The sequence below is a fragment of the Glycine soja genome, chromosome 1, assembly GCF_004193775.1.
Source record: "Glycine soja cultivar W05 chromosome 1, ASM419377v2, whole genome shotgun sequence".
Lineage (NCBI taxonomy): Eukaryota > Viridiplantae > Streptophyta > Magnoliopsida > Fabales > Fabaceae > Glycine > Glycine soja.
Genome location: NC_041002.1, coordinates 52,481,235 through 52,553,323, shown reverse-complemented (window position 1 = coordinate 52,553,323; position 72,089 = coordinate 52,481,235). Strand labels below are relative to the sequence as shown.

Sequence of the window (72,089 nt, the reverse complement as noted above, 5' to 3'; positions counted from 1 at the left end):
CCTCACAGCAATTTAGAAGTAGTTAGTGTTGATGTTGATATATAGAATGTCTTAATTAAATTAGGAAGTGTTTAAATATTATTATTATTATAAATAATAATATTTTGAGGTTGTGCAATCAAGTGGTGAACAGTCTAAATTTTTTATGTTTCTCATAGAAATGATATGAAATAAATCATGAATACAAATAAAATTAGTATTTTCTTCTTAATATGATTTATTTTATATCTAAATTAAGAACTATTATCATGTATATTAATCGTTATTAATGAGTTGAATTTTGTTAATTTCACTTTTTTTAACTTAAGATGCATATTATTCTCTTGTTTGATATTTCAAACCCAATAAGTTTTTATGTTAATCAATTAAAATTGGTATTTTATCTTATTTTTTTAAAATAAAAGTTTGCACTACATGGTTACACATATAAGAAATATTAATAGTATACACTTTAATTCACTTTCTAAATACATTATTTCTATTTGTAGTGTTATTAATATATTTTCTAACTTAATAATCTTTAACCAATAACAGAGGGACTATATGAGAGAATCTATTGCTAACACTCTTCTTATTCCACGTATTATTGGGAAGAAACTCTGTTTTAATTAAAAATAATAATGTAAAAATGCATAAAAATGTATTTAAATTTTATCCTTTAATCTAAAATATTTTCATTTAATAATGCATGTGATTCTAAAAACAATTATCATAATCCAGTCAGAGGGCAACAACGATCATTTGTCATTTATTTATGTTATTTAAAAAAAAATTGTTGTATTTCTTCTTTACTTTTTTTTAAAGAAAATGTTAATCGGTATTTTAAGGACAACTAGTTAAAGAATACAAAATGAAAAGTTTTTATTATAAAATGTAATGATATACTTTTTTGTGATTTTCATATAAGTCTAACGATAAAATTTATTGCTTCATAACCAAGGATTAGCAAGACTTTGTTTAATTCATTTGGGTACTGTACCACATTTAGAGCCTCGGTCATTGCAATTTTAGTTTTGCCAGATGGGAAGGAGTAGCCGAGGACAAACAAGGAACATTTTCTGATGTTAGCCAAAATAAATGGTTGGTCGCTGATTACTTTGTTTTATACTACTATATAGTATGAACATACAATCCAAGAAATAATATTAACCTGGGGTAGTGAACACCAAATCCCACGCAAAAAGGGCAAACTAATGACTTTGAGAACAGAATGGCTATAGTGGAATGGCGCATGCGGACGCAGGCAGCGTCAACAGTGACCTTTCAAAAAGAATTCTAATGTTTAGAAACAACCCTTGAGTGGTATGATGGGAAAAAGTTACTGCTTTTGTCTACGTCGAACAAATATAATTAATATGCTACTTGCACGAATAAACTATACTGATCATAAAGCAAATATCCTTATTTGATATACACATTTTTTAATCTTTTTTTCCTTTAACTAATTCTAAAAATTACCCCATTACAACAGTTATTAACAGTTATTTACTTCACTTGACCCTAATTAATTAAAAACGTAGATAGGTACGGCAGGGAATGCCTGTTTTCAAATAATAATAATAACACCTCTAGTCTTTTATAGAAGAAATGAACGAGTGTATTTTTATCCTAATTATAAGAAATACATATTCAATTTTAAATGTACTACGGTCATGGGAGGCTTGAGTTTTGTTGTGGGTGCTTTCTTGAATGTAAAAGGGGTACAAACTAATTAAGAGATCTTAATTTGATTAATCCTTGATCTAAACGTACTCTTAATTTATAATGAAGCTGCTCTCTCTTTTTGGTTTTGTATTTTTGTGTCGGCAAATAAAAGTGCATAAAACATATGATACAAGGGGTACCTCAGCCCTTTTACAAAATATATAGAACCTGGCATCTCTTTTTCTAAATAATTAACAACAGTCCTACAAAATACCATAAATTCTACTATCATTTTCTTACCCAACTAAACCTACTGCTGTTTTACATGCAGCATATATACAAGTATATCCATGTAGCCTATAATCCTTTTAGGCATTAATTTAATTTCCTATGGTTGAGTCTATCCTTTACAGAGTGGCCATTATCTGCCGTCATAGTAGGTCCGTTGATCCAACCACGTAATCTTGTGTGTGCAATTTTTTCTCCTCTATCATTAATTTTCTGTTGTGATATCTTTAATTACTGCACATTGAAAATTCAGTTTTCTGCGTAATTGTGTTTTATCTATTTTTATGCAATTTTGGTTTGTGCGTTTTTTCTACTATTCATGTTTGCTGTTCTTTTGGTTTGACTGGGTGTAGGTAATTTGTGTCTTCCTAATTAGTTTTGGACCAACAGCTATTTCAAAACAGTAAAAACTATGTGTTAATATGCAAAGACTATTTTCAAACAATAAAAACTACTTAATACAAAAGAATATTTTAACACAATGAAAGACTCGAGGGAGTAATAAAAACTACAATAATAGTAAGTTAATTTTTTGTGACATTTTTTATGTAAGAAATGTGTAACCAAAGAGTCCATTTACTATAAACATTTTTATTCATTTCCAAAAAAGATAAAAAATTGTAACTAGGGGTCCATTCACTATAACCATGCACTTATTTTCTTCTAATTTGCATATTTATCTTTTAATTTATATTTTAAAATTTTAATTAAGTTAAATAAAAAGAGAGACGCTTATGCAATATATTGAGATACTAAATCACTAGTTATACTTTATTCTTCTTTAAGACATGATTTGACTGTTATTTACAATGATGATATTTTTTATATATTTTAATTTATATTTATATTTTTTAAATTGATCTAAATTTAAAAAAAAAAAAAAAAAAAAACAGAATACCAAATAAAAGATGACCGTACCCGATAGAGAGACAGGAAGAACAATACGAGCAGACAAAAGCAAACAAGATACCACAACCTTTATTTTACTCGAGAGGTTGGGCTTAAACAGTTAATACACGCCATTCGCTTTAGTTCATAGGATGTCTCCGTGGAATCTTTCCCAACGATCGGGAGTGAAAGACATCACGTGCACTGGTCCAAAATCGTACAATTAAATGAAGTATTGTATATCACTCCTATTATTTTATCTCTTTTTTCATAACATATATCTCATGTGTCATCTACAAAAGGCAACCTTACTTGATCAAGCAGGACTATTGTAAATATTAAATTTTAATATTTAATGTAGCTGCATAAGTAAAACTCAAACTCCTCTTAATATTATTGATTAAACTAAAATAATGTGGGTGAATGGTTTATTTTACATCTTTTCATTACATTTATCATTATATATCGCACATTTTGATTTTTTTTTCTTCAGTTCCTCTTTATTATATAAAAATTTATCTAAACTAGTCGTGTAAATACAACTTCTCTAATTAAATTATATCCAACTTTGTTTTAATTAACTGATATAAATATCTAGGCAGATGCAAGAGCTTTCAGCATCAGCTTACTACATACCTTCCTCTTCCCCTCTATTAATATTGGAGGTAGCTAGGCACGCCCTTATCCATTTCTCTTGTATATTCATTTATATCATTCTCTTTTCGAATTAATCACATTTATATTGCTCATGGAAAACATATACCTCCGAATTGTCTGCGTTCTCCTCTTGTTTTTTATCTTACACCACCAAGATCTCTATGTTGAAGGGAAGAGGCATTTGAGGCCTCGGTTGAACAAACGGTGCACGAAAGATGGTGAAAATTTCAGCAATGTTGTGGCTCATGGTGTTGGTGATCGTGAAAGCAGGGCCACCACTGATGATGCTGCACACCAAGGAAGAAAAGGGCGAGTAGAATTTGAGGAGAAAGATTTTAGGCCAACTTCCCCTGGTCATAGTCCAGGTGTTGGTCACTCCATCAACAATTAATTAATTGTCGAGGCCCAAGTTTCCTGTGGTCAAATTAAAATGCTTATATTGTACTACTATTTAATGATGTGGTGCAACATGAAGCGTTGTGAATGAGTGTAAATATTCATTTTGACTACAGTAAATTCCAGTGCCCTAAACTCATATACACGGACATACACGAATACACTGTATTTATAGCTGATGAACTTATATATAAGCTTAAGAAATCGGAGTGAGAGAGGAAAAAAATGCATGGTTAGATTAGCTTGGGAAATGTAGTCCTTCTTTTACATCTGTATCTAAATATCTCACGCTTGATTTCATTTCAATGTTAACCTGTTTGTGTTCGGTGTGCCACTTCTCTCTGGTTAATTTTCTGGATACAAATACAAATTGATATGTTAGTAAGCATTTGTTGCCTTTTTGCTATGGATTGAAATCACACATATATATCCTTGATCCACACCTTGTCTCTATCAACGGGATTGGGTCTAGATGTTTTTGCTTATAATTGGGCACAGGGACAAGAAAGGTGATATACTAATTAACCAAGAATTAATAGATTATTTGGTTCCTTCTACTTCTAGCATGTGGTGTGTAAATTTGAAGAAATAGTGAATATTTTAACCAAATTAATGATTATTTTCTTTGAGCATTTTATTAAAAGATAAAAAAATAAGTAATTTTCACACAATTTTATAAAATTCGAAATTCGAAAAGAAATGTCGTTTGCTTCTTAAATAGAGTTGTGCATGGATGTGAAAGGTTGCGTGGAAGGTTGTATAGAGTGCAATGCAATTGGCAATTGAACAAGCTGATTCTTCTTTCTACAGATGTTTCTGGAACATTCCCTGTCCCATCTAATGTTGCAGCATTAATTTGCGTGGAGGGTTACACTTGAGTACTTGACAGGATACAAACTAAATTCAACTTCAGGAAGCAAAACATCATGTTAATAATGGACCAAGACTACTCTTTTCCCATTTTGTAATTTGGAGGATGAAACTACTTCCCATTTAATGTTCTCATTGTAGGTTCTCATCTTTGGTTTGGATCAGTTGCTGCTATAATTGGATTGGATCCAAGTGGCTTTACCTTTGGATTCCAAGTGTCGTTCATTTTCTACTACACAATTGTGGGCTCTACGGGAAGAAAGTTACGAAAGCTTAGTTGTTTATTTGGTTTGCCTCAATTTCGTCCTTAATTATGGCTACATAGAAATTGTGTCATTTTCAAAAGTGAGGAGCCTAACAGTGAACTTGTGTTTGATCTGATTAAATTTAGAGCTTGGTCATGGTTTCTCCTTTGCCTTCTATGAATGGTCGACTAATCCCTTTGGAGAACTTGAAGTGGCTGTAGCTGTGTGATCTGTTATATAGGTTGCAGAAACTGATGTATGTTTTGTGTTCTGCATGCTGCAACTGATCTGTAGGCAGCATGTTTAATAAAATTTTATTTGGCTGATAAAAAAATGAACATCAGCAAGAATAAAATAAAAGCTAAGAAGAAATTTCACAAGGGACAAAAGAGGAATGGCTAGTAATTCTCTATTTAACACTCTTTTTAAAATTCTTATGTGATTTGATAAAATTTATTAAAAATTATTCATTTTTGTGGATTTCAATTATAAAATTTCACGAGGAACAAAAGATGAATGCTAGTAATAAAATTTTATATCCTAATTTAAATAAAATTAATGTTTTTTAATAAATTTTATTCAACTACAAAAAATATTTGAAAGAAAATGTTGTTAGTATTTTCTAATGACAAAAACAACCAAGTAAAATTACATATGTACTGTGGTAGAAGATTATAAACTATCAAAATCAACAACTCTATTCATGAATTTTTTTTTTATGTTATAAATTGGCGCCGCAATTGCATCAGAATGACGGATCATATGCCCACTTAATCGTGTGATGGCTACGTTCTTATTATACACCAGAAGCTGAAGTTGGAATATGTTGATCAAGGATTATCTTTTAACCAATAGTGACAACTAGGAAGTTACTATCATAACACTAAAGATTCCATTTTTGTTCACCGGTACTTTTTGTAACATTCTTCTACTTTGCTTTTGTTATATTTTTTTTCCCTAAGATACACTCATAAATCTTATTGATGTGAATTAAAATAATATTTTGGGGGTGTGGAACGACTATACAATCTATCACTAGCTCCTTACATATTTATAACTTGGATCTTCATAAATATATACTCACTTTCTTTTCCATTTAATATTCCTCATATCTATCTTTCCTTCTTTCTTATCACATTTTTTCTACCTTTTTCTTTTCTCAGTTTTTCTCTTCTTTGATCTTTCCACATTCACGCAATAATTTCTTAAATAATTAGGTTTGATGAACATGAGAGGCTAATGCAAGTGATGAATTGAGGATGAGACACGAGAGACCACAACCTAGGGTAGTAATACAAGTGGTGTGCTAGATATATACCATTCCTCCTCCTTGTGCATATTAGACCTAATGGCGGTTATGGTAGTTTAAGCTGAAACCAAACACCTGTAGAATCTGACCCCACAAATGAGACTTTTTAACAACCAACAACATAAACCCACTAATTCAAACGGAAAGAATGCTGTCCAAAGTGCTAGGACAGCTGTTTGTAGATTTCTCAAAAACAGCTTTCTTTTCTATCTTTTAGGGTTTGGTTGTACATGGGGACAAACACTCGTTCTTCGGCTAATAAAAGTTGCAAGTTGTGGCATTCGTTGTGTACGGCATATAGTTTGATTAAATATTCACTTACAAAGGCACACATACACAAACACACACTTTCTCTCCCTTAAAAAGTTCATTTTCGCTTTAGCACTTGTTGGACTTACTGACTAATATTTAAGCAACGATGTCAGTACTAGTCTGAATTTTATTGATTACTTTATAAGATTCTTGAGGCACTGAGCATATATATATATATATATATATGTGTGTGTGTGTTTGTCTAAGGGTCTTGCTGTTTAAGTAGTAGTACATCTAGTTTTTCCTGACTTTCAAAAGTATGGAAGGGTGAGAGCTGAGAGTGCTCATGGTCACGATAAATTAATTAAATAATATGGTTTTAAACCGGATCTTAACGAAATTCTAGGAATGCCTAAATAATGTTTCCTACGTCCTAGCTAGGTAGATGGCTAGAATTTTGTTCACAGATCATACTATTTGTAGTCTTTTCTTCACAAGGTGCATGGTGAATCAAAACTTGAATTGTGTCTGTATACATTCTCTATTTCCATTTCATTATTTTAATTAAGTATCCAAAAATATGCACTGAATCCTTTTGGAGCGTGTTTATATAACATATCAATATCTATATTATCGAAGCAATACGTAATCGCAATTGCACAAACTAGTTATAGCTAGCTAAATTCTGTAATCTATAGCCTTAAAAAAGCTAAAATGATACCACAAAATAATGCTTCTTCTCATTGAAAAACGAAGGAATGAATATTCTTAACTCCTTAAGTAGACGAATTGTCAAGTGTAAATAGAGTCTAATTTTTGTTTTGATGTTGATCATTAAATACAGCTTATTTATTTTCATAAAAAAAAACATACAGCTTCCTCATTTAATATTTATCAGGAAAGATCAATACGATATTTAAATATATGATATGTTGAATTAAAAAAAAACATTAAAAATAGGTAACGAATAAAACTAAATCGATTACAGTATCAAACTTTAATTAATTGATAAGCGTTTCGCCTTTGATGTAACCTTTTTGGACCATTTTAATAATGTTAAGAATATTGCTGCTCTTAATATCCAAAAACAAGAGCTTACTAATTTACGAGCAAGAACTACAAATCCAGAAGCCGTAACCATTTGAATCAAGATAATAATTAGCAAGAAACTTTTGCTTCGTAATTGCCATGCATTTTTTACTTCGTTTACCTCGAGACACTTTCCTGTACAGTTTAATTTCAACACTTTCCCAACTTATTCCTTTTTTTTCACTAAACATCTTAATGTTTCAGTTAGGGTTAAATTCAATTAAACTTACTTAATTTAACTATAGTTTTTTGTTTATCAGTTGAGGTTATAATATTTTTTATTTTAATTCAATTTTAAAAAGAGGTTTAGTGACAAAAAATTAAGTAAATAAATTGAGAAAATGTTAGATTAAAAAAAAGTACAATTTAACTTAAACACACTGTCCCAATGTGCATAAAGAAGCGCAAGATTGAAGAATTTTGAATCCATGAATAGAGCATAAAGAAATTGTAACTTGGATCCTTGAGCTTATATTCGAGAAGGTTAAATATAAGGCCGATTTTAAAGGGATGAATTTCTTCTGGGCTCTTTCTTCCTACTCTCCAAAAATTTCTTCCTGCACCTCCTTTACATTCCAGAATGTAAAGCCAAGGAAAAACACCCTTGTTTCTGTGGCAAAACGAGCCATTCTAATTTTTTTTGGACCGAAGAAGCTTTGCTCTCTTTTGGTCAACTGAAGAAGCAAGCTTTGCTCTGTGCTTCATTTTGGGAGTTGATATTTACACTCTTGTTACTGCTGTGGCACTAGTCAAGTGTGCTGCTCAGCCCTAGTGCTCAAATCACATACAAATTAATAAAATTGTCTTTGCAACCTTTTCTCCTCTACTTTATCTCCTTTCTATGTTTATTACAAAATGGAAGCAACGTGGAGGTGCAACAAAGTGGTGGAAAACCCTTTGGTGTAAGTGAAATTGGGTTTCCCATGATGTGGAGGTTAAGCGCAACAAAGATGGACAGTGAATTACGAGTGCAAAAACACTTGAGTGTGAAGTTAATTTGCAGGACATTCTTGGAAAAAGAATTACCATGGGAGTGTATCTGTAATAATGGGAAATGGAAATAGAAAATTCCTTCATTTTACTCGGTTAAAAAACATGTTGGGCTTATATTGCCCATGGTGAGCAGGCCACACTGGTGTCTTGCAGTGAGATGGACCTTGACCTTAATATACTTATGGTTTTAATTCCAGAACTAAGTACATTATACATACAAATTTAATTTTCAGAAATTTGCATAACATGGTTCCAAATTTATCCTTATTTCTCCACCCGTTGTGGCGTACGACTCGACGAAGGTGGAAGACGACATCGACGGTCACCGGCTCTGAATCCAACCCCACTCTCCGTCACCGATGACGTCATCTTCATCAACGCCGATCCCTACAACTCTTTCCAGCGACTTCGTGCAACAAGCCAAGTCCAAAAAAAAAAAAAAAACAGTGGCCTCAGAAAACTCAGAAACGCAGTCAAGTTTGATGACTACGCTTTGAAGTTCAAGAAGCACCCGGGGAAGGGAAAACTCAAAAATGCAGTGAAGCTTGAGATTGTATTTATGTTTAATTGCAAAGGGATTCGACTTATTATTCCTTTTCCAATGGGTTATCCATTTAAAATAATATTGCATAAATGTGTTAATATTTAATTATATATACCTACTCCATAAAAATCATTAAAAAAATAAAAGGAAGGATATGTTTGGAAAAACAAATATTAATTAATAGTCTATATTTAAATCAGTTGACAAATGTCAACTTTTAACTGGCTCCGCTTATTTTTGGCCCACACCAGTCTTAGGGCTTCAGGTGCCCTATTAATGCATTAGGTGGACCTTTCAATTCAATCCAACGGTCAATAATTAGGTCAATGCCTTCATCAAACGGACCAGATTTCATCAAGTGATCATCATCATCATCACTGGGGCTGCCCCAAAAGAACAAAAAAGCGTTCGCGATAATGACTGCGCCGCCATGTCGGTTTCTTTTTTTTTTTTTTTATTTCTCTTTAGAATGGAGAAATGAAATAAATTCCCCATCTTAATTCAGCGTTGTTTATTTTTTACTTGACAAATTAAGAAATACCAATAGTTATAGTATTGCTAATTTTTCATTTGTCATCCCTTCTTTCGAAAATTGCAACTGAAAAAACGAAATGGGGGGTTGGTGTGATGCGTATTGGTGTGGACACTAGACAGTGACAGTTGAGTAGTGGCACATCGAATTCAACATTTGTGCTTTGCACCAATTACTGGAGTCAAGACACGACGGTTATATTCGATTCAAGCCTTCCACCAATATTTTCAATACTTGTGGGGGCAACTGACATGGCATTACAGAAAATAAAGGGAGTGCTGATGTTTGTTAATTAATCTACTCCTATAACTACTCTATTACGACAAATATCTTTGCCGTGCCTGGTTTTGATTCCTTTTCCCCTGCCATTTTAGTTCTTGAAAATTTTCATTCATGAAACGCACCATACGACTACAAAATTAGCATGATGCCTTGCAAATTGCTATCTTTCCTCCAATAAAAGCAAGTTTGCCAGATTAATACGTTTAATACAGTAAACTTTGTCCGTGAGCATTTCCCCCAGCAAATTTATTTTGTTATACTAAAAGTTACTATATTTTACTAAATAAAATCTCTCACTTTAAAAGTTAAATAAAGATAATGATAAAAAAAATGTAATTTTAAAGAATTTAGTTTTCATTCTTAATGTAAAAAAATATACCGTCCACTAATTCGAATTGACATTAGAAATCATTTTAAAATAATTATTATAAAATTTAACAAATTAAGCATACATAATATTTTATAATTTATAATGAATGATAGTGTAAACTATCGATTTATATTTAAATATCATGCATAAGTATATTTTTTTCTTCTTCTCTTAAATAAGTTTTTTTTTTATAAAAAAACAAACTTATTTCATTTCATTCATAATAAAAAAAAAATGAATTCAATTTAAAATGTGATTCAATACTTGGAAGTAACATCAATGTTAATATAATGTTTTTAACTACCTATAGATAGAAATAGATATGTCTAACTAGACTTTTTCTTTTGTCATCATAATAATATTGGCGTATTCATTAACTTTATTTTAGTCTTGCTTAATTTCTATTGGAAATTTTACTTAAGTCTATCTTTTTAATCATATTTTTTTATTTATAAAACATTATTTGAATATGTATAAGTTGTTTTTTAAAAAGTTAAAGCACAAAAGTTATTTTTTTATTTGTCATGGCCTTATTTTTAGGCCTAGTTTAATTTCTTTGAAAGCCTTAGTTAACATATACTTCCTCTGTACTGAAATATAAGAGAAAAAATAATGTATGTTGGATTATAATATAAATAAACTTTAATTAACTCTCTCCAATTTAATGGAAGTATATCCAAAATATTTTTCATTTGATTGGAGTTTTATTTCAAACAATTTTATCTTTTTTGCCCCATACAATTAATACACATGGTAGTTTTTATTTCAAACAATTTTTATCTTTTTTGTCCCATGCAATTAATATATGGTAGTTTAGAAAATGAACTAACTTTTTCATGGAGAATATCAAAATTAAACGATGTTGACTAATTTTTATGATGGGAGTGATTATTATTATTATTATTATTTGCTTATATTTCAATCTCAAGGGAGTAGTATATTTTAACCTAAAAAAACATATAGTATATTTCATATTAAAATACTCCCTCCAAATTACAATATAAGAAGAAAAAATGAATAGTGTTCATAAAAAAATTAATTAACATCATTTAATTTTGATAGTCTTAATAAAAAAAAGTTAATTCATTTCCTAAAATATCATATACATTAATTACATAGGATAAAAAAACAAAATTATTAAAAATAAAACTCCAATTAAATAAAATATATTTTGAATATAATTTCATTTAATAAAAAATAATAATTAAAATTTACTTATATTTTAATTCAATACACATTATTTTTTTTCTTATATTTGAGTACAATAACTTATATGTTAAGCACTTAAACTATAAGTCCTTATCCGGCAGCCTCGCCTGTTCCTATCATTAGTCTTTCCTGAACAGTGAAAGAATTTTTTTTTAAGAATATTTTTTATCTTTTAAAAAATGTCTAGTATTTTTTTAATCTTGAAAAAGTAAAAAAATAAAATGTGATTCTTCACTTGTCAGTTGATTTGTTTTTCCTTTCAAAGTTATTATATTGATGATTTCTCATTTAAAAATTTAGAGGAAATATAAATTTAAAGACAAAATATAACATACTGTAAATACGTTCTACTAAATTTATTATTTAAAAATAAACGTAAAAAAACGTAACATATACACAATTTTTACTCTTTAGCTACTATTGTTATAGCCTTACACGTATTCATGCATCAAATTAACTTGATATCTATAATTATATTTTTTTCTCCTATTTATATTCTTCTTTATATGTCTAACAAAACACACTTTTTCATACATTTTTTTTTCAATCACAATTTTTTTATTTATAAGACTCAAATTTAAAATTTTATTTATTAAAAAAATTGAATTTAATATTACTCAAAACTAATAATTTGTTGGTATACAACTTATTTATTATCAATAATTCAATTTTAACAGAACAAACAATATTGATTCTTCTTCTTCTTAAAATCGAGATATTATATTAGAATCTTATTAATGAAAAATCTTCTCACACGAGTCCGCTTGACACAATTTAAATTAATTAATATTTAAAAGTGACTTTGTGATTATCACGATTCCAAACTAAGCTGTGCAAATAACACGAGTCAAACGAAAGAAAGAAAAAAAAAAAAGAAGCTTTGCATATGAATTATAAATGAAATTCACCTAAATTAGAGTTTGTTTTTATTTTAACTAAATATTGTTAGACACACTAAAAAATATTTTAACATTAAAATTGAAAGTATGGATAAAAGAAAATACACACTAAAAAAAAATCACGAAACCTTGCAAGTCAACTGGGAACAGTAATAGCTTTGTCGCCCTTCCTACTTCCTAGTCTAATTTGATAATCTCAAACGAAACTAGAGACTGGGAATCTTGATTTGAGATTTTAAATTCTTAAAAAATAATTTTAGCACTTATTTGTACTAATTGTAAATTTTTTTAAACAAAAAACTCTCAATTCAATTCTTTAATATTGTTCATACAGTCAAATTTTAGAATCATATTAGATATTAGAGCAGTTGTAATTGAATTCAGTTCAGTGATTGTTAATCATTCTCGTGACAACAAATTATTATTATACTAATTAATTTCTTTTATCAAACAAAATTTTAAATCTACACATTTATCAATAAAATTATTCTAATGGAGAACTAAAATAATAACACAATGTAATAAATTAATAATTTTAACTATTAATTTAATGGAAACAAAATTTGAGTAACTAATTTGTTAGATACTAATTTTATTTAAAAAAAGTATTTAAAGAATAAATGTAATGATATTTTAGTATTTTTTAATTCTCCATAAAAAAAACATTTTTATTAATAATTATTTTAATATTTAATATTAGTAACATATTTCTAATAATATTTAAGATTAATTAAGTTTTTAGTACCTCAGTTTTTTCATATTATAATTTTTGGCCCCTCAAAAATATTTTTTGTAATTTTTAATCCTTCATTAATTTTTTTCATCATTTTTGGCCTCTTTACAACTTTTTGCTCAATTTTTAGTTTCTTATTTAGTGTCACTGCTCAAAAGTAATTCCAAATATAAAATAAATAAATAATTAAGAATTGATAAAATAAGAATTAATTTTGAGTAATAAAAATAAATAAGGGACTAAAAATAAATAAAATTGTTTAGAAGGACTAAAATTGCTAACATAAAATTAACAAAGGATTAAAAATTATATAAAAAATTTGAAGAAACTAAAAATTAGGATCTAAAAAAAAGTTAAGTAACTAAAAACTTAATTAATCTTAATATTTAATAAACTTATTAATCAACATTTTCAAAATTACTGTTGACATATATTTCATTTAAAAGTGTAGTCTTGCTTGATTATGAAATTCATGCCTACAAGTAACACTAATATATGTAGTAAATTATTACATTTTAATTTTATATATTATTTTTTGGTACATTTTATGTTATTAATAATTACTGAAAAATTATAAATATACTATTTAAATAATTACCATAAGAATCAATAAATTTGAAAATACATAATTGAATACCATAAAACATAGTTTAAATTCAGTAAGTGTATTTTTAAACATTTGATAAAATATTATGATTGATATATTATTTTATTTAATTCAAACATGGTGTGTGTATTTATTGAACCGGGATTTCTTTACCACCCTGTCTGCAATTTCCATAGTAGTTGTCTGGAGCCACTCATCGGGTCTGTGTGGACACTAAGAACATCCCAAAAAATTTCCTCTAACGTTGTGTCGTATGGGTTTCCCTTCCCCACCACTTTCTGTTCCTTCCACCGTCAAACCCTAATCATCAACCCACTCCCTGCCACATTCACTCTCCATGTTCCGCCTCCGGTACGCTATCTTCTTCCTCCCTTTCCACACTTTTCCTCTTTTTTCGAACTTGATCACTTTCTTTTCTCTATTTTTTTCTATTTGTGTTTGGGTTTTTACTCCTTCCCTGTGGCTATTTTTTCGCTTCTTTGCATTTGGTTTGAATAGGTGTTTGTTTCCTTTTTTAGTCTTGAGTGGGAGTACTGTGATTGTTTTAGGTTAAGCACGTGGTGTGTGTCTGGGTGGGTGTTTTACTTATTTACTTATTACTACTTTATTTTTAATTCGGGTAAATGGTTCGGGGAAGCTAGATTTAGAATGGTCTGTTAAAGTGTTTATTACGTTTTTGTTTATTTATTTTTCGTCAAATTGATTATTGGCTCTAGCATGGTATCGTAACTATTTAAAGTTTTAAACTTTTCGCGCAAAGGATCCTTATCTTTTTCTCTATTTATAGCTTACAAAGGCTGAATTTTATTCATTGCTTCATATTACTTGCTGTAGCATGTGTTTGTTTGTTTGTTTATTATGTGCTGTTTGATATCAATCTAATTTGAACCACATGAAGCTCGTGTGAAGAATCTGTAATAAATGCTGCCAGGTTAATTGCAATCGGTTAAATTTGTTCTTATGTATTTATATTTGCACTGAAAGCATTCTCTACCCTTGTTTGCGCATAATTTATTTGTGAGGTGAAAAAGAATAAAAGTTTCTAACTTGTATTTATGGTTTCAACTAGGGGATTGCTTCACAAAACATTCACTTGTTATGTGGTTCTGTCGTGCATCTTATTCTGGCTTGCTGGATATGGACTGTGCTCTTTGAATGGGATACAAAACCCACCAGATTATGATGGTTGTGCATCTTTTGAGAGAAGTTATGATTTGGGTTCTTCAGACGCTACTGTTAGTGACTCTAGTTTAGGCTATGGGTTTCCATCTCCCCATAACAGTTATGAAAATGTCTGTCCGAAAAGTCATTCGTTCTGCTTTCCATCAATGTTGTCTGGACTTTCACATAAAGAGAAAATTATAAAGGAAGCTTCTCTAGGAGAATCTGGCAGTCAATACAACAGTCCATTTTGTGCAGAGTTACCTCAAGATGGCAGGCAAACAAGTAACCAAAGCTGGTCAGCTGAACATGGTGTGTTTAGGTTACTTAATGGAGGGGTTGTCTCATGTTCTTTGAACACCAGAGAGGAAGTGGATGGCATACCACCTCTTCCAACCGAGGTTGGTTGTAAAGATGACATTTCTTCTTGTGGAGGCTCTTCACTTAAGCAGAAGACAACACGTTTTTGGTCAACGAACTCTGAGGTTTCCAAATCAAATTCTTTTGATGGTTCTGTCTCACCCAATGTAAGGATTGGCCCTACTATGCTGGACTGGGGACAAAAATACTTGTATTCTTCTTCAGCAGCCTTTTTAACTGTGACAAATACATGCAATGATAGCATATTAAACCTCTATGAGCCATTCAGCTCAGACTTGCAGTTCTACCCTTGTAACTTCAGTGATGTTTCACTAAGACCTGGTGAATCAGCTTTAATTTGTTTTGTTTTCTTCCCTAAAAGTCTGGGCTTGTCATCAGCTAGCCTGATTTTGCAGACAAGTTCCGGTGGATTCATAGTAGAAGCTAAAGGATATGCTACTGAGTGTCCTTTTGGAATTCAGCCCTTATCAGGTGTGCAAATTTCTCCTGGTGGAAGGCTGAGCAAGAATTTTTCATTGTTCAATCCCTTTGATGAGACCCTTTATGTGAAAGAAATAACTGCCTGGATATCAATTTCTTCAGGGCATAATTCTGTTGAAACTGAAGCAATTTGTAGGATAAATGACTTTCAGGTTATTGATGCTTGGCTCTTCCCAACTATTAAGGATCGATTGGTTGTGAATAGTGGTCATTCACCAATGATAGCAATCAGGCCCCATAGGAATTGGGATATTGCTCCACATGGCTCTGAAAATCTCATGGAGATGGATATTATGGTTGGATTTGAGGGAAAAATCTTTGGTGCATTTTGTTTGCATTTACTGAGGCCCTCACAAGACACATCTGATACTATTATGGTTCCTATTGAAGTTGAAGTAGATAGTCATTCTGCTTGTGATACTGTTGGTATATTTATTTCAGCAACTCTTGAGGGTCTAGCCACATGTGATAGTGGTGAAATTGCTATCACTATCTCTCTTAGGAATGATGCCCCGTATGTTTTAGGTTTTGTTAAAGTCATGGAGGTTTCTGACACTGAGCTTTTCCGTATTAAGTTCAAAGAAGGTTTACTGCTTTTCCCTGGTACTGTGACTCAAGTTGGCATTATTTACTGTAGTCACCTGCACTTGGATTTGCATGACTTTGCACCTAAAGTCTCCAACTTGCGAGAGAACTGCAAACTGTTGATTCTTACTAATGACTCAACTAGTCCCCTGATTGAGATTCCATGTGAGGACATTTTATATATTTGTTTTGAACATCATAGGAAAATGCATTCATCTGATCAAGTAGAAGGCAAGTCCAAACATACCCAATTTGACAGTAGGAGAACAGGGTATATGGGCAGAAGCATGCAATTGCGGCCAAATCTCAAGGTAAGTTGATTCAGTTCTCGCTGTCTGTATTCTGTTTGAACACAGGTTGATGAACTGTTTTTAATTTATAACTCAAAAATTGAGACTACTAACTACTGAGTAATGAATATTGTTTTTTATTTATTTGTTTATTCAATGGGACATTTCTACTGAATCTAGCGGCATATTTGTAAATGCATTGGAAGTATGTTCCTTTAACTAATTTATAGCTTTTCCTCTGGGATATTATTGTATAAAATACTGAACTTGACAATTATTGTCAGCTATACTTACATTTTGCATGTTAATTAGTTGACATGGGGAATTTTTATGAAAATTAATTTTCTGCATTAATAATATATGCCTTTTATTTTTATTTTTCAATTTCTTTTTTGATCTGTAGATCCAATCCCTGAGAACTTTAAGTATGACAGGTTTGAGAGTTGAGAAATAAAATGGCTAGGGTGCTCTAGGATATAAAGGTTTTAAACAATTTCAATGTAATTAGTTACTTTTCAGGCATGACAAAATATTGATTAAATAAACAAGCTTATTCTCTTTTCTATGTTGCCCAGTCTTTGATACAAATAAATGGCAGGATATCTCAGTGATGACTCAACTGCGGGAGTTGGAGTCTCATCAACTTGTATAGTTTGCAGAAATTGTCCTATGAATTGCATGGAAATTTTCTGTCTAACCTACTCCTCTACCACTTTTCCTTCATTGCTACTTTTATTGCCATTTGTCTTTCCCCAAATTGCTGTATACATGCATCTGTGGTACAACAGCAAATATTATTGGAAATAATTTTACTGTTTCCTTAAATTATTTAGGCACTGTGGATAAACTCATTTCCACCAATAACTATTAATGTCAAGTCTTTCTGCTAATTTTTATTTGAAGGTTTTAGAGACGAGAGATGTAGATGAACTGGTTCTGGCAAACTGGAAGTCTCAGGGAGTCACGGGTAGCATGTCTGTGCTTGAAGACAGTGAGGTGTTATTTTTGATGATTCAGGTTGGAAGCTATGTCTCTAAGTGGATCACTGTAAAGAATCCCAGTCAACATCCAGTGGTGATGCAGCTTATCTTGAATTCAGGAGAAATAATTAATGAGTGTAGGGATTTAGATGATTTATTATTCCCTTCTTCATCTAGTAATTTGGTTCTAGATGAAGGTGCTACTCCAAAAAAGTATGGATTCTCTATTCCAGAGAATGCACTAACAGAGGCTTATGTGCACCCTCATGAACATGTAACTTTGGGGCCAATAATTTTTTATCCATCTGATCGATGTGGGTGGAGTGGTTCGGCATTGATAAGAAACAATCTTTCAGGTGTTGAGTGGATACCTTTAAAGGGATATGGAGGGTTGCTTTCTCTAGTTTTGCTCGAGAGGTCTGAGCATGTTGACAATGTAGATTTTGATCTTAAAATGCCCAAGACACTCAACTTTTCTCTTCCATATACCTTACTTCACATGAAAGAGATAAGTTCTGCCTGTTCACAACATTTAGTGAAAGAGTTATATGCCAAAAACACTGGAGACTTGCCATTGGAGGTTAAAAGTATCAGAGTTTCTGGGAGAGAGTGCGGGTTGGATGGTTTTAAGATTCTTTCTTGTAAGGGTTTTGCTCTTGAGCCTGGGGAATCAACTAAACTTCTGATATCATATCAAACTGATTTTTCTGCAGCTGTGGTGCATCGAGATCTTGAACTCGTCTTGGCTACTGGTATTTTTCTGTTACCCATGAAAGCAAGTTTCCCTTATTATATGCTAAGTAGCTGCAAGAGATCCATGTATTGGATGCGATTGAAGAAATCCCTTGGATTTATTCTTGTTGCATCCTTAATATTTCTGATATTTTGTTTCATATTTCCTCAAACCACTGCATTGGGCTTCTTGGATTTCTCTTGCAAGAGTGATGATAACTTGGTCCACACCACCATAAAAAGTGCAGAGAAAACCCCTATGCTACATCATGACCAGAGAAAGAGTAAGCTCTCTATGGCTAGTGAGATGAATCATCTAATGGAGGCCTCTAGTGGCAAATATTCCTATGGTCAAGGCAATCCATCTGAACTGGAAATATCTCAACAGTTGACACACAAATCTGAAAATCATGAACAGACTAGTCATGCATTGGATATTCAAAGTGAAAGAAAATTGTCATCCTCCGCAGTTCAGAACTCTGACCCAATGAAAGCATCTCAGTTGGGTTATCTCACGGTCAAAACTGGTAAAGAGAAGGGTAGAAGAAGAAAGAGGAAGAGTCTCGGTGCCAAATCAGCGGCATTGTCTGAAGTTTCAAGTAGTCAAAGTGGTAATTCTACACCCTCGTCTCCTTTATCCCCTACTCCCTCTGCTACACCTAAATGTAACTGGCCAATGTCTCCGGACGAGGAGCAACCCCCTGAGGCTCCTAGTTCAATGACACAGGTGGCTACCCAACATTCTGCCAATGATCAAGCTTCTGCCGCTGTTGCTGTGTCAAATATATTGAAGCCTGCTTCTACACAAAGGTGCACTAATAGTAAGTCTTCTCAAGTACCACATTCAGCTTCAAGAAGTGCTACTAGTTTACCTGTTCAGAAACCTTGTGCTACTTCTCCCATTCCTGCAAGCACTTTTCCATCTCCCTTGGGGTCAAAATCTACTGTTAACTTGCATGCTCGAGCTCCTGGATCCCAACTTCACAACCAAACAGCTGTTCAAGCACGAGAGACAGGACTTGCAAATGAGTATACATATGATATTTGGGGTGACCATTTTTCTGGACTCCACTTGTTAGTTCCAAAAAATGTTACTTCCATGAAGTCTAGTCCCGTGGAAAATAATTTCGACAGCTTTTTTGTAAGAGGTCCACAAACCCTTGTGACAAATTCTCAAGAAGGCTAATAAGTTGAAAAAGTTATTTCAAGTTTTCTTGCCTCCACTCCTGGCCTATGTTAATAAGAAAAACAAAGGTCTGGATAAAGCCCTCATCTGCACACATGCACACTCACTATCATCTGTTAGTGTAAACAATTCTAATTTTTTTGACTATTTTAACAAAATTAGTGCATGAAAATCCTATAATTAATTATGCATAGTAAAGGGAAAGTAAAATAACGAAAACCAAGTGCTTGGTGTGGTTGGTCCGAACTTGATGATGTATAGTAGGTGTTGTCATAAGATCATGAAAAATGCTGTTTGGGGTGTCTGAGATTTAACGAGGTTAGTTTTGACTTTTGAGTATTGAAAGAAAAACACCCGATCTTTCATAACATGGGATTTTTTTAGGTTGACGAGAGCTCCTAGCCGTTGCTTTCCTAGACGAGAAATTATTGGTACTTGGTAGTCCTCTATAGCCTAGCAATAGATGTGAGATTACTTGCTTTATAGTCCTCTAGCATATTTGAAACTATACAGGAATTTTGAACTTTTAGATTACAGCAAGTACGTCGCTAAACTCTGGACTGGATCGGTGTGGTTACAGAAAGTTTGATCTCAACTAGGCCCATTTATGCGTATTTTTCTTGTGTTTGAGCTTGCTCTGAATGTCTTCAGTTTCAATAAAGTTGGCTTCAGACCAGTAAATAAAATAAAATTACAGGGATAGCGTTGTTTACTTGCCTGTCTGGGCTCCATCTTGAACGCTGATGCCCGTACTTTAACCACAATTTTTTTATTATAGTTTTCTTTTACTCTTGGTCGTTATTCTGTAACCTTAAGAGGCATGCTCTATTTAAGATCTAATTAATAGTAAAGAAAAGGAACAAAGACATTCTGTGGTATGATTTCTGTGAATACACTTTTTTTTTTGCCAATAAATTTGTTTCCTTAAGGGTGCTTTTGGTTCGCTAAACATTAAGGACCGGACAATACAAAAATATGTCAAACACTTGATTTAAAGAATGACCGAGAAACAATATAAAGTAAAAAAAATGATGGACTAAACAAATATTCAAAAACTTGTAACTCACTAAACTTCAGTATAACTTTTTATCCAGCAACTAACAAAAGTAAAAATACAATACTATTAATATTTTCTGTCTTTTCATTATTCCACACTTTTTTTCTTTTTCCATATGTGTCTCCTTCTCTAAATCTCCCTCTCCAAATGCCGTACCTTGGCCACCGACGAGGACCGTATGAACTACTGTTGCTTCCTTTTTGCTCATTATTTATTTTTTTCATTGTTAATTTATTCAAATTTTCCATCGTCATCTTCTTCCTTCTCACTATGTTTTTTTTTTGCCAACTCCGATGAGTTCGCGTCGCGCCGCTGTGCCGCCGTGACCTTGTGGCGGCCTCGCACCGCTAGGCCCTGTGCCCGGTGGCGTTAGGGGCCGTGCCTCCTCTGTGGACATGCCTCACCTTTGTTGCATTGTCATGGTGTTGCTAATGCACCTAAGGTTTCATATTAAAATTTACATTATTATTTTGTCCAGTACATAAGAACATTAAACAAAATATAATACAAAATTACTTGTATTGTGTATCAACCACCGAATAACGTACAGTACAAAAAATTGTCATGTGACTCAACTACTTGTCCAATGTTGTTCTATCTTTTTAGCAAATCAAACGCTCCCTAAGAGTTATCATAACTTAATTTCACTTAACAATTAATGATAGAATATCAAATTTTAGTGAAATTTGGGACCATGTCTCTCCACAAATTCACAGCGGCCATAATGCACGAAGCAAGAAAGTTTGCAATCCTTTACTTTTTGAATATACACACACATAGACATGTTGCATCCTTTGTTTTCAAGTTTAAAAATGTTAATAATGAAGTGCAAAGTTGCATAAAGTTGAGAACGTCTATATAACCATACTTTGGTTATACTACCGTTAAGGCCTCATTAGCTGTCTGGAAAGAAGTTGAGAGGTACCACTCAGGCTATAAGTTCGTTCAATTGGTCCCGGCGGTAGTAATTGAACCACTATTCACTAGTAAGAGGTGGTCCAAATTCTAGTTCAGGACCATGTTCCACAGCATTCAAAGATTACAATTGGCACCATCACTGTGTAGTACAAACAATGGGTATTGAGTAATACTTCCAACACAATTCTTATTTATTGGCTTTACCATTATATACGCACAAATTGTTCCTTTTTAAAAAAATAAAATAAAATAGTGCACTTGTGCCCAAACACACTAGGCATATTCACTAGAGTTCACGTGACCTTTTTGTCCCTTTAGAAGCATCGAAGATCTAATATTATATAAACAATACGTATGAAACATTTATCTTGCATTATTATACAGGTTAATAACTTTACTCATTAATTAAATGTAGGTCGAGTTTGGACTGGAGTTCAGTATCCACTATAGTGGACAGCTAACTCGGAAAAAGTTATTGGGCCGTGGCAGTGTCCCACCAAAGCTGGTTTCTTTGAGTGACAACAAGAATGGTGTTTAGGCTTTGAGCTCTCATCATTATGTTTCAATAGTTGAGCAGAGCAGGGCACATACATGTCATTATGGTTTTGCATTGAATGACATACTGCAACCTTGTTTATATATATATATATATATATATATATTCAATTATCAAGTTTGTGTATATAAAAAATAGCGTTGAGAGAAATTAATTCTTTAAAGAAATTTTATATCGAGAGAAATTAATCTTTTATTTTTTGCTAAAATATTTAGAATTCACCTGAAAAAGGACACAAACATTTCACATGCTATCTCGTAGTTTTAGCTTGATCGTTGGATCACGTGCGAAGATTAAGATAACAGCTATCGGCAAAGATCTAAAGCCCATTTACAAATCAAAGGCAGCAAGACATTAAACTAACAATATCGATAGTCAAAACTATGAGAAGAAGGCGATGATCAAATAAGTCTCTGTCTTGGGGCAAGTTTTCTACATTGAAATGGGGTATTTTCCCATTGATTGAAGCAATATTATATAAGATAATTAATTATTTTAAATTAAGAATCTTGCTGCTTTTTAATGATAGATATTTTTATTAAAAATTATGTTAGAAATGTATTACAAATCACGATGAGGTGCATTAAATATTTTTAAGGCGTAATTATCAATTCTTTAAATTATATTAAAATATTTAATTTGATCCTCAAATTTTTAAAAGATTTACTTTAGTCTCCAAATTATTTATAAATGGATCAATTAAATTATTTCCGTCCAATTAAGTTAATTGTTGTTAGAATAATAAATTCTCACGATTTTTGTTTAAGAATAGTGATGATTTTTAATCATCACTATTTTTGTTATTTTTAAAATAAACACAATGAATATTGTTCACCTCCTTCCTCCCTAAACATCATCCACCATCATCTCCAACATCTTTCTACTCTAGGCTCCGCCACCATCACTACCCACAACTAACCCATTTCTTTTCTCCCTTCCTCCACCCTCTACACCCCCACCCCCTTGTCGCCCCTTCATTGTCTGCGTCGCACCTTGACAATAGAGCCACCAATAGTTTTGCCTCCACCCAATCATTGTAGATCAATGCTTGAAGCTCTGAGATTTGCGCTTCTAGACGACTAACAAGTCTTGCTCCATCCCTAGATACAAAACTCATTAAGTGTTCTCCATTTTTAAGTTCAAAAATATTTTTCAATGACAATTCAAACCACAACATCAAGCAAAGGGTGATTAAGTCAAAACAAACATTAATGCATATAAGAGAACACTTAATAAAGAATAATAAACATAGATTAATAATCAAAATGTAAACATAAAGATGAGTTCAACTACATCAACCCTTAAAATGGGTAAATCTAACTACATAACTACAAGAAAATAAATGAAAGAAATGATATAAAATGGTAGGGAAGCCATGGAAAACAATATGATAAAAATCACATATCCAAAATTTCATTCAATTAATACAAAAACCCATGACACAATGTCATTCCTATAAGAGCATTGTGTTCCAGCGTCCTCTAACATGAAATTCTCCATAGCCATCCACCTAATCATCTGCTCCTATGAACACAAGGTTCGAGATCATTACATGATCCAAACACAAATAATATGGGGGAGTGAGTTATCATATTCCTAACTAATAGAGAAAAACATGATAACATATAGATATACATATTATATAAATGAAATATAACTTACTTAAACACAACTCACGTCACTCCACCACTTGTCGCGTAACATCACATTTCAACCCAATACATCTAATTCATTTTCACATCATTCACGTACTCAAGGATCAAAATACAATATCACTCAACCAATCAATATTGATCAATACATAAGCATTATGCAACAAATATACTAAGACTCAATCCTATATGCAATGTGGTACCATGTCAATGAAAAATCTCATCGGGCGTCTAGGAGTACATGACAAGACAGATCACACATTGATAAGTCAAGTCACTCTCACTATGTAAAATCATAGGAAAACCAATCAGGGTCACTCTGTTTGCGAGAACGCTCCAACCATATGGGATCAACATAGGCTTCAAGGAACATTCAAATCGTGTGTATTTACCCCCAAGGCCTACACTTCGAAGAGTCCGTTAGAGCCTCTTCCTCCTAATTCAGGTCCATTCAAGAAAACATTTTAGCACGCAGACTCTATTTATAAACTGTACAAAACACACGACTCCTTAATTGTTTTCAAAATAATTTTAACTCGTCACGCCTCAAAGTGATTAAACTCGTTGGGTTCCCACAGTGGATCCCATCACAATACTCGTCGAGTATTAACTCGTCGCCCTCAAAGGGTCTTACAGTTGTATGATTTTACGGTTCATAGCTCACAACTTAATGCATACAACATCTCAATACACATGTGTGATCTCACAATTTAACACATACTCAACTTGTCACTTATACATAGTTCATCACGCTTCCATAATACCAAGACAACACGTTATCACGTCTCATGCATTATATACATGTCACACAATAATAATATTAATATGTTATGTTCATATGATTAAACCCATCAAACAATTTCACATAATCATATCAAAATCAAATGAATCAATATCATAGGTCAAAAACATGAAAACACTAAGAGCACTCAATTTTATCAACCAATTCGCATCAGGGCATCAATTAGTCTGTCAAGCACAACAATTTCCTAATTATAAACATAAAGGAAGAATTACAATACAGTAAACATCCCAAAATAAATCTCAATTTGATCATCTAAGGATCCCTACACATGTTTATTCTAACCCCAATTATGATAAACTCATCCATTACCTCTAAGTGGGCTCACGTGTGTAGTCTAGTAGTGATAACGATGTCTCTAGAGGTTCCCTAAGATTCCTCAAGCTTTTTCTCTGGTTGTTATGCTAGGGTTTCTAAGCGTTAGAAAGAAGAAGAAGGGATTGAAGCCTCCATTTCACTATCTCTGTGCGAGAGACATTTCTCTCACCACATATATTTTCTCGCAAATCCCAACGGTGGTGACGTGAGAAAATGAGTTCCAAACAAGGTGTTTAAATTTCGATCCAACAATTAACGAGTTTGAGATCGTAGTTTTATTGGGACAATTTTGAGTGTATATGGGAAAAAGAGAGGATTTTGGGAGAAGGAAAAGGAAAAACGAATTTGAGAAAAGAGAGTACGTATAAACGTATCATAAATGTAAAAATTGATCTACTATGTCTCTATTTATGGCTAGGGTACTCCCAGCCTATTATTTACTCTATTTTTTTATTTTTATTTTATAAAAAGAAATTCTATTCTACTTTCTATCAAATGAATAAATAAAACATCTTTTTTATTTTCTAAGAACACAATTATTTTGTTTACCTCAAAACCATTATTTTAATTAATAAAACTATTTCTCCTTATTTACTTAATTACAAAAATCTCCTTATTTTCCTAAAACTCTTTATTTTTAAATAAAATCATTTTTAATTTATTTTACAAAAATTGGATGTTACACTTGGAGCTTAAATAGGATCAAACACATTGTACTGTCATTTCTACATAATTGCATGTGCGCTTAGCCCAACATGTTGCGCTAAACGCACACACAACAACAATATTGGATTAAGTGACTGCGCACTAAGCATAAATTACGTACTGAGCCCAAATACCATGCAGGGGAAACCATTTGCTTGGCCTGAAGTGCACACTAAGCTTGACATGTCTGATCCCTTCAACCTCAAAAATTTTCTTTAAAAGGACCTTGAATTAGATCCCAGCACCAACTATCTTCTTTCTTCATTTATTTCTACACCAAAATAAACTAAAATTAGATGAAAATGAAAAATCAAACAAACTAAAATTAGATTAAAAATCAAACATTTGAACTATTTTAATTTATTCAAAACTTAATTATAAATAAGGCCAAACAAATTTAAATATATTAAAATATTAAGATAATTGCTTACAAAATGATCACTAAAATAAAGTTCCAAAGACAATTATCATATACACTTGAGACTTGTTTTATTTTTTAAATAATAATAAATATAGTGACAGTTTTTAACCGCGACTATGTGTAAATAAAATCGTTAGTATTTGAAATTCTAACGATATCAATTTAATTGGACATAAATGATTAAATTGATGTGTATTTTAAGAAAACTTGAGGATCAAATTGAACCTTTTAATATAATATAATATGAGGATCAAATTGATAATTAAGCTTATTTTTAATTAAAAAAAATTCACTTATAATTGTTAAATAGTGATTTTGTGACACTGGTTATGATATATTTTAAATTAAACCATATATCCATTATGGGATTTTTTCACTAATTATCATTTATCTTAAATTAAACCATATATCTATCATGGGATTCATATATAAGGTTTAGGTTTTAGATATTTTGATAAGGAAACAGAAGCAGTATTGCACTCCAATGGAAGAAATGAGTGTATGATGGTTATTAGAAGATTAAACCACTTTTTATTTTTTATTTTTTTCCATGTGCAAGTCCCGCGTCTTTTTCCTTTACACAAATCACAACAAAGTAACCTCTTGTCGTTGGAGTTTATGCTTTGGATCAACTTATGGCATCACTGCTCATTGGTTACCAATAAGTGATTGAGCCCAAAATTTTATGGTGGGACACTTTGCACCCTCCATTGACACACGAGATGGGACCATCTGGTTCATACCTACAACTTACACATGAAATATGTTTTTAAGTTAGTTTTTTTTCAAAAAATAAAATAAAATAGGCTTAATGGCATTTTAGTTTCTTAGAAGAAAAAAAATGTTCCAATTGAACTAATTGGAATCTTTCAGTTTCTTCTCATATATAATCATGTTCATTCGTTTTGATTTCATTCAATAGAATTAGTTGACATAACAATTTATGCATAATACGACATTGAATAAATATAGTATACGATTTTTTTTTTATAAAAAAAAGCTTTGAATATTTGAACTACAATGACCTAAAGTGCTTTGATTGCTTGAGCTTTAACTGCGTTATTTGAGCCAGCCTTATGTCTATGTACCTATAAGATATGACAATGATAATTAAATTTGTTATCCATACATATATGATTATGAGAATTGATTTTTTTAAAGAAAATATAGATATAAATATGAGTAGATAATACCTTACCTAAATTCACACACAGATGTCATTCCTATGCTTGATTGTCCTTCTTCTTAGTGCATGTTTGTATTAGCCACAATAAATTAATACTTAAACCACAATAAATAAATAAAAACAACCATTCTGATTGTGCATTAAATTATATAGAGGAATATATAAATCAATGGATATTTTTTGTTTTTCTTCCTTCAGATCTTTACGTTTCCAGTGCATGCAGAAATAAAGGGGAAGAATTAAAATAGATGTGAACAGAGTCTGACAAAAGGGTAAGGTACACAATTACAGATGATCTAGTAACCTAGTTTAGTTTCCATATGAAACTTCAAAATTATTATTTGAATTAAAGTTTAAAAAACGAAGCTTTTGTCCAAATATAATGAGGTATTTTCAAGGAAATAAACACAATCTTAGTGCTTAGTGTGGTGATGTGGGGTAACAAATATCAGATTATGAACAAGAGAATAGGATGAAGGTTCCCCACATACTTGTATTTTTCGGGACAATGGGACTGCAACCTTCTAACATTACAAGCTTTGATTGCAACCTTTCACACTCGTTCTCTTTCATCTATTCATTTTTTTCCTCTTTAAAATTCAGAGCAAATAACTAACTAAATCGTATTGGTAGGAGTGGAAATGAGGTTAAAATTTCCAATGTGATGTTGTTGGTAATTTTTGGACACACCTCGTGTTCCAATTTTGCCTGAAATGAAATTTTGATAGCTTTTAAAAAAATATCTCCTGGATAGACGCAAATTTTAGATATTTTATTATTAATTATTATTTAAGAATATTATCATCTGAGAATCATAATGCTTGATCCATTCCTCTCACCTGCTTCCATGAGTTAAATTCTCCTTCTTCACCAGACAAACTGGGTAGCACAAAATGATGTTCCATGAGTAGGTAGAGCACACAATAACGTGTCTGCGTGGGTATGTGATAATGAGACTCCGAAATATAACTTTGGTCTTGGGTAGTTGGGTGAATTTAACTGGAAACATTTTGTATTTTGTTTCAAAGAAGCTTGAGAATTAAAAAAAGTCTTTATCTGATGGAAGGAAAAAAAATCAAGGAATAGAGCGTTATTATTTGGTTGTTGTTTCTTTTATTGTCATTCTTGGAAGCCCAAGGAATTGATCTCCCTCTTATATTAATATGTATAACGAAGGAAGTCTGTAATAACTTTTTTCCCGCTCAAACGGGAGATGAAATGGTAAATTAATTATAGAGACCGAAAAGTAATTGAGCACAATAAAAATTAAATAGAAAAAAGTTAATGAAACCATTTAATACATGTGTTGGAAATTGGAACAAGTGCATTCTTCTCCTTAGCAAACATGTGACTCTTTATTTTAATCATACCATAGGGAATGGAAGATGGAATACTAAGAGGTGGTTTTTTTTAATCTCTTCTTATTTTCTAACAAGACAAATCTCTTCCTATTTAAATTCCGATTGCTGGTAGTTGAAGTTTGCTCTTTTGAGTTTTTTTTTTCAAATCACAAATAATTTTTATTGCTCTTTTCAATTTGATTTTGTTCAAGTCTTCTCTAAGCAGGACCTTCTAGCTATCATTGCCACTTTCAACACATTTGGGTATTTTTTTTTTATTCTAAACTTTTCCTTTACATGTTAAGATGAATGATGTGTATGATTCTCTATATTTGGTTGTGTTTCTCTTTCCGGCTTATGCTTCATTAACATGATATGTTTCTTTATTTGACTTATGTTTTTTTATTGGGTTTTTGGATTTTTTAAATGATCGATTATTGTGAAATAATAATTAAAATATGCACTATCGATGGTAAATACATGAAATATTATTTTACATTTGTAGTAACAAAATACTTTTGTAATATTCTTTATTTATAAAAAGTGACGAACTTTTAAATATAAAGCAATTCAAATTGAGAGCCTTTTGAAATCTTAAAATCAAATATTAGTTATATATGGTATTACAACACATATTATAAATTCAAGGCATTAAATTGGATTCAATTAACTTCTGCAATTGCTCTTTAAGATGCGTTCATTATATTGGATTAAAATCTCAAGGTTTAAGTAGATTTTATTTTTTTTGTCAGTAGAGGTGTTATTCCCATTTATCTTTCATTTTATCTCTCGGTACTTATACTCCATTTCCCTTATTTGCCCATAAAAAAGCTGAGATGGTGAAATGATTGTTGCTATTAATTCTGATTATTGATATCCAAAAGCTAATTCACTGGGTTATTTAAATATGTGTGTGTGGTGCTTGAACCTTAATGAAGAGGCTTCGCTTCATATGCATAAGAAACAACGTACAGGATGTTCTAACTGTAAGTGATTTGTTTACGGCACTATATTCTAACCATTTATTTGCACTGTGTTCTAAATGATTCTCGCGCTATGAAATTAATTTGATTTATTAAATTAATTTACGTGATTTCTTTAAAGTCATTATTTGTGTATGTGTTATGAACTGAATAACTCAGTGATTCCTAACATTCGGGGTCTAGGACCCTCCCAAAAAGAAAGGAAGAGAAGAAGGGAATTCTATTATTTTTTTCCGCTACCCTTACATGATAAGTATTGATATGCATATAAATCTCACACAAGGTACTGTCAAACCAAAACAAGAAATATAATAGAAACATGGAATAACAGTATCAGATATTCCATAGACAAGCAGCAGACAATATTTTTTCCTAGCCACTAATATCATGCCAGCTCAAAAACTCTAACAGAATTAATTATGTGAAATTCCCTAAGCATTTGGTGGTACGATTTTCCATTTGGGTTTGTGATCGTGCCCTCAGTATTGCTTTGCTGTTAGATTATTTTCTCCCTCCTAACATTCTCTGGCCCATCAAAAACACCTTGTCCTCAAGGTGTTGGGGCTTCAAACCATGGTTACCAAAAGTAATACCAGGATTCCAAGGTCTGTTTCGGCAAAACTCACCTAATTTAGTAGTCATCCATAGTGCAAAAACAATTGGTTGGCGCTTGCGTGCAACCATGGCAGACCCATAGGACTCAACTCCCATCTCAAACAGTGTCATGTCTCTATGTTCCAAAAGCTTGTCATGCAGAGCCGCTGTACGACCATAATGAACAACAACACTTAAGAGGTTGTTGAGGGAAACAACGGTACGAGTTGGTTGATGATGGAGGACGGCGCGTGGGGCATGTGGTGCTTGTTGTTGGCGGCAAGGTGGGGAGTAGGCATGGGTGATTGGCTTTGTTGCATCAACACGGGGCATGGAGGTGCAGTCAGCTTAGAAAGCGGAGCCAGTAATGGTGCGAGACTTGGTTGCATGGGTGCGGGGCATGAAAATGTAATCGGCATGGACGACGGAGTCAGCATGGACGATTGACTTTGTTGCATCGACATCGGGTATGGAGGCGCAGTCAGCCTGGAAAGCGGAGGCGGCAGTGGTGACTGCACGGAGGAAGAAGATTGGTAGTGGTGGCTGGTTATCAGGATAGGTAATGTTAGAAGAATAACATCCAGTTTGGATTCCATGGAAGCTTAGGTCACGACAAAGTGGAGTTGAGCTGCAGCAAGTTTGGCCATGGCGGCCTCTAGGTAGTCCATGGTGGTTTGGTGGCTGTAATGAGCGGTCGTGGTTGATGGCAAGGGTAGAGGTAGAAGTTCCGACAGAAGTTGTTGCTGATGGATGGCTGTGTGGAAAGGATGTCGTGGGAAGAGGTGGTTTGGGCTGGCATGGCAGCCATTGGAGTTCAATGAAAGCACCAAATGTTATGAACTAAAGAATAACTCAACGATTCCTAGCATTCGAGGTCTACAACCCTCCCAAGAAGAAAGGAAGAGAAGAAGGGAATTCTATTATTTTTTTTTTGGGGAAAAAATGTAAATTATATTAAACCCAAAATGATACAATAATAAACGGGACATACCCCGCAGTTAAAGAAAATCAAAAGTCTCCCTAATACAAGAAGACATATATCAAGATGCTAAAACAAATGCAACAGGTGCGCTTGTCTATACATAAGAAACTTAATCTTGCTAATAACCTCTATGACAGAAAATTGATAATCTTAAAAAATCAGCTTGTTCCTAGACAGCCAAATGCAGTAGACTATAATTGCTATAGCCAGACAACGTAATTTTCCTTGAACACCTGATGTGAATCTGCCCAAGAGTCAGTAATGCGCTGTAAAGAAGTGAAACGCCTGCGGAAAGGAGCCAAATCACGAATGTGAGCCCAAACTTGGAGAGATTTCCTGCAAGAAAAGAACAAATGAGCATTTGACTCAGGCTCATTTGAACATAAAGGGCAGAGGGAGCCCTTGTTCAAAAAAGCAACTTTGTCAAGAGTAAGCAGCCGATTCCTTTTAGCAAGCCACAAAATGAAAGACATCTTAGGGGGGATTGCTGGGTTCCATATAACAGAACACCAACTAACAGTAGGCTTGACACCTCTAATGTATTTATAGACTTTGTCAACAAGCAATTGTTCATTGGTGCTCCAAGATTGAATCCTCTTTTTGGCCTCTTCCGTACTTAGCTCTTTAGAGATAATAAAGTCCCTTATTTGAATGATTTTCTTTATCAAAACTGAATCTGATGAAGAAGAATTGTAATTCCACACATCGCTCCCTCTGAAATAGTAATGGTGAACCCACCGAACCCATAAAGAATATTTCTTACAATGAAAGTCCCACAGGATACGGGAAAGAAGCGCAAGGTTCCAGTCCTTGTTAAAAAGGCCTAAACCCCTTCCTTTTTCGGAGAACAAACTACTGACCAAGCAACCAAGGGCTTGTGTTTGCCAATATCCGCTTTGCCCCACAGAAAATTACGGTACGAAGCGTTGATCCGGTCCAGAACATATTGCGGCAAAGGAAAAATCCCCATCCAGAAATTCACAATTCCTTGAATAACCGCTCTGATCAATTCTAACTTACCTGCATAAGATAAAGACTTTTTGCTCCATCCCTGAATCAGGCCAGTAATCTTGGAAAGCAAGGGAGCATAATGACATACATTTAATCTAGATGATAAAAGGAGAACACCTAAGTATCTATTATTTTTTTCTGCTACCCTTACATGATAAGTATTGATATATATATAAACCTCACACAAGGTACTGTCAAACCAAAACAAGAAACATAATAGAAGCATGGAATACCAGTATCGGATATTCCCTAGACAAGCAACAAACAATATCTTTTCTTAGCCACTAATATCATGTCAGCTCAGAAGCTCTAACAGAATTAGTTAAGTGAAATTCCCTAAGCATTTGGTGGTACGGTTTTTCATTTGGGTCTGTGGTTGTGCCCTCAATATTGCTTTGCTGTTAGATTGTTTTCTCCCTCCTAACAGTATGGAACATTTTTTTTATAGTTCGTGTATGGAACAGTTTAGCCAAGTTTTGTAATGATTGTCTTTAATGAATTCTAACATCATTGAAGGTTTACGGTACTTTAAACATCGTGTTATCCCATTTAATGTTTTTTATGTGATACTTTTTCATTATAATATTTTACATATATTTGTGAGAAAATTACTAATAAATTGATTTATGCACTTATTCAATCACTTACTGAGATGATTATTGTTACAAAATACACATTAATTCGTGACTGATATAATTCTAATCAGGGAGAGATCAAACTACTTTAAAAATAACTTTAAAAAAATTATTTCTCGTCTTCATCATTTATCTTTTTAAAATTTAATAATTAAGATTAATTACTCATAACAACTATTAGATTTCAAGACATAGCTAGGAAAGTAACTTTAAAAGAAGAGTAACTATTCTTGAAGTGGATCTTTCTCACACAATTAAAATATTTGATGATAATTGTATTTTCATTAGAAAAACAATATTTTTTTATTACTTCCAAGGTTAGGTGAATTCACCAAAAATAAAAAAAACTTCCATGTTAGGTGATGTGACCAATCCTTGGGACAATTGGAGCAAGATTTCGAATGTAATATAGGGTTTCAAGTTGTTAAATGCAAAACTAAAAGAGTATTGCAACTAGTGTCATATTATTACTTTTTAATAACGGAAAAGATTGAACAAAACAAACTTTAGGTTTTAAATGTATCATCTTATAAATTTTAATTTATAAAAAAATATTATTTCATGAAAACAAAATTATATTCTCATAATTTTCGTCCCGTGTATCATACTGATCCATAATCTAGTTAAAGAAATACACCACAAGCCCCTGATTAGTATACACATAATATTTCCAAAAACAGGTGGTGCAACACATCTTTTTGGTAAAAACACATGTAGTTAATTTATGATATTTTGTTAAAAAAAAAAAGAAGTCATCAATTCATGATATTGGTATTTGTTGAGACTTGAGAATCATAGATGCAATACATTAAAAGATAAAAATATTGTACTAGCATGCATTACATACGGGACTCTGAGCAGATTTCTGACTACTTTTGCTTGCCAATAACATAAATCATAAATTTTCTGTTCCATAAGCTGTAGAGCATGCAACTGAACAAGTTACTCGATGCCGAAACATGAATAATTTAAAAATATATATATATCTTTAAGTCATGTCATGTATAATTGTATGAATACATAGATGACGATAAGTCACATTTTATGGAAAGGTGTCAAACAAAGAACGAACTTGGCACTATACGAGCACCAAAAATAAAAACTTGGCATTATACGCAATAAATAAACTATAATAAAAGCTGGCTTCTCACAGTCTTACTTTCACTCTCAAGGCCAACGACATAATTGTCTTATTTTTTGGCTTAGGGTTAACAGACAGCAATCCCATAACCACTTAGAGTTTCTAGGAGCAAATTAAAATTTCTTATTTAATAACAAAAGCATTTGAGAAAGAAAAACTCAGAGATATTGACGATGAAGAAGCCCAGACAAAACAGTATAATAATAAGATGATAGAAGTTAAAGTTAGTGTATCCACTTCCTTATCCTCTAGAACTATAAGCATTTTTTTACCTAAAAAAAAAGAACTAGAAGCATTTTTATTGGACAGAATCTAATAATTTATATTATTGAGGGAGGGTGAATCAAATTGTACATAAAACATAAATTTCCGATTTCGCATGAATTTCATATCTAAATTCCAAAATAAATTTATTTAGTTACATGTCACAGTCCATTGAAGAATCTCTTTCTCTCTCTTCCATGTCTGCCAACCACATTTATTTGTTTGTAATATGAATGTTGCATAGTAGCAGAAAATATCATTAACCAAATCAGTTCAGATTTGGTTTTACTATGATTTTCATATAACGTTGGTACTTGGAACAACTGGAACATTTACATTGGTCCTTAGATGAGGCAGTGTGCTTAAAACCTCGTCCTTTTCTTCCACCTTCTACGGTGGGCTTCTCTTACTTTGTTCTCACTCTGTTCGATATTTTTTTAATGTTATGCAAACAAAAAACCGTGTTGTCTTCTTCTTCTTCTTCTTCTTTTATTTTAAACGCAGAAGCCGGCATTTGTGTTCCCGTGTCTTCCCTGCTTTCTCAGTTTTTTCTATGTGACTCAGTTTCCATAGTCCGTGTTTTCTATCATTGCTTATTACCCTTTTGCAGATTTACTTTATCAATGTCATAAAACTTTTACATGTTTCATCTTTTTTTTGCAGTACTAGATTGCATTGTTTTCTTTCTCGTTTTCCGGGAAAGTGATCACATAGTAGGTGAATACCAGAGCTCACACCACTCTTCAGGCAATGAAGCCACCTTTAAATGATGACAAAGTAATTTCATCTTCTTCTTCTTATAGTTTAACAAAAGCCTAGCTGATTTTTTTTTCTTTCTTTTTCTGTTTGATTGCAACTTGCAAGATTTTTAGAAGCAAATGGTCGTGTAAGATTGTCAGCTTCTTCTAAAAATGAAGCTATATAACATAAAAGCTCCTAAAAATTATGACATAATCTTAAATAAGTTATTCTAAACCAACGTGGATCAATTGACACATAGTTGTTGTGCTTAATCAATAGTTTCGAGTTTGAGTCCTAAAAATGTTGACTTAGAGAAAAGTTTTATTACTCATAGGGGTCTTACTGGACTTTAGCACGATTGTTTCTTGAAGAGGATACTTCATAAACAAAAGTTCTAAATAATTGAAAAATAAAGAAGTACTTTAACCTTACGCATGGTTTTTTTTTTTTTTAATTTCTCTTTAGGAATTATTCTTATGGATCATGCAATTGCTTTCTGTATGAAGAAGAGGTGTAAGCTTTTTATCCAAAACTGAAACTGGGTTCTTTCACTTCTCATGAGAAAAACGTAGTCCTGTCCTTCTGCTTTTTCTTTTTCTTTTTCATGAATACAGCTTGTATCACAGATTTGATGCATCAGTGAATGTAAAAAGCAGGACAAGATGGAAACTCGAGGGAGCAAGGCAATGGTGGCTGCAGAGAAAACCGTGAAAAATGGGCGTCGATCCAATAGAGAAAGGAAAATAGCCTTGACACAAGATGTATGTGCATGATGTTCATATTCCTTTTGTGATTGAACTCCCCAAGTGTTTATTCTACAACCCCTCTGGCAGTGTAATTATGTGTTCAAACTGTGCAGGTTGATAAGTTGAAGAGGAAGCTCAGACATGAAGAGAATGTTCACAGAGCGTTAGAAAGAGCATTGACAAGACCTTTGGGATCCCTTCCTCGTCTTCCTCCTTATCTTCCTCCTCATGTCAGTATTTCTCTTCTTTCCATTTAGTGCTTAGGTGGAACACAAAAGTGGCAAAGCAACATGTTTTTCTTCTACACTGATTGAAGTGCTTCTAGCAATAAATTTAGGAATACCCCAGATGAAGTCATCTATCAATTGTATTTCAGTTATAATACACTTTTTATTTACTTATTTTATTCATGGAATTTTTAGACATTAGAGCTTGTGGCTGAAGTGGCAGTATTGGAGGAGGAGGTGGTTAGACTAGAAGAGAAGGTTGTGAATTTCAGACAAGGTCTATATCAGGAAGCTGTCTACATTTCCTCTAAGAGGAATGCAGAAAATTTGAGGGACTCAATGGACCAGAACTCCATCAGGAGCTCCAAACATCAAAGATCAAAGTCTCTGTCCCAAAGTGAGCTCAATTCAACTACCATGGCTAGGCCTCAAATTTCTCTTGCTAGAAGTGCTTCCAGTAGAAGGCTGTTCTCTGACATTTTCACTGATCACTCTGGCAAGCTAGTGAACGGGAAACTATTGCACATAAATCAAGATTCACTATCATCAATCCCAGAAGAGGGACGGCGAAAAGAGAATCCACTGTTTTATAGCTCTCTGAAGGATAAGCAATCTCCAGAGAAGAAAACGGCCAAAGTCATTGCTCCAGTGAAGAAGTCTCCAATCAAAAAAGAATCAGCTGATAAGTGTGTAGATCACTTGAAGTTACAGGTATCCAACAGTTTTCAATTAGTACTATTTAATGTGAAAAATGATTGAGCTGTCATTTTAACAATGATTTGTTTTGCTTGATCAGATGGAGGGGAGATTAGTAGATCAAGAAACAGCTGAGAGTTCTTCAAGTTCATTACATGATAAGGTGTCAGAAGTTGATAGCACACCCAACAGAATTTCGGAGGATATTGTCAAGTGCTTGTGTAGAATATTTGTGAGAGTAGGCACATTCAAGGAAAAATTAGGGGAATCAAAAACACCTCTCAGTTCTACATCTGTATGCAGCAAGGAAAAGGATCAGTTGTGTGATCCATATGGTATCTGTTCAGAATCTAAAATGAGGGATATTGGTACATACAATAGTTTGTGTGAGATCAAAGCCTCCAATGTTGACCTCAATCGAACAAGATATGTAGTTTTTCTGATCCGTAGGTTAAAGTAAGTTATATCAGGTTGTTAAGCTGTTGGTTGATACTTGATAATTGATACTTCAGGTGTCTATCTAACCTAACAGACATATTCAGGTTTCTACTTGGGAAACTTGCCTCCGTGAGCATGAAGGATCTTACTCATCAGGAGAAACTTGCATTTTGGATAAACACTTACAATTCCTGCATGCTTAATGTAAGATACCTTTCTGTACAACGTAAGGCGGAAGAATTAGGCCTTTGTTTGAGGACTTGATTTGAATTTGATATCATCTTAGCTTGCCTAACATGTTGAGGGTAACCACAATTATTTGGGTGTATATTTTAGGCATATTTAGAGCTTGGCATACCCGAGAGTCCTGAAATGATTGTAGCACTAATGCAGAAGGTACAATAATCTCTCTAATATTCATTTGTCTTTTAAGAACAAGTGTTCAAAGCAGCAGAAACAATAATCTTTGCTGCCATCCCATGCTGACGTTATAGAATTTCTCAGTGCTCTTCAATCTAAACTTCTAATGACTATTTTTTGCCGCTAGAAATTAAGAAAACACTAATAAGATAGGATGATGAATTAAAAACATCCCATCATTATTCTATGAATTTTATGGCAGATTGAACTGAAGTGTATGCATGCACGCGCGCACACACACTCCACAACCACTATTAAATATTTTTGTGTCCTGTCAAGATGAAACTCTAGGTAAACATTCAAGTTGACTAAAACTTGGCAATGCTTGATTGCTTGTGCAGGCAACAATAGAAGTGGGGGGGCAGCTGCTCAATGCAATTACAATAGAGCACTTCATCTTGAGACTTCCTTATCACCTGATGTTTGTAAGTGCATAATCTACTCTCTTGCCTATGCTTTCAGATGTCTAAAAAGTTTTTCTAATTTTCTAAAGTCCCTGTCATGCCTTGTAGATTACAATTCATCCCTTGATTTTCATCTTTCCTTACTGCGACAGACCTGCCCAAAAGCTGCAAAACACGGCGAGATGAAATTGCGAAGCATATTTGGCTTGGAATGGTCAGAGCCCTTGGTTACATTTGCACTTTCCTGTGGAAGCTGGTCTTCACCTGCGGTATCTTTGTTTCTCAAATTATACAATATTGTTATGTGGACTCTGGCTAATTGCTTTTTTTTAACTATAACTTGGTTTACGATCAATTATTAGTCTGACAATGTATGACCAAACCAAAGATGTCGTGCGTTCTGCTAAATTTTTTGCTTAAATCAAAATTGGATTTTTTTTTTCAGAAAAAAATCTCTCGTATGGTTGAAAATTACCAGACCGGGTGTTATATTATGAAAATTTGAAATATCTGGTATAGGAATTAAAAGGACACGCGTGGATAAGCTAAGCGATTCTCGAAATCATTATAATACAAAATTAAACATAGTAAAAAGGTTGCCACTTTTCCATTTTTCATTTTTAGGATCAATAACAATGTTAGTATTATTAAATGCTACATGCTAATTTTCTTTCTTGATGTGGATAAAATCTTATTTTATGTATTTTCCTGGTTTGGTGAATTGATGGAACAAATGTGTTTTTATTGTATGAAGGTTAGGATATACACAGCATCACAAGTTGACAATGAGTTGGAAGCAGCAAAGAGGGATTATTTACAGGCAACAGTTGGCATTACAAAAACAAACAAGTTAATAATTCCAAAGTTACTAGATTGGTATTTACTTGACTTTGCAAAGGACTTGGAAACTTTGTTGGATTGGGTTTGCCTCCAACTACCCATTGAACTGAGAAAGGAAGCAATTGAATGCCTTGAAAGAAGGGAAAGACAGCCCCTTTCACAGCTGGTACAAATGATGCCCTATGACTTCAGTTTTAGGTTGCTTTTACACCAATAAACTTAGAGAGTGGTACTGTTCACCACTAACATTTCAGTCAGCACAGATTTCTGAATTTTGATGTGGTGGATTTTTGTATATGGGATAGTTCACACATAAAGTATATTATCAAAATAATGTGATGCATTCATTTGGTAAAGGGTTTTGGCCTTTTTGGACACTGTAATTGGGTACGTAGAAAGGCTTTTGTAGAAAATAATACATACATAGAAATGGCGGTTTCTTATAAGCAAACTCGTTTATTCTCCGAATCAACATTTGTGTTTCTATGTTCACAAATGATCAATATGTTAAAAAAAAGACTTAAATATCTTTTTAATTTTTGTAATTTAATGTTTTTTTTTGTTTTTAATTCTTGTAAATTTATTTTAAGTTGTTGTAAATTATATTTTTTTTTCATCCTTATAACGCTTTAGATAATATTTTTTTACTGTTTAAAACGTTATCTAAAAACATAAAAAACAGAACAAATATAATTTACAAAGACTAAAAAAATAATTTTATTAGGACTAAAAACAAAAAACACTAAATTACAAGGATAAAAAATATATTTAAACCTAAATTTTTTTTGAAAAACAACATTATGTTATTACATTAGAAAGCGTCACCTGGATGGCAATTGAAAAAACAAAAGGAAAACCCAGGCCATCACAAATAATCATAACAAAACTGAAAAGCCGTGTTCTCAACATGTAGAAACTATAATTTTCCTAGACTTCTTGTGAGAATTTTCCCCAGTTGTATATATCCCCTCCCTACAATGGAGTTGCGTCTCTCAATACAACAGCATTGCAAGGGAACACACGGTAGAAGCAAATATAATCTGGGTGACTCAACCAAATGGTGAAGGAACTGGTCCTGCGAGCGCATCTGATCTTTTGATGCTTCCCATTCCACATATTATGCATCCAGGTGCAGTCACAGCTGAAAATTTGGATCCACAGAGATCACAGACATCATATCCAATGGTTGACAGCCTGCTCAATGTGAAAGCACAGAATTGTGATGGATCTTCCAATGGATCAATGGACTTATTAGTCAAACCCCTCTGAACACACAAGTCGATGAGGCTCCTAAATTCCTCCTGCTTGCTTGGAGGTGCTTTAGACAATAGTAATTCTAACATTTGCTTGGAATATGCATAATTTTGCACCTCCATATTTCGTTTTATGGCAGTTCGAATGCAGTTTATTCTGTGCTTGGCGAGAAGAGGCAATGAACCCAGATGGCGTGAAAGTCTAGCCATCTCATCTTTTGCACTAATTGCACTTGGACCATGAACTTTTTGCAAACGTCCAATTTCCTGCAGTCACAAAGACACCTTTAAAGTAATAAAGGATTAAAGACTTCAAATGCAACAATAAACGCAGCTTTAAGTGAGCTGTCATTGCTTACTTAGCTACACAATAAATATTCACAGCATGGGAAATCTGTTACTAAAGTTTTACGACAACACTGCATTATGGCCTAGAGAAACAGAAGCTCAATTGCCTAATTTACTTGTAGGTCAGATTCCATTCTATCCATGTCATTAGAAATTGAAGCATAGTAATTGTACCTGAAGAAGAGTGACCGTTATCTTGTATTGAGCACAGATTGTTGCTTGAGCTTTTATGTCACTTCCACGAGATTGTTCTTTAGCTAATGCAAGAAAAGATTCATCAAAGCAAGACAAAGCATCTGAAAGATGATTTAACTCAAGGTGAGCAAGTCCAGTCTTGAAACATACAGAAGCAGCAGCTTCTCGGGGAACCTGTCATGTGAGCCATGAGATGGGGAACCAAATTAAAACAAAATTATACAAACTCAGAGATAGCAAACTAGAACTATATCACAGTTTTATTGAAGGAATCTCTACAAGGTCATTAAGCTTCTGGTGTTAATGTCATATAATAATTTGTATAAAATAAAATATCAAAGATAAAGACTCAAACTGAAGAAAAATGACACAGATGCTAAGACTCTTCAAGGGCTTTGCTTCCTCCCTACCCAATCCTCACTCACCTCCCTTCTCCTTATTCTAATTCACTAACAGAATCAAATCACTTCCCCACCTGCCATCTGTGGAGTTGTTACAATACTCTCCCAAACTAATTTTCTCTCATGTCATGTCCCCCATCATCCCACCTGCTTCTAATTCCTTGCTGTCCTTTCCTTTCTTCCTAAAATACACAATAGTTATATGTGGGAGGCTAACACTCACCAGGTTCAGTAAAGTTGATTTCTCGGCTGTGGCATTATCATAAGTAATCACTGTTTATAAGCACACCAGCTTAATCAGAATTTTTTTCCTTACAAACCTATTTAGTTTTTTTTTCTCTATACCTAGCATCCACTAAATGATTAAAGGAAAAATCATAAAATGAGAATTTCTGTTTATGCTACATGGCTGTTCAATCCAGTACATCTAGTTCATGCATGTATTCTGATAATTTTAATATTCTGGTTAGCAAAGCATTACTCATCCCACATGTAAATATATAGGCATGCATGTATGAATTTATACCTGTCCAGGTCGTACAGAAGATGGTGGAGAGCCAGTTTGTGGAGGCTTTCCTGAATCAGAAGCATTTGGTACTCCAAATATACTAAGATCAAGAGGTTGGCTAGAAGTTGGTTCCTGCAGCTGTGATGGGGGCATGGCTGAAGCCTGAGCTGAGGATTGTGGTGGGACACCACCATCAGGAAGTCCTCCGGACTCAATAGGAACCGCAGGTTGTTGAACAGCTTGAGGAGGAACATCACCTTGAAGACTAACATCAGCTTTGGAAGCACTAACCTGGTTACGAGTTTCCTTGCCACTTTCAGCCCCTGCAGCAAATTTAGAGAGATATGTCCCAGCAGGAGCCAGTGAAGCAGCGGCCTGAAGGGATGAAATTGTATTCTGAAAGAAGTCTTCTGGAATAGGTCCTACTTTATTTCCCCTACTTGCAACCCCAGTAGTTGGCTGTGAAATTGGTTCTGGTTGAGTAAAGACATCTGTACCAAACAGGTCACCTGGAGTTGAAACAGTACGAGCAGACACTCCAGTAGCTGCAGGTGGCAGAGATAAAATCTGGTAAAGATCTTGGGATCCACTGGTAAACGACCTGCTCCTCGTCGGAGTTAACCCTCCACTTAGTTTAAATTTACTAGTGGCTTCTTTAATCTTATTCACATCCACAGTAGAAGAGGCAATTGGCTTGTCTCGTATTCTAACACGTATTTTTTTGGTTTTCGATACTCCTTCCTCATCACTGCTACTATCAGCAGCAGCAGCTCCATACATGGATTTCTTAAATTCTTCTGCTGCTTTAGCCTGTTCATCAGTAGAGGAACTGGCAAGCTGTTTGTTAAGACTTAATGGACCACCTTGTGAATTATCAACTCGTTGATTAGATATGGGTTTAACTGAAGATATTTCAAGACCATTTGCTTTAAAATCATTTCCTGCAGGGATGACGGCTTTAACTAAACTATCTTCCCTCACCTCAACAACATTTCCTCTTCCTTTAATTGAGCCTACATACACGCCTATATGATCTAAAATAATGGATGGAATTGCACCATCATCAGTCTTCATGTATGGCAACACCTCTGCAGCTAGCTCCCACTGAGGTATATCCTTTGCATTAGTAGGGGTTTTGATTTCCCAGTCTCCACCACCCCATTCAGGTCCTTTAGGAACCATACTTTCTGCAGCAAAGTTGGCAAATATGCCTTGTGTCCATCCAGAAGATCGAACTCGTAAAATCCATTCACAGTGTCGCCTCAATTCTGAGTCAAGATCTTCGTCTTCCAACTTCTGAGCAAGACGCCTCATAGCACTAGGATTAAGGTGGCATATAAATAGATCAAGCATGCTTTTGTAATCTGCAGTAACTTCAAAGGTTTCTTTTGCTCTATCAAACTGGCCAAACCTGCAAGTATCTTAAATAACAAAAAGTGAACAAACCTTTAAATCACACTAACTATTCAAAGGACTAAAGTATCATCATTATACACTGGCTCATCAAATAGTATGATAGTATGAGATGAGTAGAATAATGATGCGGACCACTAATTAGGATTACCATATCTCTTTATTTAAATCTTGAATTTTCCACTTTATTTGTTTCTTTATATTTTCCTTTCTTGATGAGAGATCTGCATATCGAAATCGCTAACTTCACATTTGTAAAAGAGAAGGTTTATGGAATTATAAGCTGTTACAGATTGTTATTTCTAACTATACCTAGAAACTACTCGTTTTAATCTCTACACTTAGAAACTTGTTTCAGTCTTTACAAATACTTTTTTTTAAACTCATTTTAGTCCCTACACATACACTTCTTAATCTGTTTTAGTGTCTATAATTTTGGACACAATGGTAAAGTTACGATGATTGGTTGGTCAGGGGTTCCAATCCGAATTGCAAATGCAAAGGTAAGGCTGCATTCAATTACCCGCCTCCCCCCTCTTCGCACAGTGAGGAGCCTTTCGGCATTGGGATGTGTTTTTTGTGTCTACAATTTTAGAGGAAAGGGACTAAAACAGATTAAAAAGTGAATGTATAGCGACTAAAACAAGTTTTTTTTAGCTGTTGGGACTAAAGTGTAAACAATGTGTAGGTATATGATCAAATGAGTAAATAAATCACACAAGAATAAGATCCTATTTAGATAAATTTCTCCATAAGTACTTTAAGAGAAGAAAATAAAAGGTAAAATGAATTGATTTTCTCCCATAAACTAAAATCAATTTATGCACCTTAGCTTTTGGAGAAGTTTATTGAGAGAGGTTTTATATAAATTAAGAGCATAAGTTGACTTTAACTTATGGGAGAAACTCAAATTCATTTTAGTTTTTTATTTTCCTCTCTTATAAATGCTTATGAAGAAGTTTATCCAAACAGTGTCAAAGCCAGAATCATTAGTGTATGTTATTGATGATATGCAACAACCACTAAAAAGTTCAACAATCAAGCCTTTTCTCGCTAGGTGGGTCAGCTACATAAATCGAAAGACATCATAACGGTCTATTGTAAATCATATCTATAGACAAGCAATTGAAACATTCACAAAAAGTTAATTAAAATAAAAACTACAGTTTACAAACATAATATAGAATCTTAGAAACATAATAGCTTAGCTATTGGCTGGGATGAGAGAGTAAAACCTTACCAATAATAACAAGTAATAATTCAAGAAAATCAATAATGATGGAACACGTAATCACCGTATTTCAGCAGTTCCTTTAGATACAGTAGCAGGCATCATAAGTACAATGAAGTTTCCTAGTTACCGCTACTAACCTGATACAGGCATAACCCAATTGCCTGAACCTGTGAAATAAATGACATGTAGGAGGACATCGCGGATAATCTCTTGAACGTAGAAATTCATCTTTCAGAACAGACAAAGCAGAGGAAAAACGAAGAGCTTTCACAGCATAGACACCCCGCATCACCTGATGTCAAAACTCAACATCCTTAGAAGATCAGATAGACCAAAACTAAAAAGACAGAGAATTCTATCACTTACCTGGGTGAAATGTGGACCTAATTGAGATAATGACACAGCTAAGTCTCCACAAACAGGAGAACCTCTAGCTAGGATGTCCAAAGACCTAGGTGTTATGCGCAAGCTGTCAAACCTTCATTCAGATAAGAATTTAAAGTGTCACCGTGTCAGTTGTTACCAGCTTTAACATAGATAAAGAAATGTTGAAATAAATCTTGAAGTCTTAAACATTCTACCCTATATAGAAAGAAGTTAGATTTTTCTGATAGCAATAGGTAGCAAAGAAGCACACCTTGATGTTATTTGGTATAGTATTTCGGATAGGTCAAGCTTCTGCTCAAAACTTTGTTGCATTGTGGCAAATCCAATAAGAAGAGGCTCAAGAAGACCAACAAGACAGCTTTTGATCTCAACCCCCTTCTTCTGTTTAGGATTTATTTCCGTAGGGCTAGCAAGCAACAATCGATCATTCAAAGCACCAACCAAGACTGCATAAGGAATTTATAAAAATAGATCAGCAGGACAATACACAAAAAAAAAAAGTTAGAGCATGAGCTACTTGGTCTTTTAATTTCCCCGTTTCAGTTTTTACTTATACAGATTTGTTTCCCTGTAGTTAGCTTCGATTTCATTTCCTTTAATTATGATAGCAAGATTCTCTCCTGTAAATACTAGGTCAGAATTAATTAGTCACTTAGTATATATTTGTAGTGAGATGCAGACTATTCAGGGAGTATTGTAGACAAAAAGACCCGCTTCAGGATATATACGTTCTTGGGGGGGGGGCAGAGACTTTGAAGAGCAAGAAGAAAAATTTAGTTACAAGATCAAGTGTCAAGGCAGAATTTCTGGCCATAGCCCAAGGGATTTATGAGTTGTTGTGGATGAAAATCATTCTTGATGATTTTAAAGTATGAGGCTTCTATGACACTTATCTGCAACAACAAATTGCCATAGCATTGCACAAAACATAATCCAGTTCAGCATGGTAGGACAAAACACATAGAGATATACTAACATTTCATTAAGGAGAAACTGGACAGTGGGCTTGTAACAACATTATATGTCCTTTCCGGGTATCAATTGGCAGATATACTAACTAAGGGACTTCCCATAGAGCACTTTCAAGGTCTTTCTTATGAGATAGGAATGATAGATATCCATTCACCAACTTGAGGAGGAGTGTTGAAGCATGCGTTAATCCTTAAATTTCCCTGATTCTGTTTCTATTTGTACAAATTTGTTTCCCTGTAATTAGTTTCCATTTTATTTCCTGTAATTATGATATGAAGATTCCTTCATTCGTGTAAATACTAGGTTAGAATTAATTAGTCAATTAGTATATATCTGTAATCAGCCTGTGCAGAAATAATCAGTAAAATAAATATTCATCTTTTCCTCATATCTCAAGTAATATATTAGTTGAGAAAACAGAAACCACAGAACAGATCGCTAAGATATTGTGATATCCAAGCATGCAGTAAGAAATTACCTGCATAAGGCACACTAGTTGACAGTATAGTCCTCACTTTTCCATCCCAGCCAAGTATACTAATTGCAGTGGCAGTAGAAAAAAGAAGGGCAGGGCCAACCCATAAGAGTGATCTAAAGTAGGCATCAGTTAAGGCTTTAAAAACGAGAATATATCCAACTGAAATATGAAATTTATGGTTTCTTGGCTGAGTAGGTGTGGAAAGTCTGAAGGTAGAAATAGAGAATAGAGTGAACATGATTTTCAACCAAAGTAATGACTTCAAGTGAAGTGAGGACAGTTTATGTTCCATCTCCTCATCTGCTTCCATATTTTCGACCTAATCAATCAAGCGTTAGGAATAAATGGCTCCTTGATTTTAATTGAAAAAAAAAATCAAAGGATATTGAAGGAAGCCCCTTGTCAAAATTTGTCGAAGTGCCTGCAAGTATGTCAAATGCTGCCGAAACAATAAGTACTCTCTGTGTTGTTAAAATTCCTGCAACATGTCCCCTAAGAGTCTCTTGCCAGTACACCTGCCAAGTTTGAACAAACATGTATTTGCTATCAAGCAGAACCATAATAAAGTCATTTGATATTATTTCCACAAACAAGGAACCCTAAAACTAATGAGTATTGACCTCTACCAAAGGGAGGCATGGCTCTGAAGGGGCCCTTGGATGCTAAGAAAAGGCCTTTGGTTATAATACCCATAAGACAAGGGAATAATTGGCTGAATAAACATACATGCATTTGACTTAACACATTCAGAAATGCGAACCGACCCGCACACTTATTCCTCTACACAAATTTTGGAAGACTTCCAAATAGGGGCAGAGGCCAAGAGTTTAAATTCTACCTATGGAAATGTCAATGTGGTGTGGGTTATGACATCCTCAGTCCACCCATATTAGCCTCAGAACACGAGATCTATAGCAATTCAACATAGAATGACAGACAGTGACAGTGCATAATACAAAATTCTATCTTTTTGTCCCTTAAAATCTACAAAATTTAGTCTCTCCCATTTTATGGAAACCATGTTAAATTGAAAATTCTCAAAAGTAGACTGTTGACTCTGACATGATCAAGAATTCTAGTTCATTTCATCTCCATAAGATGGAAGCAAGGGGACTGCATTATTTAAAATTTAGAGTTTGAGAGACATAATTGAGAAGACTATGTATGAGGGACTAAAAGAATATTTACTCTAAAATTCATGGATATAAAATATTCAATCTTATCCCTGTTTTTTTTTCCTACTTAACTTGCACAAAGCAGCTGTGCACTACTAGTTCTAGTCGTAGTTAAATAAGCACGCTACTGGATGATACCTGAAGTACAATCTCATTTCTTTTCAAGTTGATTGACTTTTTGCCCTCACTCTTGGTTGATATATAATGGCCATTGGATTTGGAAGATGAAGTGGAAAGGCGGTATCCTTGTATGAGCTTTACTAATCCAATTTGGTTCCCATGAGAAGCAAACATCAAAGTTGAGTCTACAACCAGAAAAAAATCAATACTTTATACTGCTAATAAAATAAAGGCAAGCATGTAAAAATGTGTATTGGTTTGTAAGGGAAGGGATCAGCTGACACCAGTAAATTTAAACAAGAAAAATTTTCAGAAAATGGTAGATGTTTGTTAGGAATCAAAAATTGAAATGGCAAAGAAAGAATTTTATTGAATAGGATCAGAAGAACAAAAATAGGAAAGAAAACTTTCCTCCAAGGGTTTCCACTTCACAAAGGATTTTTCCTTTCACAAAGAGTTAATGCTCAATCTACAAATGATAGGATCCTCCCCTCTTCTATCCTTCTTCCCCTATTTATATCTAATAAACCCTTCTAACTAACTAACTAACTAACCCCTTAACTAACTAATCAATATCCTAACTGTAGTAACTAACTCCCCCTTCCTCATAATCCTAACAATACCACCCCTCCTAAAACACAACCTTGTCCTCAAGGTTGAAAACAACAAATTGATAACATATAGATTTCATATAACTGTTTCCCCGAAATCTACTCACACCCCCATTTTCATCCCAATTTGCATATTTTGACAGAAGACTTTCATTGGCCTTTGCAGTCAACTGAATCACATTGTAGCCACTCATTGATTTCCCTTGTTTGCATTATGTGTTGGGCCACAGGTGCTCTTGACTAGGAACAATGCAGTTTGACCTTGACTTGAGTTGGGTGAGTGTTGTATGAGGCACACTGTTGGAGTTTGAAACAAAGATCCAATTCGAGCCCATGGGAGGTTTCCAACTTGAGACATTGGGTGGTCTTTGACGGGGGAGTCTTCAACAACTAGCAATGCATCTCCAGTAACTTTGATAGAAATGTCTACCTCTGATGATTTTCTGTTTGGTGGTTCCAAGGATGATGATGGGCTGACTGACTCTTCCTCAAAGAAAACAAGCTTCTTCTCTAGCTTCAAGGATTCTGATAATCTCCCTATCTTGCTCTCATTCAACACTTCATTGTATTGTTCTGTTTCTCATGCTTGATGTAACACACAAACAAAGTGATCCTCTTTTGTTTCTCCCTTGGTGCAACCCCCAAAGGTTGCTAACTGCACCTTTCTTGTCCAAGAATGAACCTCTGTATTATCGCAGCATTTTGACCCACTCCCTAATATGGTCTTCTTGACATGCTTTCTTGTCCAAGAATGGACCTCTGTATTATTGCAGCATTCTGACCCACTCCCTTCCATGGTCTTCTTGACATTCTTGGTTGAATGGGATCATTCAGTACTTGAAGTCTTCTCCAGGAAAGAGATTGTTGTTTAAAAAGGAGAAAATTTATCCATGAAAGTATATACTAATGCTGAGTATGTAGGATCAATTGTTGATAGGAGATCTACCACAGGATACTGCATGTTCTTTGGTGGAAATTTAATAACATGAAGGAGTAAGAAGCAAAATGTGGTTGCAAGATCAAGTGCAGAAGCAGAATTCAGAGCTATGGCTCCAGGGGTTTGTGAGTTGTTATGGATGAAGATCATACTTGATGACCTCAAAATAAAATATGAAGCTCCTATGGGTCTGGTTAGTGATAATAAGTCTGTCATCAGAATTGCACACAATCCAGTTCAACTTGATCGAACAAAGCACATAGAGATAGATCAACATTTCATTAAGGAGAAATTGGACAGTGGTCTTATAGCCACCAAATACATCCCTTCAAAGCTTCATTTGGTAGATATGTTCACCAAGGGACTTCCCACAGAGCAGCTTCAAGACCTTACTTGCAAGCTGGAAATGATAGATATACATTCACCAGCTTGAGGGGAAGTGTTGTGACACATTCCATAATTAGCACATATTTTATTCTGTAATTAGTACAAATTTGATTTTTTTTTATTTGTACAAATTTTGCTCCATTGTATTTTGATTTGTATAGATTTTGTTCCATTGTATTTCTTTCCTTAATTAGGTCGCTGGCAGCTTATAAACAAGTATTGTATTCACTCTTTGAAATACAAAATTACAGTAATATTCAGATTATTATCTTTCAAGTAATAGGACGAGAAGAACAAAAAATAGGAGAAAAAATTCTCCTTCAAGGGTTTTCCCTTCACAAAGGATTTCTCCTTTCAAAAGAGCTAATGCTCAATCTACAAATGATAAGATCCCCTTCTCTCCTATTCTTCTTCCCCTATTTATATCTCGTAAACCCCTCTAACCAACCAACTAACTAACTAAACCCTTAACTAACTAATCAATATCCAAACTATAGTAACTAACTCCCCCTTCCTTATAGTCCTAACAATGTTACCTCTTATTTGAAAAGTATGGTATACAAATATCTTCAAGCCTTTTTGATGGAGTTTAAAAAGTCTCTTCAATATGAAATTTTATGTGCATGATGAATGTAATACAAATTTTAATATAATAGGGATTTTATGGGAATTAAACCCTATAGGAGGCAATTTATTTTGCATAAGATTGATTTGATTTACTCCAGTATCAATGGATCCCATCCCTACAGACGCTCACAAAAAACATACAAGAACTAAGTAAATATGTATGTATTCAAGCACCTAAAGGAGTAGAATAGATACGATCAACTTCAGTTTCAAACATAAATGGCGTTGGGCCCTGAATTGAACCAACGGTAGTTTCTGTAGGTTGATTTTCTTCAAAAAGTTTATCATTTTCCTTAGTTTCTTGGGAGGCTCCTCCTGGTAGTGTATATACTGCCAACCCTGTCTTGTCATCATCAAGAATAGCAAACTGATTTTCATTGGGACCAATAAATGCAGCATCTCGACCTGTAGACAATTACTTAAATTATTTACAGCACACAATGCATGACCAAACCCTGACAGAAAGAATGTATTCCGCTCATATAAATAATACCTTTCACTGTGCTGCTTTTACTGTTTGATATCTCTGCATCAGTATTTTCCCGGTAAAGTACAACTTCATTTGTAGTACCACTAAATTCATAAGCCACAAGAAATAGGTGTTGCTTTTTACTGTAAATCAAGTATTTTGCTTGATACTCCACACTTCGAGGAATCTATACAAAGTTGCTGAACATTAGAAGATAGAATATTATTTTCGCTTGTAAAATATAAATAGTTATAACATATCAATTGTCAAGAGGTGTATGTGCTTTTATTTCAAAATTTCAAATAAGGATTTTAGTAGATTTTGGTACCTAAAATCAAGATTAGATTATTCAAATCTGATCTTTTCTGATTCTCCATTATTTTTCTCCTTATGTTATCCTTATATTTATTTTGCAATCATAGTGATTAAAATCTCTCCTAGCTAGCTGCCTCACTAACTCATGTAATTTTGATCAATCAATAATTAGACATATCCTTTTTTTCTCCTATCAGAGCTTCGGCTCTGATCCTATTTTCGTCCACCATGTCTTCCATGAATTCTGAAGGCGACGAAGCTGCATGATGATCATCATCATCATTAGTGGCAGATGCTCTGTCTTTCGGTTCCATTTCACAGCTTATAATCCAAAAGCTGAATGGAGAAGGCCAGGCATTTCAAGTCTCAAATGAAGAAAACATGGAACAGAAGGGCAACTTTGAGTCACTGTCTTTCACTAAGGTCTAAGGAACAATCAGACTCTTGTAATTGTTCCTTTCCACTAAAGTATCTGTTAGTACCAAAAAGGTACCTCTTTTTCTACTGCTCTTCTTAGTACTAAAGAAAATTGTAAAACCCACGGATCATTGATTCCAGAGCTATTCACCACATGCAAATTGTTCATAGTTGTTCTCCATGTATAGTCCTTGTGCAAGTCATAAAAAGGTCAAAATTGCATATGGTACCTTCTCTACGGACACGGATTCAGTGCAGTCACTGCGGTGACTGCATGAAATCTCCACCGTTAAAAATAAAATATATAAATTAAATAATTCAAGTGAAAAAAACTGCACCTTTGGATTGTGACTGCAGGACCCTGCAGTCGAAAAGCAACTGCAGGCAATATGGGTCCCTTTTCTACTATACTTTAGTATCTTTTCACAGCAAGCAGCAAAAGTTCTAACAAAAGGACCTGTTTAGACCTAAATTTGAGTTCTTTATAAGCAAGTTGGACATGCTCAACATCTAAGGGAGGTGTTTACAGCTATATGTGCTTTTATTTTAAATTTCAATTAAGGATTATAAAAGATTTAGGTAGTTAAGATCAAGATCAAATTATTCAGAAACGTTCTCAAATGATTCTCCTTTATTTATCTCTTTATCTTATCCTTATATTTATTTTTGTAATCAAGGTGATTAGGATCTCTCCTAGCCAACTCTACCTATATAACTGTCATGTAATTGTGATCAATCAATAATAAGAAATATCATTTTTTCTCCTAAAATTTCATCAATATTATGCAAATGATAAAAGCTATAGAAATCAGATAGACAACATGAAATTTGTTAAACTTACTACTCCCTCTAGTCTCTACATTACCGAATTATAAAGTTTCTTGTAGATACTGTCAGATCCAGAGGAAAGATTATGTGCCATAAGATTGGGTCCATCCACATAGAAAGCCCTGACGGGATAATGAAGAACTCGGTTCTCTTTATTGAAGAAATTTAGCTCCAAATGAAATGGCTGGTAGTGCATAAATGGTATTGGTTGATTGAAGAAAAATGTCTATGGAAAATAAATCAATCTCAAAATCAAATGTCAAAGGATTCTTGCCTGTATAACTGGAAAGTCCTTCAGATAATGCTTGGTGTCTAGAATAGTGATGAGGGGCAAGCGAGATATTGGAGCACTTTTTGTATTGCCTTCCATAAAATGCTACAAGAAAGATGTAAAAGAACAAAATATAAGTCAGGGAGCATGGAGATTTTAAATGCTTTCTAAGGAGATTAAGTGCAGGATTGTAAGGAAATTTGAGCCATCAAATTTGGTGGTCAAAGTCACATCATAACCATTGCATCGTTCATGACTATAAGAAAGAGAAAATATAAGAAACATACACTGTAAAGAAAAGCCTTCCTTCCAATGTCTAATATTGTAAGATGATTGTGGCTGCAATTAAGGAAGAAAGGAGACAGTCAACAATAGCACAATATAATTATGAAATGTCTCTAATTACATGTACTGGATAACAAACTAATGGAGAAAAGAGTCAAAAGTAATGAGTAGCAAAGCAATTTGAACCTTTTTAATTAAAGCACCTAAATTGTGTCATCAGTGGACCTCATATCCAAGTAGAAGCTGCATCTAATACTCAAACAGTATTGTTGCAACTAAGCCCAATGTGAAAATACAGATATCAAGTGCAATTTCATAATCCAAATATAATCTAGTAGTACCCAATCAAGTTTCAAGACTAAAAATAAGCACGAATAATAGGGCTATTTAGAATCAGAACAGCATAATATAAGACAGTGGATTCTAACCACCAGTTTTTCCATAAAATACTAGTTATATTTTCCTCTACCCAGTTGCAGATTTTGACTCACCCTTTTAAATGATGTTCTTGTAATTGAGCTTGAAGCTGATGGTCCGCTAACACTCCAGATGAACCCAAGGCCGACAATTTTTCTTTCAAAGTAGATGCTGCATAGAATCTCTATCATTAGCATATATCACATTAAAGAGCTAGATTGCAGCAGTAATTATTATGCAAATATGGCCAAATTAAGGTATATAAGTGAGAGACAATACTCTCCTTATAAGCCGATTTTGTAGGATTGAGTTAGGGTCCAAATCCAAATTCTAAGAAAATATCCTCAAATATTAAAAGATCTTTAACCTTGATGCTAGCTAAATAAAAATGAATCACCTGACGATCCGCGTGCACTTTGCAAAACTGAAAAAAGTTGCTTTCTCCTTTCTCTACTGTATGTCGTCTTATTTTTCAAAGGGTCTCCACTTGTTACATTCTGTTGAAATAAACAACAAATTCATAAATCCAATATTCACTGGCAAAAAAGATATAAATAATGAAAGGTTGAACGTAACTGCAAACACGAGTGCCGCTAAATTAGATTTTGGATGAAATTCTAAAGCTTTAATTCGTGGTAAGGGATACACTGCTTCTCCGCCCTGTTGAGAAAGGATGCGAGGGATATCAAGTGATTCAATTGCTGCATCGAATGTAAAAATTATTAGCCAACAAAGTTTAATGAAATGAATAATAAGAGAGTGAAGCAAGATAACTGTTGGCATGTTCTTTCTCTGTATCTTTCTCTATGTTAAAACATTCTATACAGGAGGGGGGAGGGTAGCAGCAGAAATTTTGCATGACAAATTATATAACAGAAACAAGCGGTCAAAAACTAAGAAAAATCAGACTAGAGACTGAAAGAGTCAAAGTTAGCTAACCAGCAGGCACAAAAAAACTAGCTGGCATAGGAGGTGTGTTAGGATTTACTATAACCCGTGTTTTCCAAACTTGCAGACTTCCATCCCTTGATAGGGTTACAAGTAAACACAATGTGGTTAGCCAAGAAACTGATGTTATTGGTTGTGATCCAACTTGTGTTCTGAAAATGAAATATTATAACTATCAGAACCCAAGACTAACAAGCCTCAATTTAAATATTTCCAGTGATTGGCTGCAAGAAAACAACAAATTCAAAATAGATAACCATGATACAAGGTCTCTCAGTTACAAAATGGGGAAATCTCAACCATAGCCACAGTTACTCACAGTCCAATGATACTAGGCCTCTCAGTTGATACATCCCATGCCAGTAGTGTACCACGTCGATCACCAACAAATATCCATTCTAGAGTTGGGTGAAATGCAAATGCACCAGCACCATTAAGCTTTATAGTATTGTCAACTGAATAAGAAACAAAATATAAATAACACTAAGGATGTGACTTACAAGAGAAATATAAACCATGTCAACAAGAATAGAATATGTCAGGAATCATCTCACGTTGAAGTGTGTAATGAACAGCATAAGTGTGAATGTTATATGCTCGAATCAAACCTTCTGCATAAGCAACATACTAGGACAGAAAAGCAACGGAGTCAAGAAGGACAGAACTGAAGTATCATTAAAAGAAAGACCGGTGACTAAGTCTTTCTTGCAGCACAAATACATATATATAACATGAAGTCAAGACCCTGTCAAAAGTAACCAGAAATATATTGAAGTAATACCAGAACAGGGAGGCGAGGATGACAAGCAAGATTCACAATAGGCTTCTTCAAGTCTGTCTTGATTTTTGTGGGTGCTCTACCGCCTTCAACAGTTCCAACAACTTCATTTGTGCAAAAACAGATATAGCCCAAAAAATCTCAAGATTAGTAATCGAACTGGCGACAATAGCACGTATAACTTCACAGATAAGAAATCAGACATCCAACCTGTCACACTCAACCGTTTATGGAATCCAAAAAACACAATAGATTGTAGTGGGGTCAATGCCAGATGAACTTCTGTATCAGAAGAAATTTGCTCGGTCTTCTTCTCTGGTGAATGCAATACACATGTTTGCTCGAAGTCAAAATCACAAGATCGTATTGTAGAATCCTATAGATGGAAAAGCAATAGTTGTAATAAATATAAAAGAACTTCACAGTCACAACTCAACATATAAACTAATAAAGAACAGGATTTAGCAACATTACATTCAGAAAAAACAGACTATGTTAGATAATGTAATTTTCCCAACAAGTAAAACAGAAATTCACTACACTTGATTATCTATGCCATATGTTAGAGAATGATAACATCAGAATCAAAATGATAAAAGGAAGACATTATTGTTAAATCTTGCACACCTATATAATTTCTAATTTTTTTTTCGTAAAGTTGTTTCATTTTCTGAACTGAACTTAACCATGGAAAATAATTCTGCCAGGTCCTACAATGTTGTCCCCATTATGTTAAATATACCCATGAGGACCTGATTTGCATTTTGTTGCATATCTAGCCAAAAATACAAAAACCATTTCTGAAAATTTATCGACTCTTCGAAGAACAACTCTATAGGCAATAACGCATTAACCCTAATTGTAATATTTTGCCCTTCCACAGTCCATACTTTAATGTGAGAAAAAGATCCACAAGTTCCATTGAGAACTGAAGCACCAGAAAATAAAAATGTTTAAATACAACAAAAGTTTTATCCCGCCAAGTAAAGCTGGCTATATTTGATCACACAATGCCATTGGGCTCAGTTAAAGACCAAATCCTTATAGATATATTCATCGTGAGATCCCTCTTAACAACTTCCTCCAATGTCATTCTTGGTCTCCTTCTCCACCTTCTCATAAAACTAAAAATCATGCAATCTACTTTCCTCACTGGTACTTCTAGTAGCCTTCTTTGTACATACCCAAACCTTTCATGACATTGGTGTGACATTTGATTTCCTGGCATCATTTCCTCAATCAGTGTCATACCAATGTCTCCTCCAATACAAACCTTTCATATCCTAAAAAATTACTTCTATTACTATAAACTACAAATAAAATAAAATAAATCAATATGCACATAATAGAAATTCAGGTAGGGCCAACCTGGAGAATTGCAATCACAGTATGCCCTCTTGTTGGACTATATAACATGCGGACAACTGGAGCACCAATGTCAAGAGCTGAAATCTTGCTTCCTGTTAATGCATCAAATTCTGCGCACATGGAAACAAACCAGTTAGGAACACCTTACCAAAAATACGTCAAAAATGAAATAATGCAGCAGAAAAAAAGGTAAATCTACTCCGCACGGTAAATTCACAAAAGCGCAAAGTGCACGAAACCAATGACTCAGATGTAATGGATCAACAAGGAGGATTGATTTTATTAGTACATTCCTTCAGAAATGAAAGATTCAAGAGTAAGTTAAGCAATGTTTACCAGGCATTGCCATTGTGGTGGTTTACATTTTACAAAGTTATGTACTTAGGTCTTTCTTATTCTGGATGGACTTTTTAGTGAACAATGACTTTGAAGCATCAAATTGGATATCATTGTTTTAGGTTTATTTACGAATAAACTAACTAATTCGTCCATCAAGACAATAGCTCATGTTTGCTCATGATGCATTGCTTTTCACGTGTTTGTTGTCTGTTTTAGAAAATAGAAACAAGCGCAGCTTTGAGTAAAGAAGGAGTAAGAAATGCAATTACACGTGACAAGAACTCAAGGTAAGGAGCGATATGCAAACATTCTCAATATTTTTTATTTAGAATTAGATAGAGTAACATATGGAATCATCATCTGGCAGCATGGATAGATTCAGTTAACAAGTAGAGCTAGACTACCGCAGGTAGCTTTAAGGAGAAGGACTGAAGATAATGCTTTAGATATGATTAGATGAATGAATTGTACCAGCTCATCTGGTAAGAATTTTATTTATGTATTCAAATCCATTTATTAAGTTCAATTTAGGATAACAGTCTGTCTGAATAACTTTGATGCATTTACTAGACAGGGCAAACCATACTGCTTGTGAACATCATCCTGCTCATAACTACATGCTTTTGGGTCAACATAAAATCAAGTGAAGCAATCTCTGCTTTAGTTTTTTATTCCTTTGCAACAAAAGAGAAAGAATGCAGAGCCTAGCAAAGCCAAAAACAGCTAAGCATTAAGCAAGTGCATTGGGATGGAAGCTACTACTTTGGTCTAGATTTTAAAAACTGAATCAAGTTGAGAAAACCAGTTTTCTTTTTGTTCAGCCACCACCGTAATTAGGGACTTTTAGCTCCCTGGTGGGACCCCAAGATATCCCTACAAGCTTCGATCCTTTGGGTCGGCTATAAGACTAATCCTGATTCGAGGCTTAGTCCCAGTTAAAGTTCCTCGACCCTCTCTCCTCCCCAAGAGTGTATTCTGTGGGATCGAACTCAAGTCTTTCTCCACAAACTCAATGTGTGTTGCCAACTAAGCTACATCCATTGAGTTGAGAAAACTAGTTAAATGAAGCAAACTGTGGTTTTTTATCTAAGGTCATGTTTAGATAAACTTCTCTATAAACACTTATTAAAAATAATTAAAAAGGTAAAATAAATTGAGCTTCTCTTATAAGTTCAAAACAACTTATGCACTTAACTATCATGAAAGCTCTCTCACTTATAAGACACACACACACACACACAAAACCTGTTAAACTGAACCAAACAGTAGTTTTTGTGTATAAGTGGAAAAAAAATAAGAAGATAAAATGAATTGGACTTCTAAGTTAAAATCAATTTAAGCACTTCACTTTTATGAAAGCTCTCATTTAAATTCTCCAATGTTGAGGTGCAAACTTGTTATTTCTCCTCCCATTCTATTTCATTGTCGTGTAAAATTTAACAGTACTATTGGACAACCCAAAGAGTTTGAGATTGGATATTGTGCAGTTATCTTTATAACCTTTATTTTCCTTCAACATTGCAATTAGACAATAGCTTTACAATTTATGAAGTTCAGAAACTGTCCAAACTAGGAACATGACTTTGTTTAATTTCTGAAAGATTTCATTATTAACTCGGTCCTTATATTTGTCCACACTTTCCTGTTTTGACCCTACACGTAAAAATTGTAAGTTTTAGTCCTGGACAAGCAAATTTAATACATTTTGATCCCTGCCATCAGTTGAAACACCGCCGCAAAATTCTTCTGGGGTGTAAAACTGCCAAAAAGAAAATATTTATTATGGAAGAAATTTCTAGTAGTTTAACAATCGCCAAAAAAAATTGACAATTTTACACCTCCAAAAAAAAAATTGCAGCGGTCTTAAGTTAACAGCAACGTCAGTAATGATGTTTAAAGCAAAGACCAAAACACACTAAATTTATTCGTCGCTAAAACTTACAATTTTGACGTGTAGAGTGAAAATAGCAAAACGCGAACAAGTACACTGTACGTAGACCAAATTAATTATTAAATCTTTTTAAATTTATCTATCAGAAAGTATGAAATGGGTTCAGGGAAGATTTTTTTTAAAAAAAAAAAAGATAAGTACAAACGAAGAGTCGGAAACGAATGCAATGGCATATCTAGCGTATGTCACACACACATTCATGAACTCTGGTTCTCCTTCATTATTTGAATCGAATTTCAGAGCAGCACGTTACCGTAATGATGCGAAACGCATCGTTTAGACGTTTCCATAATCTATAAGCAGAGTGAAGGTAAATTCCTGAAACTAGAAATGAACATGGAGAGAGTGATAGAGCAGTTTCTCACCAACGATGAAGGTTCCGATGGCGACGGCAACGAGTGCCTGATGAGGATGAAAGGTAGCAGCATGTGGCTGCAGAGGTCTGACGCCACGACCAACGTGGCGCAGGTCAAGGTGCTGCAGTGTCGTCCACTCCATGGTTGAGTTTCTACCTACAACTTCATCGTTCGTTAGTCGTTACATTTAGAATGCCGAAACGCAATGAATCGAGAAGAGGATGCAGAACATGTTCAGGGGTTCAGAAGAAAGCATGGAATCAAGACGACAACGAGTTTTAACCGTAAAATGGAAAAGGAACTGCGAAATCGCGCAACGCAACGACCAACTCCGATTTTTAAAACTATAAAAAAGGAAGAAGAATAGGACAACGGACCAAGCGTGCATGGCTCGTTGTATCTATGTGGGCCTCATATAAAAAAAACTTGGGAGTTGATGTTGGCCCAACAAAAATTGTTATTGGCTGCTACCAGAGCATGACAAAGACCAAAGTACCCCCTTTCCAGTAACTGGCATCACCCTTCCCCACCACCCTTTCTTCCTTTCTTTCTTCCTTTCCTCTTTCCCTCTCTTCCCTCCTTGCCTCACACAGCTCTCCCTTGTGTAAGGTATTTTTTTTGTTTGTAAACACAACAGAATCACAATTTCCTGCCAATCCAACGAAATTATAATTTTATTGTGTTGTAGAAATCGTAACTCAATGAAATTGTGATTTGCTCCACCATGGGATCACGATTCTGCTGTACTAGTGGGGTATAAAAAAAGTACAATGAAATCACAATTTCATTATACATTGAATAACAAAATTGAACTTCTGTTACACAATGTTTTCATACCCCCTAATGCAGTGAAAATGTGTTTCCATTGTGCATTATGGGAAAGAGTATTTTTAGAAATTTTGAATATTGGTAAGAGCCAATAACAAAGGTGGTGGAACCAATAGCAACACCCAAAAAGCTTACAGCCCAATATTTCTAAAAGACTTGGACCTCTGAATAGTGAATAGTCTAGATCCCTGGACCTTCACTTGGTTATATATAATTTGGGGATTATATTTTGCAATCCCATTTTGTCTTTTCACGCTATTTTTTTCTTTGGGTTATTTTTATTTTAATAGTATCCTTATACACAAGTTTGATAATAATAACTATAAAAGAGAGTCAAATTTACAATTCCACATATGATTCAAAGTTTCTTTTAATCACACTACCCTTTCTGGCTTTCTCATTTATGGTGTAGGAAGATGGTATTAAAATTAATTGGCTTTAAATTCAGGAATGTTTCGGTTATAAAAAATGTTTGTTAGACATCTTTTGAAGTGTCAACAAGTTGAGAGAAAAGAAAGAAAGAAAAGAAAGATAAATGATTGATTTAATTAATGATGTAATGTGATAAAAAGAAAAAAAAAAAAAGAATGTTAATAAAATGTTTATTGTTTGAAATTTATGAATGTTTAAATATAATCGCCCTTGAATCATTCACTTCATGCACATCAGTGTGATAAGTTACGTTCACGGCTACCAACTTCCTTTCAGAAACCCTCACTCACGCTAGATAACAGATGGTACACTTTTCATTTATCATCTTACATAAAGTTCAATATGAGTAGTGATATATGTACATTTCAAAATGGGATGAAAACAAGAAAGATAAAAATAAATGAAAAAAAAAGTAGAAAGAAGAAGTAATGGATGTGATTAAAAAAGAATAGAGAAATCAATAAAGATAAAGAAAAAAATGAGTTGAAAGCGGGATGGAAGATAAAACAGATAGATGAGTATAATTTTTCTTATTATATTTAAAATATTACTCATTAAAATTTGATATTGTGAATAAAAAATAATCAAAAAAATAGAATTAAAATTAAATAAAAGATACTTTAGGAATGATAAGACACGTACACCCACCCCCCACCCCCACACACTAAAAATATTATTTACTAAAATTTGATATCCTGAATAAAAAATAATCACTAAAAATAGAATTAAAATTAAATAAAAGATATTTTAAGAATGATAAAATTAATTACATTTACTTACATTTAAGTACAACGTACAAGATCATTTTTTTTGTCTCCGAACCTACATTATTTAAAAAAGTTTAAATATATTTTTTTCTCCACAATTTAGTGTTTCTTTTGTTTTTGTTCCTTGCAAAAAAAAAATTATTCTAGTCCTTGCAAAATATGTTTTTTTTGGTTTCTCATCCTTATAGCATTTTTTATAACATTTTTTTTACTGTTTGAAGCACCATTTTTGTTACTATTCAAAGCATTTTACTTTAAGGATGAAAAATAAAACAAATATATTTTACAATGACTAAAATGGAAAAAAATTATAAGAACCAAAAATATATTTAAACTTTTGAAAAATTTATCTTCACTTTCCTACATATCAAATGGAGGTGCTACATGAACTTCCATTGAGTTTCCTCCTCTTCCATTTTTTTCCTTGGTATCTCAATAGTTTCTTTTTCATCCCTAAACTAGCCAATCACTGGTTAGAATAATTTCACAAAAATACCTACAAATATTTTGTTGTCTGAAAAAAATCTCATGAAATTGTCTTCTCATCACAAGTTCAAATCTGAAGTACATAGTGTAGTGGCCTCGCACACCTATTCATAGAGCTCCTTGTTGATGACAACTAGGAAACCACTTGTTGCTGGTATTGAGAAATAATCAATTTTCCTTTAGATATTGGTTTGTGTTTAAAAGTTATTGTCCAAGAATATCATTGATTTATGTTGACTAGGATTTTTTTTGCCAACATCAGTCAAGGTTATTTTCGGTCGACATCGGCTAAGATATTTTTTTATCAATATTAGTTGGTGATTTTTTTTTGTCGACATCAACTAAAGTTATTTTTCAAGCAATGTCAGTCAAGACTATTTTTTCGCCAACGTCAGCTAGGGTCATTAACACCAACAAAAAATAACCTCAACCAAAGTTGACCAAAAAAATCTTAGTCAATGTTGGCCAAAAAAATAATCATGGTCGATGTCAGTAAAAAAAAATCATCGATTGATGTCAACCAAAAAAACCCTTGTCAACATGTGAAAAAATAACCTCAGTCGACGTCAGCCAAAAAATAGTATCGATTGATGTTGAGCGCAAAAAACCCTAACTGATATTGACTGAAAAATAGTCACAATCGACATCTGTCGAAAAAATCATTAGTCAACATCAGCCGAAAAAACTCTAGATGACATTGACCAAAAAATAAGTCCAACCAACATTGACTGAAAAAAACTCTAGCTGACATCAACTGAAAAACAATCTCAACCAAAAAACATCATCAATCGATGTTGTATTTATACATTCTACCCGAGACCACATTTGAAAAAAAGAATGCTAACATTCCATCCATTGGGAATGTGAACGTTCTCACTAGAACAGACTGGAAAAGCGCAAATGAGAAGCCCAGACCATGCCATTGTGAAAAGGCGAAACAAAACTCAGTACTCTTGAGTCTTCTTAATGAAAAATAGATCACAATTCACATCATATATCGTATTTCCTCCATCCATAATTCCTCATTTCAAAGTCGTATAGGTTTGTACGAGCATGACAAATATCGTTGGATACTGGAAGTTGGGATCTAGATGCGAATTCACCAACACGAGGCCTGGAAGGTGGGAATTCTGTCATATTTGGAATTAGGTCTCTGATGTGATAAAAGAACTCACTTGGCTCATTCCTGCTTGGTGTGTACTGTGGATAATTGTGTAATGGATAAACTGGAACTTGGTAGCGGTCAAATTCAGCCGAATTGTGCCTTCCCCTTGTGTATCTGGAGGCTCTTGAAGATGCTTTCTCCTTCTGTGTTGCTTGACTTGATGAAGTGACCTCTCGAGGTTGAAAGTTGTTTGCTCTTTTGGAGCCATCTTGGTGCCTAACCTTGTCTACTACATTGGATCTTCCTATTTTTGATTGTTTTTTAGTATGGATTTCATGCTGCCGTTTTGAACCTAATAATTGCAGGAGATGAGTGACAAGTTTCCAATAATGTGAAAAATTGTAAGATAGTGCAACAAATGCATCCATTAAAGTTCAAAATTACCTTTAGATTCATTTGCATAACAGCTTTTATTTTTTCGCTTCAATGATCTTATAGATCTCGCTGCTGCACCACGTCCGTGCTTCTCACGAAGCACCTCGATTCTATCAGCTTCATTTTTCCATCTCTAGAGCATCAAGAACAATAAAAGTAAGAAAGAAACTGTAACATCCAGAGGATAGAAAAGAAAACAGAGATAAAGGCTTGTACGCACTGATTAATACCTGTCTGTAAGTTTTCTGTTTATAGAGATTCCGGCCCTTTACAAGCAAAGGAGATAGTGGAGGCAATTTCCTAACCCCACTACTCCACAACACCTCAACCTGCAAGACATAGATGAAGAATTTGACTTCTATTAACGTGTAAAGAGTTCCTTATTTGGTAAAAGAAAGCTGTATAATATTAATATGAAAACTTTGGCTAAGAAATTTCTTTGGCATAAAATGCAACTACGAAACCAAGTATGTTATTTTTGGTTTCTGATTCTCTGTTTCTCTATTCTCAAGTACAAGTTATTGGCTTAGAAAAAATTGTACCAACACCAATAAAAAATTAAACATAATACCAGAGTGAAATTCTCAAGACAAATTTGAGAGAGAAACTGGAACTCTACTTCATTAACCAAGATAGCCATTGCTCTCCTCGGTTTACAAGAGCATATATCATCGAATTATGTATGTCCAAATAAAAGACCAAGGAGTAATACAGGACTCTTTTTCATGTAACTTATTGCAGCAAACTTTAGACTCACAGTAAAGGTATGCTGTTGTTTAGCTGCACCATAGCTCTCCTTCACAACCCTCCCAGCAACAGTTCTGTTTCCTAGAGTTTTTCCATGCCGAGTCACTTTATCAAACCTGGTGAAATGTGTAATTAACTTGTAAAGGAACAATTCAGGACTAGAAGGAAAACATTGATTAAAAATGACCAGAGCAGACAAATTACTTTTCATAAACTTTCTGTCTGAACAGAACAACATCTCCCATGCAGACATCACCTGAGGAAAGTGAGAAAACAAGTGTTTATTCAAAGAACAATAAGAGTAAGGCAAATGAAAGAAAAAAGAGAAAAACAATTTACCAGTACAATTAATGGTAAAGGACGATCTCGGGTATAGCGTGTAGCCACTTCCATGTTTTAACCTGAGATATATTTCTAAGAGGTGAATACAACAACTCTAAATCAAAACTAACATGCCTTATCTTCTCTAGAAAGAATCACTATATTGCTCTTTAGGACACAATTTTTTCTTAGAAATAACTATAGGACAAACATAATTCCTTGGTTGAAACAAATTGAAGCAAAATTGACAAGAAAAGAAAAATTAAATTAAATTAAAATGTCTTTTCAAGAACCATGTAAATATGAATACATCTACATATGATTATTAGGTTTTCAATTTCATACAAAATTTCAATGTCTTGAAGTATGCTTCTAAGTCAATAGTCAATAGGCTTCTAGAATCCGAAACCCTTACCTCCAATGCTCCTTTATCCTGGCAACACAAACATCTCTATTTCCTGCGATCCTCAAGCCATGATTCCGTAGATACGCTTTGCATTCGTTTAATTTCAAAGATTCGATATCTTTTCCTTCTGGCAAATACAAACTAAAAACATAGAAATTCAACGGCTCTGATCATTAACACACAGCGTTATCAACTTCGTTAGTAAAATTAAAACCTCGAAGGAGGGCGACGACTTTGTTGGAGAGGGAGGAATCATCAACGTCACCGTCATCGGATTCGGACGCTTCATCGCAATCGCTTTCTTCGCAATCGCTGTCTTCTTCTTCTTCTTCATCTTCAGAAGATAGAACCATCACTGCGTTCTTTCCTCTCGTATGATCCATTTCTTGTAACTGTTAATATTGTGTTGAGTGTTGACACTTGACAGACAAATTTAAATGAAAAGAAGCAAAAACGGGGGGCAGGGCCTTGGCTTGGCTCGCTCGACAATGTTGGGCCGAATTCCCAACTATCTCAATTCTCAACGACAGATTTTTTATTTTTTTTGAAGTTTTAAAAACTATTATTTTATATTTCTTGAGAAAAATAAGAAATTATATTTTTTAAGAATTTATGTTTTAAAATTGTACATTATTATAAATTTTAAGCATTTATTTAATAAAAAAAAGCATTTGTCTTAGTAAAAATACAAATATATGGTTTATAATTAAGAATGACAATTGCAACTATATTCAATAGGTATCCATAAAACTATTTGTAATGAATAAGGTTTTTAATCATCAAGAGTGTGGGTATTATTACAAAATTTTACAGGTGTAAATACTACAGTCTCCGACTCTACTCATAGCCGCAAAATATATTTATAATATTATATTTTAAATAATTTTTTATTTAAGTTAAGTTATTCTATTTGCAATGTTTTATGATTATAAATTATATGATCTCTGAATATACTTTTTATGCTGTTTTCTTATAATAAATATCTTTGAATATTTTTATATATTAAGTTATATAGTACAATGTTACTATTATAATAATATTTTTGTTTATTAGTTTGTCAAACAAATTCCTTACAAGAAACTATATTGTAATTGTTGATAAGATAACTAGTTTTAAAATTACTATTCAGACAAGTATGAGGCTGAGTATTGCCACAGACAGGTACTATAGTACTTGGATAAAGCTTTAACTGTCATCATTCCAGACTGTAATTATCATGTTGCTAAGAAAAAAAAGAAGAGATGCGGCATGTGTTTAATTCTGCTTTTTTTTTTTAAAAAAAAAAAGAAGATAATTTTGTACCAGCTTCTTAAAAAATTTAAAAAGGTGATTATTTTTCATTTTTTTTAACCAAACATGCACAGATTTAGCTTCTTTTATTAGTGTTATCAATTATTAGTATCAAAGTCATCATTCCCCCTTCTAATGTATGGATGACAATTAACTCGTTATATATATAATATAAATATTCATTTTACATGAAAAATAAAATCAATTTTACTTTTTTTAAATATCCACTTTAATTATTTTTAATATTTTATATATTATGTTTTTCATCTCAAATCTCAAATATTTATAATCTATTTTTAAAATTAAAAAAAAAACACTTTTCTTTTAAATCAAAACTAATATTTTTTTCTTGTTTATTTAAACTAATTATAAAAATATTATAATTTTACATAGTTTTGTTTCAATTTATATTTTTAAAGTTTTATTCAAATACCCTTACAATACAGATTCTTACTTGTATGCAATGTCTCCATTTCCATTGTCAATCTGGTTTTGTAATACCAGACACGTGTAGCAACATCTATAATTATACTGCAACATTCAATAGAAGATATAGGGATTAGGATTGTGTAGAATTGGGGTGGGATATATATACTTCATATTTCCTGCCTCAGGCCAATTATCAACATGATCAACACCTTTAAATGATGAGAAAATAATCCAAGAAAAATCAAATTACAAATTCCCAAAAGCTACAATAATGCTGAAAGCGCAAAAGAGCCCCCAAACCCTCTTTCTTTCAGCTCTGGATACAAGGCAATGAATTTGCATGTGGACAAGATTACAAGAATGATGCCCCTCAATTTTGAACCTTCTAACATGTTACAGTATTTGAGTGTACCCTTTTAATACACTACAGCTTTACAGTGGAAAATACAAACTCCTGTAGCAGGTTTGCCTCCTGCTCCAAGTTGTAAAAGAACGAGATCATTCTAAAAGAGTATATGCTGAGGCACAATGCGAAAGACAATCACTTGATAATAGGGTTGTGATGATTCCGTTAGCAATTTTTAAGCCAGATAGATCATCATATAGTTTAGTCAAGCACTCTTGGCTATTCTATTGGGCTTCTGAGGTCTATTGACCTTTTGCAAGACTTCTAGATGGGCCATGCAACAGTTTGACAAATCCAAGGAAACTTAATTTTCCATCAGTGTGCCGAATCCAATCATGGAGAACAGCGTGAACAGGGACAGATGGACCAAGCCCAAGCTCCTGGTTATTTAGTTAAAACAATTAATATAAGGAAATGTAATTCAATATTATGAGGAATGAAGAAAATTAATATATTAATATCACAATGCAACACCATGAAAGTTAAAATAGGTAGATATCTTCACTTATATAACAATCAGCACAATAATATTATCAGTATAAAGATTTACAAAGGCATGTATACATAAACTATCATCAATTCATAGTCAGATCAACCATACCGAAGCTAGTTCGTCTATGACTATGGCCTTGTTTCCATCCTTTTCAAAAAGGTCATAGGCACAACGTGCATTTTGCTCCCACTGGTCAAGTGTTTCAAGTTGATGAACACTAAGGGCAGCTGCACAGAACTCGTCAAAATCCATCCTTCTATATTGTAATGCATTAAGCTGCCACCCAAATTATTATGTATCAATAACCACTACAGATACAAAACGCCATTTAAATAATTTCTATGGTTCAATCATAACACTTACTGATGCCAAAAAGTCAGGTATGCGTGACTCCTTCATAGCATCTGTTGCATTTACCATCAAGACCTAACCAGCTCAAAGTTGTGAGATGACAAACACCTTCCTCTTAATATCTTAAATAAAAATAAATTGAAACAAAACCAACCGCTTTGATATTTTCCAAGCTAATAGTGCCATTTTTGCTTGGCTCTAAAAGTGCAAACTGCTCCCTCAAATAAAATAGCTCATCAACAGTTAACATCTTAGACAGAGCCTGTCCCAATGCCCATGAAAAAAAATCCATTGAGTTATTGAGAAGCAAATATAGTGTGAATGTGTGATCAATAAAGTAAAGGCAGCAGGAACAATGAAAATAATAGAAAGAACCAATGCTCTAGTAAAACCAAACATGAGTCTGCCTAGTTAGAAAAACTACAAAATATTCAACACAGTAGCTACTGAGATGATCTGGGCAACAATTAACTCACTTAGCCGGAAACATTTACTTTAAAATAAACTATTTAGATAAGTAGTAATATACCTATTAGATAAATGCAACACACTCTACTGAACATTCTCTTTACTAATGGTAGTAAATTATTGAAGATCACAATACTTTGTTGGACCCACAACTTATTTAATGAGTCTCACTCAATTTTGTAGTTTTCAATAAATTATAAAGCAATATTAGAGTGTTTAAAATAGTTTGTCAAATAGTGTATTGATAGCACTTCTCATAACTATTAATAATTGAAGAATATGAGACCAATGGAGACCACAGTTGTAGTAGCAAAAATCAAGAGAGATGATATCAAAGGATAATAGGGCATACAGTTCATCAAAATGTCTTTTCCATCAATATCAGGTTTTTAAAAGCAGACAATTTTACATAGATAGACATACCCTTAAAGCTGCTTTTCGTAGAGATGAGGAACGCATATATGCCTTCATGAGCTTGAATATTAGAATATCCAGAGGTACTTTTACATCCTTGTTTCTAATCCATGGATGACCTGCAGTATGCAAATTGTAAGTAACAAATATAAGCACAAGAGCTAGCAATCATTGCTGAGAAAACTCACTTAATGCCTGTGCTGCGGACATTCTTTTCCGTGGATCTTTATTTAGTAATCGCTTAACAAAATTGGTTGCCTCATCTGACAGAGAAGGCCAAGGAGGTTCATCAAAAATTGGATCAGCTTTCAATACCGCACGAAAGATACCAGATTCGGTCCGGGCCCAAAAGGGACGGCTACCACATAATAAAATATATGCAATCACTCCAATGCTCCAGACATCAGCCTCTGTACTGTAAGCTCTATGTAGAACTTCGGGAGCCACATAGTATGCACTGCCAACAATATCATTAAGTCTTTCATCTGTAAAGGACAATGAAAGGTCAAAAAATAAAGCAACTCCAAGATAATAAATAGCACACAGTATAAAAGGAATCAAAATATACCTAGTTTAACAAAATCTGACAACCCAAAGTCTATGGCCTTCAGCTTTGAGGTATCCTCCTTGGATGCAAACAAGAAGTTCTGATCCAAAAATTAGCCATCTTCAAAAGTTGCACTTGATAATAATTAGAAGACAAATCAATCAAAATCACAATCATCTTATAGCCTGTTTGTATTAGATGATTATGAACACAAACTTATGTTGAGTAAAAGGAAAAGTATGTTCCTTCTCATAAATGCCATCCAAAAGCTGGGAATGGCACATAAAAAATTGTGTTTTTCCCTTTTGCATTGGTTGAAATCTTAACCAAACACACAAAATAAAAGAGTAAAAAATTACATTTATAGACAACAATATTTTTTCCATAGCTTCCATTTTGTTCTTTTCTACCCCTTTTTCCACAAAACATAAATAAATTTTTAAACATAAAAGAAAAAGGTCTTTCTTTAATGCAAAAGATACTTCATACATCTGACTCTCTGACTACTTAAGCTAAGCAGCTGAGTTCAATATTATGAAACAAAATAGGGTGGGCGGGGGGAGAAAAAATGTCTAAAAACTGAACATATACTTCACCTCAGGTTTAAGATCACGATGCACAACACCCTGTAAATGGCAAAAAGCAACAACATTCAGTATTTGTCTCAGGACAGCTTTTGCATCTTCCTCTGTGTATTTCCCACCTCTGAAAGAGCAAAGAGATATCTTATAGTTGTTGACATAATTTTGCCTCTTCCAGTCACTTCCATTTATCCCCAATTTCCATCAGTGGCATCCAAATTTTAAACATTCAGACAATGTATATTTTAAAAATAAATAAATACCTTGATAATATTCTGTCTAACAACTCTCCTCCTTCACACAACCTAGAAAATGCATAACAGTTTAAGAAAAACTGTTATTTATAAAACTCATTACACTTGCCCTTGCTTAATTATCTAAAAAAACATGAACAACTTATCTTGATATTATAAATCAAATTATCACAAAAAATGAACTATAGCATTTAACTTCAACAAGCAACATAATTGAAGCTTACTCCATTACTATATAGACATTATCATGGTCTTCATATGCATCATAGAATTGTACTAGATTCTTGTGTCCAGTCAAAGCTCTCAATATTTTTACTTCCCTTCTCACATCCTCGATGGCAATTGCAGTGGTCATCTACAATTAATACACAGAAAATTAAAATAAATTATTCCGTACATTTAATAACTAAATACATAAGTTAATACATGTGACTTTGCTTTATTATCATAAAAAAATTTATTATATAATTCAAAAAGGCTAGAAAATCAATAAATTACAAGCTACTAGTATACTGGTAGTCAGGTATAGACAACAATAATGTGTTAGATTTTCTTAATAGATTTTATGCCTACTTCTCATTTCATAAATATTCACAAATTTGATAAGGCCCCACTTGATTAATGCCAAGATCCATTCCCATCAAAGATCCAACAATGGAACTGTGTCTGTAACAAAGTAGCTCGAAGGAAAATACTAAAATTAAGGCAACCATAGCAAAATGTAAGAATTGGATAATCTCAGCTGGTCATTTTATTTGCCTCAACATTTTGCCATATTGGTTCACAAATCAGTACTATTTTAATTTTAGACAGCATAAACTGATACATCACCCTTCTATGACTGAAATTTCCCTATAGCAAAAGCAGAAATGCATGGCCAGCACAATTGGAAAGCCCAACGCATCCAATCAACTCCACAATACTGACAAGCCAAACGAAATATCCTACTCATTGTTCAGACACCGATAAAACTAACAACAGTTAGGAGCAAGGTTTTGAAAAACAGTCCTCGCCCATTAATTCAGCTACGACATCAAGGTTTTTGGACTCAACACAACCGCAGTTGCAAGTGCATCGGCCAGATTTGTCCTCCAGGTTATTGGAACAACCGTAATTGCAATTGCAACAGCATCGGCCGTGTCTGTCCGCCATTTCCCGCATTCTCGAAGGTAGTGACAAAACCACAACCATAATTTAAAATCTTAGTTGGGAGTGACAATTCAACCACAATTTTCAAAAACTAACAGAAAATCACTTGGGATAAAACAATAATTTAATAACTAATTATGCATTGCATGTGATCATGAATGTTGGTAGAAACCTTGGCTTTTGGAATGACTTTAACGGCCACTTGTTGTCCCTTCAGCTCCCCTTTCTTCACCTTCGCAACACAAGTGTATCCAAAGTGCCCTCTCCCAACCTCACCTCCAAGTTCATATTTGTTTCCGAAATGCTTGGAGAATCCGAAGTTCTTGTCGAGCCCGGCGACCGCCTCGGCCTCCGGTATGGCAGCCTCGTTGGGCTTCACCGACCCGTGCCGCCGCGCTAGCGCCGCCTTTATGTGCTTGGCCGGCGACGGCGGCGGAAACGGGCGCTTGAAGAAGCGCCGCGGCGAGACCGGGAACACGTAGCGGCCCGGACTCGGACTGTAGAACGGGAAAAACGGAGATCTCTTACCGCTGTTCTCAGGCTCCTTTGGGTTTTGGTTTTCGCCATTGGAGTGAGGTTCGGCACTGTGAGTGAGTGTGACGGCGTCGTTTTGAGAAGGTGCCACGGGGGAGTGTGTGGCGGATTGAGGAGAGGAAAGAGTGGGTTTGGAAGTGCAGAGACCCATTCGGTTTTGCTTCGGGACGAAGACACGCGCTGTGGTGTGGTGGCTGAAGGTCAAAGCATTGCATGTAATAAATAATAATGCTAGTGAATGGATCGTGGATGAGGTTGAATTGAAAAGTGAGAAGCTCTTCCTGCAGAGATCTTAAGTGAATTGAAAATGTGGAGTTTGTGAGAATTGAGGTGGGTTGGTTGGGTTCGTTGATCGTGGGGAGTGTTTTTTTTAACAATGGTGGGGACTGGTGTGAGGGAGAAGAAGAAGAAGAAGAGAGAGTTTCGTACAAAAGAAAATGAAATGACGAAAATTTCGGTTTTCTTTTCGATTAATTTTGATGGGTATAAAGTTTGTAATTAATAATGCCGTAAATTTTCTAACATGGAGTGGAATAACAAAAGCAAGCTGTGATGGGTTAAAAACTTAAAATACAGTTGTCCTCATGGTCTGATTTACTACTCTTTTTGTATCTAACATGTTCCCTTGCATTACACACTTATTTATAAGTTTTAAAAAAAATATAAATAAAAATAAATTATAAAATATATTAATTTTTATATTTAGTTAATATAAAATTACATTATTGACTAATTAAAAATCATCACACATTCGCTTTGAATTAATTAATTATTAACTATTTTAAAAATGATAAACTTACCAACAATGGGTGAAGGAAAAAGTATAAACTTATAAAACTTACAAATATGTGAATAAATGAAAATATAAAAATTACTTACAATGTTATTGCTTTATAATTAAATGTTCAATGAGTGAAGGAAAAAGTATTTTGGTTCTTGTGCTCCCTTCATAATTAAATGTTCAATGTGTGTGTGTGATGATAATATTAATTACATTTTTACCTGTTAAAATGAATGTGTAAATCATATAAAAATAAAAAATGACATAAATAAAAATATTAAGATGAATGTTTGATCATAATAAATAAAAAATATAGGTTGGGAGATTATTATATATGATGAAAGATTCGTATACAACCAATTGAGAAAAATACTACTTGGTAGGAGTGATAAAGAGAA

General features: G+C 33.7%; 5 protein-coding genes and 1 pseudogene across 19 annotated transcripts; 2 read left to right on the top strand and 4 right to left on the bottom strand.

Moving 5' to 3' along the window:
• The first annotated feature begins 13,960 nt into the window (after positions 1-13,960).
• On the top strand, positions 13,961-19,624 carry LOC114421585. Its single transcript, XM_028387597.1, has 3 exons — positions 13,961-14,158; positions 14,877-16,725; positions 17,608-19,624. The coding sequence occupies exons 1-3, from the start codon at positions 14,145-14,147 to the stop codon at positions 19,600-19,602; spliced, it is 3,858 nt and encodes a 1,285-aa protein (XP_028243398.1). The 5' UTR covers positions 13,961-14,144; the 3' UTR covers positions 19,603-19,624.
• A 10,417-nt stretch (positions 19,625-30,041) lies between these two features.
• Positions 30,042-32,086, bottom strand: LOC114395587 (annotated as a pseudogene).
• Positions 32,087-34,465: 2,379 nt separating this feature from the next.
• On the top strand, positions 34,466-39,175 carry LOC114421527. Of its 13 annotated transcripts, none has more exons than XM_028387508.1 (11): positions 34,466-34,562; positions 34,831-34,944; positions 35,562-35,669; positions 35,768-35,884; positions 36,077-36,592; positions 36,678-37,033; positions 37,120-37,219; positions 37,352-37,411; positions 37,777-37,860; positions 37,992-38,108; positions 38,594-39,175. In XM_028387508.1, exons 2-11 carry the CDS (start codon positions 34,918-34,920, stop codon positions 38,894-38,896), a joined length of 1,788 nt encoding a protein of 595 aa, XP_028243309.1. In that variant the 5' UTR covers positions 34,466-34,562; positions 34,831-34,917; the 3' UTR covers positions 38,897-39,175. The 13 variants fall into 13 exon arrangements, 11 of the variants coding, with proteins under 11 accessions (XP_028243309.1, XP_028243378.1, XP_028243325.1 ...); XM_028387524.1 differs by lacking the exon at positions 34,466-34,562 and adding an exon at positions 34,589-34,739 and having other exon boundaries at positions 35,565-35,669; XM_028387500.1 differs by lacking the exon at positions 34,466-34,562 and adding an exon at positions 34,589-34,739.
• A 267-nt stretch (positions 39,176-39,442) lies between these two features.
• Positions 39,443-58,712, bottom strand: LOC114421519. The gene is made up of 24 exons (XM_028387483.1): positions 58,477-58,712; positions 55,822-55,931; positions 54,664-54,829; positions 54,457-54,557; positions 54,230-54,302; positions 53,995-54,130; positions 53,667-53,827; positions 53,304-53,428; positions 53,125-53,224; positions 52,802-52,898; positions 52,313-52,364; positions 52,029-52,130; positions 51,792-51,938; positions 50,219-50,381; positions 49,900-50,130; positions 47,182-47,348; positions 46,255-46,383; positions 45,869-45,986; positions 44,669-44,864; positions 44,398-44,509; positions 44,169-44,323; positions 41,403-42,795; positions 40,455-40,649; positions 39,443-40,199 (listed from the first exon to the last, which is right to left on the bottom strand). Exons 1-24 carry the CDS (start codon positions 58,607-58,609, stop codon positions 39,729-39,731), a joined length of 4,833 nt encoding a protein of 1,610 aa, XP_028243284.1. The 5' UTR covers positions 58,610-58,712; the 3' UTR covers positions 39,443-39,728.
• Positions 58,713-61,546: 2,834 nt separating this feature from the next.
• On the bottom strand, positions 61,547-64,408 carry LOC114421510 (zinc finger CCCH domain-containing protein 62-like). Its single transcript, XM_028387469.1, has 8 exons — positions 64,209-64,408; positions 64,004-64,121; positions 63,607-63,668; positions 63,472-63,523; positions 63,278-63,383; positions 62,751-62,849; positions 62,530-62,653; positions 61,547-62,437 (listed from the first exon to the last, which is right to left on the bottom strand). Exons 1-8 carry the CDS (start codon positions 64,375-64,377, stop codon positions 61,971-61,973), a joined length of 1,197 nt encoding a protein of 398 aa, XP_028243270.1. The 5' UTR covers positions 64,378-64,408; the 3' UTR covers positions 61,547-61,970.
• A 1,441-nt stretch (positions 64,409-65,849) lies between these two features.
• Positions 65,850-71,354, bottom strand: LOC114421493 (CDPK-related kinase 5-like). Of its 3 annotated transcripts, none has more exons than XM_028387440.1 (11): positions 70,549-71,354; positions 69,452-69,582; positions 69,237-69,278; positions 68,989-69,154; positions 68,414-68,492; positions 68,034-68,330; positions 67,855-67,964; positions 67,118-67,225; positions 66,976-67,038; positions 66,721-66,888; positions 65,850-66,499 (listed from the first exon to the last, which is right to left on the bottom strand). In XM_028387440.1, exons 1-11 carry the CDS (start codon positions 71,059-71,061, stop codon positions 66,362-66,364), a joined length of 1,815 nt encoding a protein of 604 aa, XP_028243241.1. In that variant the 5' UTR covers positions 71,062-71,354; the 3' UTR covers positions 65,850-66,361. The 3 variants fall into 3 exon arrangements, with proteins under 3 accessions (XP_028243241.1, XP_028243250.1, XP_028243258.1); XM_028387449.1 differs by having other exon boundaries at positions 68,989-69,097; positions 70,549-71,353; XM_028387457.1 differs by lacking the exon at positions 69,237-69,278 and having other exon boundaries at positions 68,989-69,097.
• Positions 71,355-72,089: the final 735 nt, after the last annotated feature.

Bases quoted from the DNA above. Each gene is read 5' to 3' on its own strand.
- LOC114421527 (XM_028387508.1), top strand. From the start codon at position 34,918: ATGAAGCCACCTTTAAATGATGACAAA. The intron at 34,945-35,561 runs GTAATTTCATCT...GAATGTAAAAAG, and splicing joins CACCTTTAAATGATGACAAA to CAGGACAAGATGGAAACTCG. The intron at 37,220-37,351 runs GTAAGATACCTT...TGTATATTTTAG, and splicing joins ACAATTCCTGCATGCTTAAT to GCATATTTAGAGCTTGGCAT.
- LOC114421493 (XM_028387440.1), bottom strand. From the start codon at position 71,061: ATGGGTCTCTGCACTTCCAAACCCACTCTTTCCTCTCCTCAATCCGCC. The intron at 68,493-68,988 runs GTGAAGTATATG...TTTTTGGATCAG, and splicing joins ATCGTGATCTTAAACCTGAG to AACTTCTTGTTTGCATCCAA. The intron at 67,226-67,854 runs GTATGTCTATCT...GCATTGGGACAG, and splicing joins TACGAAAAGCAGCTTTAAGG to GCTCTGTCTAAGATGTTAAC.
- LOC114421510 (XM_028387469.1), bottom strand. From the start codon at position 64,377: ATGGATCATACGAGAGGAAAGAACGCAGTGATGGTTCTATCTTCTGAA. The intron at 63,384-63,471 runs GTAATTTGTCTG...ACATTTCACCAG, and splicing joins AGACAGAAAGTTTATGAAAA to GTTTGATAAAGTGACTCGGC. The intron at 62,850-63,277 runs GTGAGTCTAAAG...TATGTCTTGCAG, and splicing joins AACAACAGCATACCTTTACT to GTTGAGGTGTTGTGGAGTAG.
- LOC114421585 (XM_028387597.1), top strand. The intron at 16,726-17,607 runs GTAAGTTGATTC...TTTTATTTGAAG, and splicing joins AATTGCGGCCAAATCTCAAG to GTTTTAGAGACGAGAGATGT.
- LOC114421519 (XM_028387483.1), bottom strand. From the start codon at position 58,609: ATGGAGTGGACGACACTGCAGCACCTTGACCTGCGCCACGTTGGTCGT. The intron at 46,384-47,181 runs GTATCATCCAGT...CAAACTTGGCAG, and splicing joins GAAATGAGATTGTACTTCAG to GTGTACTGGCAAGAGACTCT. The intron at 44,510-44,668 runs GTGTGCTTCTTT...ATCTGAATGAAG, and splicing joins CTATACCAAATAACATCAAG to GTTTGACAGCTTGCGCATAA.